Genomic DNA, 72,089 nt, shown 5'->3' with positions numbered 1-72,089 from the left:
CTTATGTTTGGTCCCAACATTAACTGTTTTAGTTGTGATCCTATTAATACTCAATTGGTAATAAACCTTATAGTATTGAATAATGTTGTAGTGGCCTAAATGTAATATAATCCTCACTAATAAATAAATACTAGGTTTTGTTGATGGGTATTTCTTGTTTTTATTAGCACTTGTTTAGTATGCTAACTATTGGATTAATTATACCCTTAATGAATTGAGCCAAATGAGTATAGAGGTCCAAATAAGATTAATTAATTATTTATTTATTTAAATAATTACTTTGTTATCCAACGATGGCTATTACCATAATTATTTGAAGGGAACAGTTATTTTAAAACAAAAAACAAAAAACAAAGTAAACTACCCATTATATCTATGCATGAAATCGGGACATCAATATGTTCAGGAAAAAACTCACATTCTCTCTCAAAAAACAGAGTTAATTATCTATATTGTGACATTATATCCCAGATTCGTGACTGTAATCCGAGATTTCTGTGGGGGAGAAGAAAAGTTTAGTCGTCACTGGAAGCATATTTTCGGACTCTAAAATCCTACAGTGTAAAAGCCTATATATACTGTCGACATAGTGCGATTGAAACTCATGAAATTAAAATTGAGCACCAACCAAAAACTAACAAGAACTTGTGAAGTAATATAGAATACCTGCTGGTTGAATAATATAGTAGCGGTGGCTTCACTTGGATCCTGATGTTGAGCAACTTCCTGCACATGGACAATACAAATTTATGAGCAACATCACATCATGAGCCTCCAATATTGCACACAACATCATTAAATTCTCTCTTCTAAGTTTTGTAAATGTCGATGAATCAAACACACCCTTGCTTGGGTGAGCTGGACTTCACTCAAGGTCTGTGGCTCCATCTCAAAGGAGCAACACATATTTGCCAACAACGACGACATCGTGTATAAGAATATGCATGCAAAACCCTAGCCACCTATTATCCACATCCATCAACATGCATGCTAAACATTCATCACTTTCTCTTCCTATATATAGATACATATATCGTTGAAGCTTCTTCACATACACTCGTCTTTTTATATATAGTTAATTACCAGTTACCAACAACACAAGAAAATTAAATATCACCAAACCTGTGTGATATTTTTCGGTACCTTCACGGAAAAAAAATTCCACGCTATAAAGGCAAACTATGTTATGCTAACACCTGGCTCCCTCCTTTCACGTGTTCTGGCCCTGACTTGGCCCAAAAATAAAATCACATTTTAGAGAGAGAAAAATTTATCTTCTCTCATTTTTCTAATTTTTAATACCAACACGTAAATATCCTCGGTTTCTTTATCTATGTTTTGTTTACTTAAGTTTTAGAGACTCGTTAAGATTATGATAATATTGATAGTAAAATTTGAACTCATGTTCTTACATTGATTGTGAAACCGACCTTTTTAGTGGCTAATTTTTCGGTTTTGAATACTGCGAACCGGTGAAGATCAGAGTCATATGCAGTTGATGAATGAAAAGAAAGAGGCTAAGGACAGCGACTTGAACGTTATCCACAAAATGAAGGTTGGAGCCAAATCACTAAATGAAGGAACTCAAGTGTTAATATATAATTACTATTAAGTTATCTAAGTGTGAGTAAACCAATAAAGTTAAACTTAATATATATCTAATATAAAATAAAGAAAAAATGGACATAAATTTAAATTTCGAAATTTTAAGTTGAGATACAGTTTGCTTTCATTTTCTTCACCAATTTGTTCTCTTTTCTCATTTTTGATGGTCACTACCATTCCTAACAATTACATCTATACGCACCGCCCAACGTTGTGCGCAAAGCTTTAACTTTACAATTAATTCAATTCATTGTTGCTTCTTGTTGATCTGATCGTCTTTAAAAAAAAAAAAATCACCTACCGATCGATAAAGACGCTCCGACTTGTCGTTGTTTATAAATGACCCAATCCAAACCCACAATTACACTATTTCCACACCAGGAAACATCACCATTTTTTTTTTGGTAAAAGGCAATTTACATCATATGAATTTTTGTACTTAATTAATTAATAATTAATATGCACTGGCCCAAAAAATAACCAAAGGAATGCTTAACTATGAAGTATATAACAGGGGACAAAGTTAGAGATCAGTATGTGAGCAATAATTGATAGGCCACATGAAGTGCAGGGAACAAGAATGAATAAAAACATTATCTGTATATATAAAAATATATAAATAAACATAACATGAAAGATCCCTTACCAATAGCCCTAGGGTCACCAAAGACACATTTTTTTTTAAATTTTTTTTCACAAACTCACAGTGCATGTGCTTGGTTTGTTCCCACATGCATGTAACATATACGTATTTTTAAATATTATATTTCCCATGCATAAAGCGCAAGCTCTCATATTCTTTCAGTTTTTATATTTTTTGTAGATAATGAATAATAATTTTATAGTTTTTTAAATTGTTACTCTGAAATTTCAAGTGCTATTTTATACGAAATGAAATTGACAAATCTTTCTTGAAAAAAGAAAAGATTCTAGCGTAATTATAGCAAAAAGCGAATGCAAGTATTTATTCTTTATTTCATAAAAGAAATAAAGTAATTTAAAAATGTATAATATAATTACTCATGTTGAGGTTTTAGGGTACACATTGTACGAGCGTGTACATAGACGTACAATGTACGCAATTGCGGGTGCCTTTGCCTTTGGGCTTTGGCTTTGTGGGTGGGAACTGTACCATTTCCTTTGCCTGGAGCACGCGAGTGTGACGAACGGTTAAGTGCCGGTTTGGATACGTCTTTAATCGATTTTATTTTTAAAAAATCATTATTTAATTTATTAACCAAACACCTGAAAAAGTAAAAATGATTCTAACTCTTAAAATATTTTTTTCAAAAGCTAATATTTTGAGCTTTTCCAGAAACGCTGATAAAAATACTGAAGAATTACATAAAAAGGTCCAAAAAATTATAAAAAAGCACAAAATTTTATAAAAAAAAAATCAAACTCCCTTCTCTTTCTTTTTTTTCTTAGTAAAATTTAATTTTAAATCTTTAAAAAAGTTATTAACATATATTAAGTTAAAATCAATTTAAAAAAACAATATCCAAACAAATTACGTTAAACATAATCAATTATGATTAAAATCTACCACTTAATCAATTATTTTCATAATCTATTATACCCAACTGAAATTCAAACAGACCCTAAGTTCTAACCTTCAAAGAGACTAGAGATATCAAAGCAAAAATTTAAAAGTATATTGCTTGCAATAATAATAAAAAAGCACATTTAGTATTGTTATTTAATTTTTTAAAAATACAATTAATTCACACTATTTCCTCCTGCGAACGTCGGAATTCATTCTATATTTAAAAGCTCCAAAATTAGATCAAGCACAAAATTAGAAAGCGACCTAAAAGGTAATTATTTATTTATGTGGAGTAAAAAAAATATCAAATTCAAAATATTTTTCAAAAAAGGTATTATAATATACATTGCTATACACACACATACATGGTAATGTATAAAGCTTCACGAGCTTTATTTCTTTCCCTTTTACTTTTTTTTAATTGTTTTTCCTTTATTTATTTGAAAGACACTCCAACACGCAGAGTCACATGGCCTTGTGAAGGGAAGGAGGAGCAAGCTAAACTAAAGAGCAGGTTAATTATTCCTTCGTTCATATTTAATTAATCCTTGTTTTGTCTCACTCGTTCAATGATTCAACGGCTACAGTTTCGAGGAGGGTTTACTTTGTTACATAGTAAATATTTATTAAGCATTTTCATCTCTGTCAATTTTTTTATTATTTTTTGATTAACTTTATGTTTACCACCTCTCTAACGCCAAACACACATCTTAGAAAATTTATGGATGATCTATATACTCAATAATTGATTGATTGATTCATAAATCTTAATGCTAACTTCACTGGTGGATGCATTTATTTTTAAATTAATAAAGAACCGTAACTTCAACATATTTGCCGCTGTTCATGAGTTGTCACTGATAATTATTTTTATGCTTTCACCTTCAATTCTGAGGGGACTTAAAATCCACCAGGTTAAAGGTAATATTAAGTATATAATATATTCATGTTAAGTTGGTAGTATTTAATCAATATTCAGGAGATAGGAAGAGGGAGTGAGGAAGGAGAATTTCAATAATTAGATAATAATTAATTTTAGAAATTAATAATTTATATATTGCAAGTGATCAAATTTATTATTTATACTGCTTTATAAAATTATTAATCAGTTGCACTTTTCATATTCAAAAGAGGAGGTAAAATAGTTTTTATCCAAAAGGGGTGAAATATAATTAAATGTTTCAAAATATGGGATAAAACTCATTTTCTTTGCTGAAGTTGAGGTCAGAAGCATCAAGTTTTTTGGAAACCTAAATAAGGTATGCTACATATGAATAATATTGAAACTCGTTTAATACATGCTAAATACAACGTGTTTCATTTAACGCGCATGAAGAAATAATTGATCAATATAAAGAAATCAATTTAGTAAGATCAATATAATCAAGAATAATACTACCAAAAAACAAACTTTCAATGACAATACTAAAAACTAAAAAGCCTAAAAGTATGGATAGGTGATATTTAAAAGTCATTGAAGGTCATCTTTCAACAGCAAATTGTTAGAGTCATTGCTAAAAGTTTTATATTTAATAAGTTTTTAAAAAGTCACCACTAATCGATTGAATTTCAATGACAACTCTAATGTTATCACAAAAGGTCATTAATACACCTTTTTAAAGGTGACTCTACCATTAAAAGTTTGACTTTTTAATTCCATCAAGAGCGTGATATTTAATAGTATTTGTAACACCCTCAAATTTACAAACCGATTTTTCGCAAATTATTAATTCAAGAATTATTTTTTTTTTCATTGAACCCTTATCATACCCTTATCATGGTAGAAAATTTCTACCATGATACATCCAAGACAATATACCACAGGGTCTTAAAATATCTCAAAAAAGCAATTAGAACCATGAGGGACGTCAGGATCCTCATGGCATGATATTTAAATTAGGTCATGAATCAAAAGAGACAAACATAATCCTCTTAGTCAAATAAATACTTTTAACAAAGAATTAGAGTTTACATGCTCACAAAGAAGATATGTCCTAAGTTGGCACAAGATACATTGTAGAATCCAAAATAAGAGGCAACGTAAAAGATGGTGTTTCATACACCATAGTTACACCTCTGGTGCTTTCTCGGCCGACTCGCTCCTGTAAAAATATGTAATTAATCATGCGATTGCTAGTGGGCACACAAAACATTTAATCGAACAATATTTTCAAACAAACCGAACAAGTATTTAATTGCATGACTGCACCTTATATCCTCTTTCACCATGCTCAGACGCCAAATCACCCGGCCAAAGGTGAGTTGGACCAAGCGACACGCCACTCATTGGGTCCAATGAGGGCTTACCACGTGGTAATAATTAACCGAACAGAAATTCCATTAACACCATACATTAAAATACCCTGACAAGTCATGCATCATTCAAATATCCAAACAGAATATATCCGAATAATAATATCTCATCATGATAAACAAAAATAAATTTTAACCCACTTGGCAATAATTTCAAACAAGTATATACAGTATTATTTTTCAATAATTCATAATTTTTTCCAAACACAAACAACACATAACCATTCACAAACACACTCATCACAACACATTAATAATGGTTACCTTGTGTCTTGAATAACAAGTTCCCTTCACAACTCCTTTTTTCACCACTATTTTTGTCAATATAATCTACATAATTATTTGACAATACTATATATTAATTTTACATTAAAATAAATAACTCTAATTTAAAGAATTAGAAAGTCTTAGATCTATAATCCATATTAATACTAATTTAATATTTATGCCTCATTTAACTTCCCAAATTCTTTTCTAAAATTCTCGTACCCTAATAAACTATTTTTTTTTATCCTCAAATCACTTCTAGTATCACAATTTCATCCTTCTATATTCTAAAAATTCATCCAAAAATAAATTAAAAATTTTTACAATTATCCTGAAACCTCAAATCACCTTTCTATAACCTCAAAAATACCTATTCATACTTAAATAAATATTTAATAATCATAGGTTTATCCCTACATCTCAGATTCCACATAAATTCAACCATATAGATCTAGATTTAACTCAAAAATTCTTAAACATGAGTTTCAACTTCAAGAAAATATTCTATAATATTTATATTAATCCCTAAGAGTTTTAATCTATATTTTTAATCCATCATATCATCAGATTAACTATCCTATAGAAAATCCTATCAAAATATTTACTCTATCCTACAAAATAATCATATCATTAGAAAGCTAATATTATTTAGAAAATAACTATAAAATTATTTTATAATTAAATAAATTTTTAAATGCTAATCTAAAAGGAAGTTAGAACATACCTGAAGAAAAAGAAAATACCCCCCTTGCGAGAAAACGCCGAGCAACGTGAGAGGAAGAGAGAAAAATAATATAAAAATGAGATTGTGAGTCCCAAAATTATATTAAAAAAAACTATAAGTTTGAATTTAATTATTCAAACCTTTGGGCCAAAAGTTGCAATTTCCTCTAATTGCATCTTAGCCTCTCATGCTTCCTAATGCACACACCCCCTCCTTTTTATACATGAAGGCACCTCTTCTCTTCCCTCATCTAACCAATGTGGGACTTAGAAACAACAACCTTCCACCCCTTTTTTTTGTTCCTTCTACCTTCTCTTTTTTTTTACACATACACAAAAAAATTATTTATGTATTAAACCATAATATCATTTCTAAATAACCTCAAATAATATAAATTCCTATTATTATCATTTTTTTTCTCAAAACCTAAATTCCACAATTTCTTTATTATATAAAAAATTAGGATGTTACATAATTAGACTTCATCGTCATCATTTTTTCATTCCTAAATATATTTTTTTTATCTTTTGTTTAAATAATATTTAACTAAGACATCAATTTTTTATATTACTGTAATTTTATGATGAATAAATAAAATAAAATAATGAGTTTCCATTTTTATATATTTTATGATTAAATTGACACTTTAAATAAATGAAACTATTTTTTATAAGACAAAAAAAATGAAAATATTAAGACATTAAACATGCTGTATTGTTTAATGATAATAAGTGGGACTAAATATTGAGCTAAATTATTCAGTCCAACTATTTAGGTTTAGTTTGATTATTGGTTTTGGTCGATTCAACACCAAAACAAATTGATTGGTCAATGCATACCTTTATATAAAATAATAAATTCGTCCAAAAACCTATTTTAAATAATAACATTACTTGTTTATGTTAATTAGACACTTGATTGTTAATTTTATTTATCTATCTATAATATTTGAACTAATCTAATTTTTTAATCAAATTACACGTTTAATTTATACATTCAATTATCTATGAATATAATTTATGTTGTATTACATGATTTTTTTGCTTGATACTATCTTAAAACATAAATATAAAAAAAATAGATAATATAGTGTATAAATTTCTTATAAAATCATAATTTAAAAATAAAATTTAATTAAGAATGAACAATGCAATATAAAACCAAGTCAATATCTTTACCTGGGAGTTATTATTGATTGAAAGTAAACATAAAATTTAAACCTAGCTAGAAAACTAAATAATTAGGCTCTAATTAATAATATATTATTTTTATTATTAGATATATTTTAAGATTTTATAATTATAAATATAAATATTAAAATAAATAATATAATAACTTCAATAAGTACAAGACAAAAATTAAAATGAATAATATGAATGGTATTGTATCAATTATATATCCATATTTTACTTCATATAAGTAAAAATTATAATTTAAAATTTTATTAAATTGAAAAATTAAATTAAAGTATCTAGCAATAGCAATAAAAATATTTTACAATATTTAACATTTAAAATATATGCATATGATTTAATTTAATAATAAATGATATCTATTATATGAGTGTATGTGTGTTTGTTGGGTTTTTGTAATATATATATACATATATATTATGCAATAACAAACCACAGGCCCATTTTTAATTCAATAACAAAATGGTTAGATACAAATGAAGGAGGCCAAAATTTCAATTGTGGAAAGAGCAATTTGAAGCAATATGCTAAACAAAAATGTAGGGGTGACTCACAACACAAGTCATAAGGTAGGGGGCTAAAGGCATCATGCAATAGTGATGTGGTGCCATGTGGTAAAGTTTATATACGATAAGTAACATAGTTGGTAGGTAATTTTTGCAACAACATTTGTTGTCAATGTTTAACTTTTAACAATAACTTTTATTGTTATCGTAACAAAATTAGTGATAAAAGTTCTCACAACAACATTACAATAACTTCTTATTACTATTAAAAACTTTTAGTAGTAGTTTTTTTATTTTAAAATTGTCACTGAAAAATTTTAACGACAACTTTTTCACTTTAAAAAGTCAATTTTTTGTAATGATATGAGGTCAATGTGTTTATACATGGCATGAAAAATTAAAGTATAGAGTAATTGCATAGAGAGAAATTTTCAAAAGCTTAGTAAGCTATTGTAAAATGAATGTACTTTTTACACTTGGTCTCTATTTGATGAAGAAACAAGTATAAAAGGGACTCAGGTGTGAGGACACATATTTGTACCGTTGAAAGGGTGTGGAAAAGCAGAGAGGATAGTAATGTTCAATGATTGAGTGTAATTAATCGTAGTATGAAAATCTCAATTGAATCATGAAATCAATATTTTTATTAGTTTAATAAAATATTATTTATAATTAATTTAATATAATTTAATTATAATTTTAATTATTAATTTCTAAACTAATATATTGACGAGTCCAATGATTAATTTAATTTTAAATATACTGCAATTGCAATTAATATATATGTATGAGGTGGTGGTAGGAAGGAGGGATATTTAAAAAAAAAAAAACTAGAGAAATATTAATAAAATCAAAAAAAGAGAAGAAAAATAGTACTGAATGAATGGAGCCCACGAGGAAGGGGAAGCGTCGAGGATGGGGTGGGCAGTTATGTCACCGCTCGATGTCTACCTACTTCTTCCCTTTGTTTATTTCAATCTCGCTCGCTCGCTCTCACATGACCCTTCTTTCTCTTCACCTTCCCACGTTCCATTGCCTCTTAATCTCCTTCTTATATATTACTTCCTTAATCTCAATTTATAAAATATTTTAAATAAAATTATATATATTGATAAAAAAATTTAAATATATTTTATAAATTTTTTGAAAATAAAAATATTAACTTTAAAAATATTATTTATTTAATAGTCGATTTAATGAAAGAATATAATGTAAAGGATAATATTAAAAAAATTATTAATAAAATTTTATTTTTATTAAAGTATTTTATATCTGAAAACTTCAAATTTTCCTTAGATGGAGGAGTACTGCCTCTTATCCAGTTTATAACCAAGGTACTCACTCATTTTCTTATTATACAAGTCATTTATAACTAATTTACATAAAATTCAAAGAATTAATTATATTATTAAATTGTCTAAAAATTATTTTTATTTTCATCTCTAATAAATATTATAAATTTAAATAGTATAGACATTTTTTATCTTCTTGTTAGAACTTGAGAAAAAAAAAGTCATGTTTAAAATAAAACAATAAACGTTACACAAATTCTTGTGAAAATACTTATATTCAGTATAATAAAATTCTTTTAAAAGGTGACAATCGGCGAGAGAATTTTTTTTTAAGAAGATTTTGGTTGATTTAAAATATAATATGTTTTGCAATCTTATATAATAATAGCTTTTGCTTTTTATCCCTCCGTACTTTTATTTACTGACCTTGTGAACTGTGAAGGAAGGATTTGATGAGGGTAAAAATTAAAATCATGAATGCTTTTAACAAATTTAATAATATAAAAATATTTTTTAATAGGACAGGGAAAGTATATAAGGTGATTGAAGCAATTTCTCCGTGGATTAAGAAAAATTATTAGATTAATTACTTTGTCTGTTCAAAAGCATCCTAATAATATTGTAATTATATCATTAATAATTGAAGGGAGCATCATCTTACCTTGTTCAAATTACATGAAAGATAATAAATTTATAGGATAAAAATAGAATACAATTTGATACTTTAATTAGGCACCTTAAAATTTAGGTAAGTTTTTATTTCCAGGATGCAGAGTGCCTGGGATAAGAGCCAAGAGAGTGTGTATCATTACATGCTTCTCTTTTACGCACTCCCATGTACATTCATTCTATTTCATTTCATATTCTTCGTCCTCATCATCATTTCCTTTGATGTGTGTGTTTCCGGTTAATTTGGCTACTCATCTTTCCGTAATCCATCCAATCGATGAATGAATGTTCATCTGTGGTGGTCATGTGGGTTTAACTTTCAATGTATATTGAAATGTTAATAATGCGTTCATTTCCTTAATTAATTACTCATTTCTAAGAGAGTTATTGATAATGACTTCAAAACCCCTGTTTTCCTAAAACATGAGCTACCGCATATGCGTTGTCTCGTTTCTACCAATTGATCACACATTATGACATTATGTGAACTCAACCACCTTTTTAAATATAACACGCAAAAAGAAAAGGACCGCCCATACTAGTGCGACGGTGCGTGCCAATCCTTGGCTTCATTCTTTTTCAGTTTTTTGTGAAGCTCTGTGATTTCAGAACCACGAGGGGGGAACAAAAATCTACGTCCACCATCTTGTATGTATACTCTTTCTGATTTATTTATAAAATAGAGAGAGAATTTTTTATATCTTATTTATAAATCACTTTATTAAATTTTCATTATGAATTTTTTCATTTAACCTTCAATGAATGTTAGAAAGAGAAAATATATTATTAATATATATATATATATTTAATAAGAGTAAAGTTGAGAAATTATTAAATATTTAAATAAATTAATTAATTTAAAAATTTTTTTGATTATAGTAAAACATGTTAAAAATGTTTTATAAATAAAATTAAGGTAGTATATATTTATTTATTTCTTAGCTCTCTTCTAGCTGATCAGTGGCTTGACATTTCAGCTACACTTTCTAATTATAAAAGCGTAAGCTCTTGAAGAGTTTATTCACTTGTGATGGATAGAATTATTTGTTGATTTCTTAAGAATTTGAAGAATTAAATTTTGACATTTCTTAACGTTGCCAAATTCGGCAAAGAACACAAATCAAACATAAGACATTGATGGATTCTGCATTCAAAAGAAGCTGATCTTAGCTTCCTCTATTTTCTTCCATGTCCTTCAAACCTAATCTCATTTTGCTTCTCTGAATTGTACTGAATTGTACTGCTAAAACTACAGATTGATCAAATTTATAAGACAAAAATTTTCACTTCAAAAGAGAAAAGAAAAAAAGTTTTTTGAATGCGGAGCCTGAAGCTCTGTTAATTCTTCTCCAATAATCCTAAATTACACTACTCAGTCTCTGGAACTTACTAGATCATGTGCCTGTAATCTGGACCAGTGGGGCGGGGGATCAGGAACTCATCTCCCCCGTGAGAAACGCCGAAAATTGAATTGTGGCTAACCAATTGTTGATGTTGCTGCCTCTGCATTTCCTTCTGCCTCCTCAGCTCCATCACCTTCCTGTGCGAATTAGAGTGCTTTGACAACACAAAAGTCGGGCTCGCAGCCGGTCGGTACTCCGGCACCAGCCTTCCGGACTTGTAACGCACTCCGCAAGCATTACACAGCGTCTTCGGGCCCATTGGTCCCGTCCGCCATTGTGGAGTCTTGTCGGCGGCGCAATGCAGGCATTTCCTACCCGAAGAGTACTCCGAATTCGAACTCTCTCTTTTCTTTGCCGCCGCCTTCGCTTGAGCCGGTTCCGGCACGACCGTTGGGGTGATCAGGTGGAGGAAGCGAGTAGACCAATCCCCGGGGGCAGCTCTTGTACGCTTGCTGCGAGCTTTACCCGGAAGCGGAGTTTCTGGATGGAAAAGCGGTGCGTTTCGAGCGGTGTCAGCGGCGAAGTGTTGAAGTGTTTCGGAGGAAGAGGAGGACTCTGGTGTCTGAGGCTTCGTGCCGATGGCGGAAGAAGTGGTGCCGGAGATGAGGTGGAGTGTTTGTAGCTCATCTTCGACCGAGAATGAGTCTTCCACGAAGTTCGATAGCCATTCCAGTTCAGCCAAGTCGTCGTACTGCTATCGAATCACGAACAAGAAGAACCAAATCAATTCTTAAATTATCACGCCAAAGTTAAAACTAGTCGAAACTTCATTTCTTAAATAAATTATAATTTAATGACCGAATTGGTAGAAATCACGCTCGTACGTCGTGAGTTATATCAATGTGTAGAACTAGTTCGAAAATTGTAGTCAGTTTTAAGTGTAAAAATAAAATGATTTCGTTTAAAAATCAGCACTACGAAGAAATGGAATTTACGGTTGAAGAAATTTAATTTAAATTTAAATTTAAATTCCAAAAGTTAGTGAACGTGAAAACCGTGAATTACCGGAACGCAGAGTTCTCCGGATAATTGAGGATCGCCAGAGCCGCGGGAGCCAGCGTTGCCAGAGGAGAAATGATTGTCACCGCCCGAAACGGACGAATTACAGCTGTCAACGGCGGTGACAGTGGAGTGGAGTTGCCGGCGGCATTGTCGAAGAAACCGTCGGACATGATCATAGCGTCGGCGTTGGAGAAGTCAAGGAGGTCGTCAATGGCGAAGGGCTCACCAGGCTTCTGGTCAGCACCATGGCGCTTCTCCGGCGAGAATTGATCTCCTCCGGCAGAGAAATAGCCACCGACAAAGTACTCCGGCACTTCCATTAACATATAACGTTCGTTCAGAGAGACTGACTCTGAGCTGGAGAGAGAGAGTGCAGTTATTTAGAGAGAGAGGAGAAGTATGGCGTCCCTTAGAGAGAGAGAGTAGACAGGAGGGAAGCTGGGGTGCCGGTGTGGGTTTTGAGGAGGAATGGAAGGGCAAAAATGTAAATACGGGACACTGGAGCATCTCTTTTTCATGCAGGCAATATATAGATATAATAATAGGAAGTGACTTGCAAGTTCTGTAAAGTTAATTAAACACTTTTATTTTTCTTTATTTAGCTCCTTACTTTTTTGCCCTTTTCCCTTCCCTCTTTTACTTTGGACAAGAAATCGTTGCCCCCCACCTGGGGGAGGACTACCATCTTTTCAAATTTTCAAAACTTTTTTTATTTACTTCAAAATTCAAAGACAAAAAATTAGTAGAAATAATGTGTTTAATTCTCGTTGCATGATGAATTAATGGGAAACCATATGCAATGCTTATCCAATTTAAGCAAGTGAGCAACAAATCTAAGGTGGCCCCAATTATGTGCATGAGAAGTAAATGAATTTGAAGGTTTCATCAAGGGGAAAAAAAATAAGAATTAATTTACATGAAAAGATACTAGGATCATTCAATATGTTACAACTAACAGACATTTCCATTTAAATATCCATATACATGTGCTTTTTTTTTTGTGGGGGGGGGGGAGTTGTGTTTTGAATTTTTATAAAACATAAGCTATCTTACCATTTACAAGCCATGTCGAATGATCAAGTTAGGTATATGTAAAGTAAAGGATTCAAATTTTATTAATAGGAAAAAAAATCACATTAAGAAAATTCTTATAATTAGATATGACCATAAATAAAGAAGGGTTGTGTGAAAAAAAATTGAATTGTTTCATTGGTTACTATATCAATTACATGTACCATGTTAAATTAATTACAATTGACGTAAGCAGTAGAGGTTTTTATCATAAATTACCACTTTTATGTAATAATTTAATTGAAAAAAGCCTACTTATTTTTGTGTATCTTGAGAGAGACATTATGTACAAGTAACTAGCTTGAATAGAAAGCAAAAATGAAAGACAAAAAGGGAAGGTGTAGTTGAGGCAATGAATAGCGATCATGTGGCGTGGTAATCAGGAATCTAATTGGCGAGTCAGAAGCACAATGGTGGGCTGTCACGTAGAAAGATAACACCATACTCCACACTATACTCGCTTTCTCTAACAAATCAGTTTTCTGATCCCGAAAAAAGCAGCAACTAGTATATCATCCATTGACCGTGCTACCATTTAGTCCCGTCCATACACAACAAGATTTCCCAATTATTCAATAATCACATTAATTACAATGATTAAGCTGTAATTAATACAATGATCTACCATCTCTTTGCAGATTTTGCCGCTGCGAGTCCTCCTGTAGTGTCTGAGTTTACACTAGGATTCCTCTGCTCCTAATAATTTTAATGCTTCGGGACCTGTGCAAATTGTTGCCTCCTAATAACTTTATGATTTATTGCAATAAATTAGGTTTTAATTAATTAATGGTGGGTTTGCTAATTCTACCCTATCATTACCTGTTATTATATTCCCTTGTTCACGTTTTTGCACGATGCTTACAGCTCAACCTCATGGAGTCGACGGCCCTGATTTCTTCCACGTGGCTGGCCACCTCATTTTCACTTTAATCTCACCTCTCCTGTCACCTCCCCTGTTTTTTTTCTCATTCCTCTTTCTTCTCTGTTTAAATAAGGCTTTGCTTGGTAATAAGATCACGGTCTAGCATTCCCAATTTTGATGTATTTTCCTTGTTCCCATTTTGATTTTTCCTGCAATGCCAAAAATACTTTCGAAATTTCAAATTTTTCTATATACATAATATTCCAAAATGATTGCATTTAACATTTTTAAGTGGCAGGATGCACATTAGATATATTCAATTTCAGATTTATTGAATAAGTGAAATTAATTATTTTTATTGGTAAAAAAAGTGAAATTAATAAATTAATTTAAGCAGTGAATCAATATTTTATTATAAAACTTTCTGTTTTACACCATTAAATGTTGGGCAGAAAAAATATATTCTAAAGCATACTCCCTCTGTCCATATATGAGAAAATTTAAACCCACTCACATAGTTTTTTAAAGGTTGATTAATTCTAATAATTGTGTCTAAAATTAAAAATTTGAAATTAAATGTCCTTGTAATAATGTTTATTTTTCTCTATGATTTAATAATACTACCTTAATAATACTACCTAATTATAAGCTGCAATTTGAGAAAAATATAAGAAAAATATCAACGAAGGACTGCTAAATGAAATTTATATCAATCATTAATTAATTTATTGTCAAATTTAAATAAAAAAAGCCTACTATTTATTTAAAATAAATTATTTTTAAACTTAAATAAATACTTGTTGATAAATGAGTAACTTGATCAACAATTATTCATTCTGACTTTGACAATAAGTGATCTTTGATTGATCTAAATTTTCTCCAGTAGTCCTTAGTTGATATTTTTTTTCAAATACTAAATGCTTTTTGAAATTATAATTTTTCTTATAAAAAATAAAGAGCATATGGTAGTTTTATCTTATAATAAAAAAGAGAAAAAAATTATACTCCTTCTAATCTTGTTATAAGGTGATTTTCAACTACTTTATTGAACCAAAAATGATAGTTAATTTGATAAATATCCTTCAAACGGAAAAAATTTCTAACTTTATTTACCTCTATAAAATAAGGCGATAAGAATAAATAGTGTACAAATAGCAATCATTTATATTTACAATAAAAATAAAATTGAAATGTGATGATAAACAGTATCCTATATATCGAGTTTTAATTTAGAATCCAATTATGGGTTTTAAGACTTATTAAATCGAAATGTGACGATAAGGATAAAATTAAAACGGGACAAGTTTTAAGACTTACTAATTTTTGAACCCAATTAATGGGTTTTTTCTTTTTTTTTACTATCGGGTTAAATATGTCAAAAGCAATTATAAAGGTGTGAAGTGAGCAAAACTTAAACAAGTGTAGAAAAGGACACACCGACAGAGAAGGGATGAGGCTCTAATCCCAGGTTAACGAGAAAGGGTGACTGGATAGGTTTGTTTACACCCATTATCACCGTCAGAACCCGCTCAATTTGAGTACTTTAGTTTAGTGGCTTAATTTTGTACTGGTGCTCTTAGTGTAGTAGGGTATTAACATTAATAATTAATAAATTGGAGTAAATTATAAGTTAATGGTCGTTGGAAGTGAAAATTAATAAATTCGGAAGGGTTGGGGGTGGGACCCGGGGAGCACGTGAGAGGGTGTCAGGGATCATGTGAAGAGGGGAGGTGAGAGGTTGGGTTTGGTTGGGTTTTCAAAAGCCCAAAGCCTTGAAGCCTAAGGGATGGTGCTGGTCAATTTCCACGTCAAATCACCCCTCTCGAAATCTATTCAATCTTAATTTCAATCCTCCCTGTCTTCCCCACAAAACTTGCCTTTCCCACTCACATGCCCCCACGTGACCCTTTCATCTCCCCTTATATTACTTCTTTTTCAGGCCACCTCTGCCCTTTTCCTATTCTTTTTTTTTTCCTCCTCTTAATTTTCAATTTAGAGTAATGAAAATATTTATATGCATTACAATACTTTGTGTTGTCTGAGTTTTAATTTTTCTGATCAGGATTTTTTTTTCCTGGAACAAGGATGATGATGATTATAGGCTTTTCAAATTCATATTGGGCCTAAAGTTTCATCGAGGCCCATACCTTATAAGGCTCAAATGGGCATCCACTATTTGTATTGTGACTTATTTCACTTGTGACAAGTTTTAATTATATATTTTATCAACATGGGATGAGAGTGGATGAGATGATGATGAGGGCAAAAGTGGAGATACAAATTAATTCTTTGAGATCCCACTAATTCATGTGTATCTAGATAGAGTCCAATTCTGTCTTTTTTTGCTTGAATCAAGATTCTTTAAAGTTGTGCTTAGCATACTGACAAGGATTCCTATTCTAATTCCATTTTTAATTTTAGGATTCTTCAGCATCACATGATTTTTAGTGCTAGGTTTTTTTTATAGAATCCGACCCACCCTAAAGAAAGAGAAAAAAAAGAAAATAACCAATAAACAACTTGGATAAGAATTGGCTATTGTCCATCAAATCCCTATTACCCTATACAACAAACTGTACGAGCTATCTATCGTGTGTTACAAGGTGAAAGTTTTTCAAATCTTTTACAACACTATAACCTATACATTTAAAGATGATTTTCTAATATTTATTTGATATAACCTCACAATTGTTTCATTATGTGTACATATACAAATTGATTATCCTTTTCACATGATTGTGACTCTCATCAATTTTGGTGGTTGTGGGCCTTAAAATAGAGGAGATGTAGGATGAGTTTGTAGCCTTGAAGCGAAGGAGAAGCATTTCACCCATTTATGGGAAAGGGCGAGAAGATGGAAGGCCCACTCAGTGTAGGCCCAAGTCTCGCCTGCTCGCAAGTTATGACCCCACACGGGAAAGGAAGCTCATGTCCAGTGCAAAGTGGGGTTGTATTCTTTTTTTTTTTTTTTTACCCTTCTTCAAATAGCAAAAGTTTTGGGCGAAAAAAAAATAGCACAGGTCGATTAGGTGAAAACGTTCACAAGTCAGAGAACTAGATTAAGGAACATGGGCCTTGTTAAGCTACCTATTTAAGCTTTTTTTCGTTTTAAAGCTTCGGCTTTAAAAGTTTTAATATTTCAGTAAACCAGTTTAAACCTCAAAAAAATGAGCTCATACTGCCTGTTAAGCCTTATTTTTTTCAAATGAAATAGAAATATTTTATGTTTTTTATTAAATTTATATTTCAAAATATGTATTTATACTTTAAAATTATCATTTGTAATTTTTATTAGGAAGAATTACAACTAGGTTCTACACGGAAAATTAATTAATACAAGGTTTATTGACAACTGAATTAAACTGCTGCAATTTAATTTAGTTGTCAATGAACTTTATAGTAATTAATTTTATTATGTGAAACTTTAATGTAATTCTTCATTTATTATGAATTTCAGACATCTTTCTTAGTACTTAATGGTCCAAAAAAAAAAGAATGAGGCTTCAAGTTCAACCATAAACCTAATCAATAAGATCAAGCTTGAAAAAATTATCACTTTTAAGATAAAAAGACTTACTGGCCTAGGCCCATATAGACCAGACCTAGCTCTAGTCAAAATCAATAGGCGCTCATTTGAGTTGGAAAGGACTATGGCTGGCATTTCCCAAGGTGAGTGTTCGAATCATGAGGAGTAACAAACACGATAATTAACATGGTCTCAAAAATGTTATTCCATCAGTATCTCACTGCTATGGTAAATCTCCTCACGAGGGGTCCGGATTAGTGTAGGGCAAATAATGAACCCAAAATATCCTAGAATACTGAATAGTTATATAAAAAAAACTATATTAATAGGGAAAATTTTAGTCTAGACCACTTAACCAAATATAATGAAAAAAAAGCCACTTAAAATATGAAATTTCACAGCAAACTAAGGGTAATGAAATGAAATTAAAATGCAAAGTAAAATTACCATTCTCCCCTGGTGGCTTAAACCTATTAAAAGACATTTGCAAATTTTTCATTGAAGTTGTTCATTTCTCACGCTTAAATGGTTAATTTTCCTATAAAAATTGTTGGTGTGTGTAACTTTTACTTATTTTTATTCAAACTGCTAATATTATAGCAAATAAAGTTATAAATTCCTCATTGTTTATTGCCTATATTGTAGTAATTATTTTTTTCACAACAATTGTTTGTGTGCATATTTTTATTAAATTTGGTTTTTAGTATTATTATTATAGTAAAAATAATTGCACATTTAACACGCTGAAAATTATTCATTTTCCTACCATCAGCAATTGTTTATTTCTCTGCACGGTTTGTTCATACCTGTACTGCGTACACACAAACCACGTTGGCACTACTCGTCATTCTCTTCTCATCCATCTCCTTCTTATTTCTTATCGACAGGACTACAAGAATGAGAGCACAATAATTGCAACTTTAACACGCTGAAATTATTCATTTTCCTACCCATCAGCAATTGTTTATTTCTCTGCACGGTTTGTTTATACCTGTACTGCGTACACACAAAACACGTTGGCACTACTCGTCATTCTCTTCTCATCCATCTCCTTCTTATTTCTTATCGACAGGACTACAAGAATGAGAGCACCCCTACTTCGTTTTTGAAAACAGATTTTGAATGGGGATCCAACTCGAAGACGCCCCCGTTGAATCCTTCTCCAGTGGGACCATCCTTTCACTCTCCGAGAGGAAGAGTGAATAGAGTTACAAATGGCTATATATAGTTTTCTCTGGCCTCCTTGTAGAATCCTTCTCATGAAGCATTTGCACATTCAGAAAAGCAGCCCCCCAACAAAATCAGAGTCCAATTGGCGAGGGGCTATCTTCGCTGAAGTGATTGAAAGGCAAAATACAAAAGCTACGATGCGAGAAGAAAAAAACCAAATGAAGGGGGCTCTGGGAAAACGTGACATAAAACCTCAAAATGATGAGAGAGAAAGGTGTGATCTCAATTATGGCTATGGGAGAGTAGAATCTAAAACATTCAATTAAGTTTATATTTTCAAAAATTATTAAATTTAAATTTTTAAATCTAATTTAACAGTTTAGATCTGCACTGATCTCTTCTTTACTCTCCTTTATAAAAGAGAAAATCTAACTCCTCAACTTTATAGTTTTTGAAATTTGTAAGCATGCTTTTTGTTTGCTAAATGAATGAAATGGAAGATTGGAGAAGCTTCTTCCTTTTTTTTCAATTTAAAAGAGGGTTAATTTATCTTTTTTCTTAACATTTTATTTTCATTTTACTGCCCTTGATTTACAATAAAATTTTAGTCTTTAAAGACCTTTTTTTTTTTATTACATTTGGTTATGGGATCTAAACTGAGATTTTCTCATATTAATCACATGTCACCAGGACAGATCTACTTGTGGCTAGAGGGGGCTAATGTCCCTGCAAAAGAAAGAAAAAAACTGTATATAAAATGACCCAAAAAGTTTTTTTGCCCCTAGAACAAATTTTCAACTGTCCCTTGAAGGGAAAAAAATCATTTGCCTCTTTGAAAGTCTCACTTTTTCGCTCTAAAAATTTATAAAACTCAAATCTAACCTATATGTTATACTTTCAAATAATGATATAGCTTGAAATGAAGGAATAATAATTTTGAAAATAATTTTTTCTTAAAGTAAAAAAAAAATTATAAAAAAAATCCTCTACTACACAAATGTTAGAGGATGTTGTGTTATACGTAAAAGTGGGAAGCTGTTTCTGTGATCTAAGATAAATTTTTGTTTACCCGCACCAAATGATGCGATATTAATGTGAATGAGTATGTTTAGGAGTCAAACTAGTAAAATAGGAAAAATAGTTACACGAATTGTATGGAATGAGATATAGGGATAGCTAATTTGACTCAGAACAGCGATGACTTGCGGTTATATATAAAGGAAAAAAAAAAAGTGGGGATGTAGTAGGTGATGAGTGGTTTAAATTGATACGAAACAGGAATTGATGAAGGCATGGTTGCTTCAGAGAGACCAGAGAGAAGCTGAGGACTATAATTGGAGAATGGAGGAAGCTGGTACGTAAGGGAGTTGGAAAAAGAATCATTGATCCAAAATCCCAATTGGTCTAAGTATGGGGCCGAAGATATCACATGAAGACTACTCAAATGCACTCTCTCTCTCCCTCTCTAACTCTCGCCTAACCTTTTTTTTTTTTAAAAAAAAATATGGACAAGGCCACAATTAAAACCGTGTAATTATAAACCAAATCATGTATAATGAATTTGAAGGGAGGAAGTTTCTAAAACCAGCTGGAAGCGTTTCATTAAAAATTCTAATGTTAAAACTATTATTATCCACTTATATACTAGCCAAATAGCCTAATAACTAGCTTTTCCATCTAACCCTTACTTATTTACTCTTTTTCTTATTGTTCGTTTTTTTGTTATATGTTTTATCTCTCATTTCAAATTTATTGTTGCTACAAACAATAGGGTAAGATGTTGTGATAGCAGTTTCCTATAAAAAAATGCACGACTTCACTAACACATTTTTAGGGTATTAGGAAGGATTTTTAAATTTATTAAATCGTGATTCTTCAGCTGCTGCACATCTCTAAAGAGTTCGGAGGTGGAAAACTTATGAAACACTAAAGTCTTGTAATTTTCAACAAAAATCCCTCCTTTTAAGCTTTCCTTCTTTATTTTTCTTTGTTTTGATGAATACATTGCTTGGATTTGTTGTTTTAATGGCTATGTGTGGCTAAACTCTAATATACCTAGAAGAATTATGAACTTATTGGTGGATTATCAAACTAATTGATTATGCTTACTTAATGTTGATTTCATTACTCAATCTCATATTTGATTGTCTTTTGATGTATGGCTGTCATTGAATGTCAATTTGAATATTGAGGGGGTTTTCTTTTGATAGAGGAGAACTTTATCTAAATCATTGAATTGAGTATATATAAAATTAAATATTATTGTCTAATTGGCAATTGGGATAGTCCAAGCATGTGTCCCATATAATTACTATAGAGGGAGATAGAAATTGAACTGCCTCTTAAATAATTTTATTAAAAACATAACATGAATATTTAGGCGAGGACTATAGGTGATTTGAAAGACCCTTGTAACTATCAAGAATCTAAATTAACAAAATTAGTGCATTAAAATTAATTAATTAAGTTAAAACTAGGTTTATGAAACTAGTAAGGATTAGTGATTATAGACTTTGGCCATAAGGCTGGGTTGAGAATTTTAACGCATTTTTTGTAAGTTTAATTCAATTTTAAAAAATCAATTCCAATTATTTTGCTTAATTTGAACGAGAAATGAGAATTCTAATAATGCACGATGCCTAGTCATTATGTTGATTGATTTTTCATGAAAACACCTTAATGCATTGCTACATCACGTTCTTGCCCCATGCACCTAGGTGTCACATATTCGTGTGCAAACAATCACATACATATAAGGAAGTTTGATTAAAATTATTAAAAAATTGAAGATGAATGATGTGAAAGAAGCTATAAGGTGTGGCCAATTTAGCAGCGAACGTCCTCATCAGCAATTTGGCATAATATTGGATTCAAATAAGAGCATGAATAGAGGTGAGGGAGACAGGAGATGATTGCTTGCATGAAACAAGTTGAATGATTAGAGTAAAGCAAGTGACACACTACGACCACCCCTCTCTTCCCTATCCACAAATCACTACCCTCTTCATGCCGCACTTCTCTCTCCTCCTTATATTCCCTTTTCATGTTTATTTCTAATATTATCTCCTACACTATGATCCGTATTCAAATATAGATCCGTATTCGTTGTTCGTTCTGGTGCTCATCAATTGCTAGTTTCAACATCCAGAAAAAATCTGAGTCATCTAGATTTAATCTATATGGTATAATTTTTTTAATTTTATTTTTATATTTATTAAATAAAAATGTATAAATTTTTTTATAAATATGTTCAGCCTTAATTTGGATAGTGTATTTGATTTGAATGGTTCACTTTAATATTATTATTTTAGAAAATTGACCATATGAAGTACTCTAGACAATACATATTCAATATTAATTTTTATTTTTATTTTAATTATAAAATTAAAATAAAAAATTAAAGTTTAAATCTGAACATTGCAGATAAAAATTTAATATTGAATCTAGATTGTTCAAAGTATATTCAGATAGTTGATTTTTAAAAAATTATAATATTAAATTGAATCATCTAAATTAAATTAATGTTGTCTAAATTAACGTGAATAAATTTATCAAAAAATAATTTTTGTTTTAGATTTTTTTCTGGATGATTAAATGGTGTTCATCAGTTGCTGAGCACCGAAGATGAACTTACACACACATTTTTTTTGCAGTTTCTCTATTTCTTTGATCTAGATTCCTTTCAATTTCATTGTAAATTCTTCAGTTTTTTCCCATAATCATTGAAATCACTAAAACATTGAAATTATAGGAACTTAATTAACAAATATCACTCAATTTTGCTGAAATTATAATGAATAAAAATACTAAAAAATACAACAATTAAATATAAAATTCAATAAAATTATAGAGATCGATGATTGCGTTTTTCCTTTTTATAACTTTTTTTAAAACTATTGTGAAAGTTTTTAAGAGTCTACGAAAGGTGATTACTTAACATTCAGACATTTTGCAAGGATACTAGTAGAGAATTTTCTAGAAAGTAACTAACATTAAAAACGGGGTAGTAGAACTTATGCAAAGTTGTTTCTGAATCGTTCATGAAGTTGCTCTACTGAGTTATGTCACTTAGGACTTCACATAGGAAGAGCTTCATAATCTGAAAGGTCCTATATTGTACAAACATGATGATGCTGACAAAACTTTGTTAAATTACAGTAATGCTCTGAAGTCTGACGAGTTCCAACGCTTCGGCAGTTGAGAATAAATGCTCAAAGTGTAGCTGGTTGATCTTTTTAAAGATAAAAATATATTAACTGAAATCGCAAAATCATGACTAAACATATCACACTATTCATCAAAGTAAAAAAATGGAGTCATTGTTTAGTGAACAATCAGCGAAAGTGGTGGCGGTAGTTCCAGCAGACAACAATCTTAACAAACACTCCTAGGTCAGTATTATCATCAATTGTAATTTACAAGCTTCATGTAACTTATTCCCACTAAATTTCCTAAAAGTCAATGCTTTATTTCATTATAAGCCAAGAAAAGTTCCTGACTTTGACTCAAAACAGCAATTTTATGATCACACGTAAGATTTTCCGTCCATACCACCCAATTTTTACCCCATCCTCTGACCTACTTTATTGCCATCAAACTCTCTCGCCACCTAAAAAAAAAAAAAGTTTCAGTAAGGATAATATTGGCCAGGCCATGCCACCTTTGCAAGAACACAAGAAAATGAATAGCTAGCATTTATTATTATTATTATTATTCTTTCTAGCAAGGCCGCTGCTTCTTCCATTAATTCATCGCTTGAACTTTGAATAAACATTTTAAATTAATTATAAATTAATAAATACACTCATTCTCCTCACATATTGTTAATTATTTTGCTTTATAATGTACCGAGTTTTATATATGTCAAATATTTCTTATACAATTATTTGATATATGGTATTAGATTCAAGCATTGTTTGATACAAATGAGGTAACTCTTCTTGCATAATTTTCACCAATCTGGTTCAAATTATTAATATTATTTTCAAATTGAATAATAATAATAACAATAATAATAATAACAGGAGAGTGACATTTAAAGACCCCTAAGAATGTTATTTAGGGTTAAGAGTTTTGAAAAACACTTATTCTTAATTGTTTTCAATACTTAAATAATGAAAGATGAGTATTTAAGACATTTAAAGTGGCTACTTAAAAAAAAAAAAACTAAGTACAGGATATATTGAAGATGGTTATTAAAAAAATGTAAAAGAAGAGTATTTAAAATATGGAGAATAGGTATTGAAAAAATTTAAGGGTAATGATAATTAAGGACCCTTAAAGAATATTAATCTTAATTAAAAGTCGTAACATTTTGAAATCCCAGTTAAGGACCACAGTCCTTAATTGAGATGAAAAATGTAGTTTTTGAGGTGAGATTTACTAACATCATTTGAGAATTCAGTAATTTAACTTGAGAAAATTATTAATGTATATTGTGAAAACATGAAATCCCACTTAAAAATCGATTATTTAACCAAAAGCGCCACTTAAGGATTCACTAACCTGACTTGAAAAAATTACTAATGTGTATTGTGAAATATGAAACTTCACTTGAGAATAGATTGTTTAAAAAAAGCATTACTTGATAATTCACTAACCCGATTGAAAAAATTTCTAACGTATATTGTGAAAAGATGAAACCTTCCTTAAGAATCGATTCCCAAGTGGGGTATATGTTAGAATTTTTTCAAGGTTAGTGAATTACCAAATGGCGCTTTTTGTTAAACAACCTATTTTCAAGTAGAGTTTCATATCTTCAATACACGTTGGCAATTTTTTCAAATTTGATTGGTGAATCCCGCACCAGAAACTACATTTTTATTCTAATTAAGAACCATGATTCTTACTTGAGATTTTTAAAATGTTATAATCATTAATTAATATTAATGTTTTTAGAGGATCCTTAATTGTCATTTTTTAAAATTTAATAAAAAATTTTATTTTCAAACAAGACCATAACTTTTTTTTTTGAATTTTTATAAGTTTAGTATTCTTAATTATAACTGATATTCTTATAAAATTCTTCTATGTCATTTTCCCTTGAATAATAATTCATTTTTGTTATAAAATCGTAAACAATTTTTAACCTTAATAGTGTAACAAATAATTTTAATGAATATAATAGCCATACTATATACCTCATGTCATGTCATGAGGCATAGAGGCACGTATGTGATGCCACAGCACAATATCATCATCACCCACCCACCCTCCCTCTATCATCCCCTACTCTCCATTACTTTTTATTTATTATTTTTTAAAATTAATTAATGATTCAGTGTTTTTTAATAATATTGTAAATATTTTTAAGAGGAATATTTAAAAATCGAGAGACGCATGCAAAAAGGTCATCATAGTGTCCTCTCTGCACCACGCCAACCTCCCCCCTATTACCTTTTTCCCTGTTTTTTAACTTTTGAAACCATTATCTTCCCTTAATACCCTCTTCTTTCCTCCATTTTACGCTCTCGCCATTCTGTCTTTCTGCTTCCTCATTTCGTCACCTTTCATTGACCATGTTGCCCCCTCCACTCATCTGCCACTATATGTGTGTGTTTTACTTTTCTTAAAACTCAAAAAGAATGAATGACGCCATAATATGCTATTGGTCTGTTTAGTTCAATTCTATGTGTCAACATTCCTCGTAATATTGATGCACTCTGTTTCTTCCTAATGTTTATTGGTTGGGTTTGGTAATATAAAAGAGTAACATAGTTTGGCATTTTTTTAATTTTACCCTATTTAAAAATATTTTCTTTTTATATTTTAAACATATAGAATCCTTTTATAACATGGATGGTTATAAAACACAAACATTTTTTCTATTTTTAAGATTTTATTTTCATTCATCTAATCATTAGTTGACTGTTAAGTCACATATATTATACCAAAATATTTTTATTTAAATATAAATATTGTCTAAAAATTATTTATGTTACCAAAAAAAGTCATACATGTATTTTTTATTTTTTACTTATATTTAATTTTTAAATTATGTAAATGTATTTATTTAGCAATTTTTAAACAAATTTAATATATGAATTGGTTAAAATAATATTCAAACATGAAATTTAAAAAATTATGAAATAAAAATTTAATATAATAAATTACTCAATATAGTTTAAGTTTATTTTCTTTAAATTCCATTAATTTTAACACAAACTTTTTAAAATTATTTATTTAAATAGTGACGCACTTGATTATTTAAAATTTGACACAGTTGATTATTTAAATTTTTTGGAAAAAAAAAATCGGGAGAGATAGTAGACGATTTGATCATAAGGGTGAGTTAATAATTTTTAAATTTTTTAACATAGTTACAAATAAAAAATTAAAGTACTTTAAAATCTTTAATGAAATATTCCTATTGGTGTTAAAAATTGAATTAAAATGTAGGTTTTAAAAATAGAAGGAGTCTGTAATTTTAGTAAAACGTAAGGGAAGTCACTAATTTTAGTAATACTATGCAGATTTGATTTTCTTCAAATATTGCATCTTGATTGTGTAGTTAGATTCATGAATGAGGACTGTAAGATAAAAAAATAAACTATTATATTGTCCTTAAAAAATAGTTTATCACTCCTCTCTCATGTCTAATCAATTACTTCTTGGATTCGTTGGCCTTCACCATTAACACTATTAGTGAGACCTTTGCCATGGCTCTCTTACTTTCTAGAACAAAGATCTTGAACATGAAGTAGAAAGAAGGAGAAGAACCTTGATGGCGTTTAGCAAGCAAGTGATAGCTAAGATAAGAAGGATGAATTAGAAAATGATGTAATTTTAAGACTCAAAAGTCACCATAAATAAGAAGAAAAGACGATAATAGGTGGTGGAAATGCAAAAAAGATAAGAGCATGTAATTGTTAAGATATATGATATGTTTATTAAATATGAAGAATATGAGTCAATCATATATTGTAGAGCAAATTAATAAAAGATCACGGGTCATATAAAAGCATGGGAGTGGAAAAATGATGCCAAATTATGCAGTGTTGGCAAAGATGAAAAGAGTTTTAGGTGTAATTAAAGTAAAGGTAGGCATTTTTTTTTCATGTCTTAAATTAAAAAAGGATAATCTTAATCTCACAAAAAATAACAATTTATTTAGCTTCATTTCTTTTTACATCAACCTACTACTATAAAATTATTTAAACAAAACCATGTTGAATGATAAACTTATTAGAAATACTATATTCCCCCCGCAAACCATTGGAGTTATATTTTTTATTTGACCATGAGAATGATATTATCTTTATCTAATGGCCAAAATCTACTATCAGTTGTCATTCCCATGGCCTAAAAAATGTGATACAAACGTAAAATTATTTTATGCATTATCTCTTTTAAAATTATAAAATATTTTTTTTAAGTAAGATATTAAAAATATAAGACATTTTAAATCTTTCAAGACATAATAAATGATATTTTTTTTAAAAAATCATTAATTAAGGGACATAATTAATAAGATTTTTTAATTGAGATAATCAAATAGAGATAAACATGTAAAGAGTGTATAATTTTAAAGATAATTAATTAATTTATTGAGTATAATTCAATTAAAGGTTTCTTATGATATTAAACAGAGGAGTACCATCCTCGTTAATTTTCTTAATTTGTCTGGGTTTACATTACATCGGCTAAATGAAACTAAACACGTGATCAATGCAAAAAATACAATCAAATTTAAATTCAGCGTCAGAATTCATGAAAAAGGAAGAGAGAAAGGGGGTAATTATGACATTACCTGAATGCGTACAATTTGCAACGCAGGAAGTGCTGGGGCGGGCTCTCGCGAAAGAGGGTACTTTCGTCCATGCAAACCATTTCCCCCATTTGAAAAATATATAAAATATTACAGAGGGTGCTCCATTTTCCTACACAGTGGAGGTAAAAGAACTGTGTGCCGAAAGTGACGAGCCAATGAAAAATACAGAGCAAATCTCAGGACCAAAACACATGAAACCAACACCACCACCAAAAGCAATTGCCCAGTAACAGTACTTTTTCCTCTGCTTTCTCTTTCAACTAGGGTTTTCCCTCTATCCCAGGTTTAGTTCCCTTTGAGAAAATAAAGGAAAAAGAAGCAATATTGCGGTTTCCAGACCACTTGAAAAAAAGAAACAAATATCTACCTTTGATTCTTCAGATATATTTTTTCCTAATACTTAGTCAATGTCCTTTGTTCTTCACTTCTTCTGCTTGGTGCTGTGAAATCTTCAAAAGGGGAAAATGATTCAGGGATCCAGGAGGTTTCGAATAGCCTAGAGCATAAATGGAATCTTGAAGAAGATGGAGATCCAAGGTATTGTGATGTTTTGGTGGTCCTGAGGTTGTCAGGGAGAAGTGGGCTTGATAAAACTTGCGGTGTCCGGTCTTAAAATCAAAACGTTGGATCATGCTTCAAAGGTCTCTGTTTTGGGATTTTACTTGTTAGCTGAATCGAATCAGTGCAGAACGTTTCTAGGTGTCCCTGCTTTCTCGCTTTAGATTTTTGGGAAACTGTTTAGGTTTCGGAACGTTTCCAGGAATCAGATCGTTGGTGTTGTTTGCTCTGATCTCGAAAGATTTCTGTTTTCTCGTGTTGGTGGCTGTCTCTTACGGACGAAACAAAAGAAACTGCGTAACATTTCAGGCATCCTCAAACGCTTGTACTTTTACCTCTATCACCTGATCCTTCAAGTTCAAAATTGGCAAATGCTTGCTTTCTCTTAGAGGGGTATTTGAGGCTGGTTTAACTGCATCAAGAAATTAGTCGAGAGCAGTGTTGAAGCTGCTTGTGCTGGGTCTGTTCTGACGTTTGTGTTTGAGAACTCTGAAGTAATTGGCTATGGCAATGTCCTGCAAGGATGGTAAACCAGGAATGGACAACGGCAAGTATGTCCGTTATACACCTGAGCAGGTTGAAGCCCTCGAGAGGCTTTATCATGAATGTCCAAAACCCAGTTCCATTCGCCGCCAGCAGCTCATCCGTGAGTGTCCTATTCTCTCCAACATTGAGCCCAAACAAATCAAAGTTTGGTTCCAGAACAGAAGGTATTCTTCACTATATTCTCTTACGCCTTTAACTAATGGTCGAGTATGGATAAGATGTGGAAACTCTCATATTTGATAATCTAGTTTTTCCCCCCTAGAGCACTTACTTAATTTTACCATTTGGTTTAGGTAATGTGACTTTTTTGCACCTACGAGCTGTTGCAATTTAATTCTCTCTGTTTCAAAAACAAGATATTGCTTTTAATCTTTTAATTTCATTCCCATAATTGAATTGTTTGACGAAGTTATTCCAATCGTGTTTGTTTGGCTTCTGTAAATTCAGGTGCAGGGAGAAGCAAAGGAAAGAGGCCTCGCGTCTTCAAGCTGTGAACAGGAAGCTGACAGCCATGAACAAGCTTCTGATGGAGGAGAATGATAGGTTGCAGAAACAGGTCTCCCAATTGGTGTATGAAAATGGCTACTTCCGCCAACATACTCAAAACGTAAGAATTCTGACTGCGTTTCCACTGGAGTGCTATGAAACCGTTGTAACTATTATTGTTCCATCTGCAGACTACGCTTGCAACCAAAGACACAAGCTGTGAATCAGCCGTGACGAGTGGCCAACACAGTTTGACAACTCAGCATCCCCCAGGGATGCAAGTCCTGCAGGGTTAGTGTGCAAATGTAGTTTCTGCGGCCATTTCTGTCATTTTGGTTTGTGACCACTTGATGTGAGAACGTTAAATAAAACTTTACACGTTTTGGTTTCTCTAGGCTCTTGTCCATTGCAGAAGAGACTTTAGCAGAGTTTCTTTCAAAGGCTACTGGGACTGCTGTTGAGTGGGTCCAAATGCCTGGAATGAAGGTAATTAACTTTCTGCTTTGACAAAATTTTACAAGAACAGAAAAAATGCCATCCTAGGAATGATCCGTACTTTCAAGTGTGCTAAATTCTTGCTTATTTGCACAGCCTGGTCCGGATTCCATTGGAATCGTTGCTATTTCTCATGGTTGCACTGGTGTGGCAGCACGAGCCTGTGGTCTAGTGGGTCTAGAACCCACAAGAGTAAGTGTTTGGGGTTTATCATCTTTATTATCATGGTCTTGTTTGAACTATTAACTGCATGATTGACTATACACTCTCCAGGTCGCAGAAATCCTCAAAGATCGGCCGTCATGGTTTCGTGATTGCCGAGCTGTTGATGTTCTGAATGTGCTGCCCACTGCAAATGGTGGAACTATAGAGTTGCTTTATATGCAGGTACACTAAAAAATGTGTAGGAATGATGGCTATCTGTATGAGTTGATTTGTGCCAGATCCCTTAATTGCATGCTTCTCCATTTGTTGATTCAGCTATATGCCCCAACCACATTGGCTCCTGCTCGAGACTTTTGGTTGTTGCGCTATACTTCTGTTCTAGAAGATGGAAGTTTTGTGGTGAGTGTCTTTAAAGATATTTTTGCTTACATTTCAAATTCCTTTGATTTTGTTTCTTAATTGTTCTTCTGATGTATTCCCTTCTTAGATATGTGAGAGGTCTCTTAAAAATACTCAAAATGGTCCAAGCATGCCTCCTGTGCAGCATTTTGTGAGAGCTGAGATGCTGCCTAGTGGTTACTTAATAAGACCTTGCGAAGGGGGTGGCTCTATTATCCACATTGTTGATCATATGGATTTGGAGGTACATTTAATGAACTAATTTTCTCATGGATTTATACGAACTTCCCTTGAGTTTTGATTAAATTACTTGGGACTCTCCTCTATCTTCAAGTTGTAACTAACTTTTGAAGCAAAAAGTTTTGCTATAGTTCAGTCTTATTTTAAATTTTTTTTTGGGACCAAAATACCTTTAATTATCTTAAATATTTTTTTGTCAAATTTAAATGAAATATTTTTTCATTCAGTTGTGCTAATGTGAAGATAATACATATTTGAATATTTGGGTTAATGGAGAGTATTTGAATTTTAATTGTAGATGAAACCTGGACTTAAATTTATATTTGTATTTTGAAAATAAAGGGAAGTTGTGTAACTTTAGTTAAAATTAGACCATTTAAAACTACAGATTTGAAGACCTGTGTAATTTATTCTTCTTCTTAATATAAACTAATGAATAACTTGAGCTTCTCTTTATGACTATTAGCCATGGAGTGTGCCAGAAGTGTTACGCCCCTATATGAATCATCGACAGTGCTAGCTCAGAAGAAAACGATGGCAGTATGTTATTTTACCCTTAGCAGAGTAAAATGCTGTTAACATGATATGTTGCTACATCTATTGTTTTATGCTCACATGTTTCTCCTCATTCAGGCCTTACGACAGCTGAGACAATTATCTCATGAGGTATCTCAGTCCAATGTCACTGGGTGGGGCAGGCGACCAGCAGCACTACGGGCACTAAGCCAGAGACTGAACCGGTTGGTATATTATACATCTTGGGCATGATTCTTGTGTAATTTCTCTACATCCAAAATTATGGTCTCACATGTATTTTATGCCAGGGGTTTCAATGAGGCACTCAATGGGTTTAGCGATGAGGGGTGGTCAATGATTGGCAATGATGGTATAGATGACGTAACAATCATGGTTAATTCATCTCCTGACAAGTTAATGGGACTTGATCTTTCCTTTGCCAATGGATTTCCATCTATCAGTAATGCTGTCTTATGTGCCAAAGCATCAATGCTATTGCAGGTCTGGTTGTTTATAAGTTTCATCAAAACCTCTTAAAAGCATAAAGTGAGCATGCCAAACAACTAAATGTTATAAAAAAAAAATACTTGAAATAGTTTTGCTTATTTAACATATTCAGTAGTTTATATTCGCCTTTAACTTTTATTCTTATATATTTTGTTGTCATCTTTGACTTTCTTGGTATAGAATGTGCCTCCAGCAATTCTCCTAAGGTTCCTACGGGAGCACAGATCGGAATGGGCAGACAACAACATGGATGCTTACTCAGCTGCTGCCATTAAAGTTGGTCCATGCAGCTTACCAGGATCTCGCGTAGGAAATTATGGAGGTCAAGTTATACTTCCTCTGGCGCACACTATTGAGCATGAAGAGGTGAGAACTGGTGCATGATATACTCTATAACTATTTAAGAATTCAATGATCCTGTTTTCTGATTATTTTTTTGAGCCCCTTTATGCTTTTTAGTTTCTAGAAGTGATTAAATTGGAAGGGTTAGCTCATTCTCCTGAAGAAGCCATCATGCCTAGAGAGGTGTTTCTTTTGCAAGTAAGTTCTATTTACTTCTTTTACTTTATTCTTTACTGTTTCATTAATGCAATAAATGGAATGCATGTTTTTTTTGGTGCAGCAATAAATTTGTGTTGGGTAATATGCTTGGAACACTTGCTGTTTTTTTTTGGGTGAAAACTGAATCATATATCAATCACAAAAGATGACAACACTTGGAGGATTTTGATTAATGTCCAAAAGTATTTTTCTATCTTATAGTATATTTATATGGTGATACCTTGCATTATCTCAAGCTTTTGCAATGTAGAAAACTAGGAATGTAAATCAAAGTTCAAAGTTGTGGGGTAACTTAAGCTTCCTCACTGTATTAACTGTTCACAAGATATGTGATCCAAAAATCAAGCCGTCTGTTATCTGATTTCTAGTGGTGTTCCCCCCCTCACATTCTTGTATTTTGTTGTCTGTCGTTTGATTTCTAATTGTGCTTTTTTTTGCTCACATCCTTGTATTTTGTTTTTGTTTTATGTCGGTAGCTCTGCAGTGGAATGGATGAGAATGCTGTTGGCACTTGTGCTGAACTTATATTTGCTCCAATTGACGCATCCTTTGCTGATGATGCCCCACTTTTACCTTCAGGATTCCGCATTATTCCTCTTGATTCTGGGAAGGTTAGCCTTGATTGCTTTAAAAGCAGTAGAATCTGTTGGTGTTTTCCTTTTCATGCATATCTTTTAATTTTTGCAATGAAACCTTTTTGCAGGAAGCATCCAGTCCTAATCGCACTCTTGATCTTGCATCTGCACTTGACATTGGCCCCACTGGGAATAAACAATCCAATGATTATGCTGGAAACTCTGGCTGCATGAGATCTGTTATGACTATAGCATTTGAATTTGCATTTGAAAGTCACATGCAAGATCATGTTGCAACAATGGCACGGCAATATGTTCGTAGCATTATATCATCAGTCCAAAGGGTGGCATTAGCACTTTCTCCTTCACATCTGAATGCTCAAGCTGGGCTTAGGTCACCACTGGGTACTCCTGAAGCACAGACACTTGCTCGTTGGATATGTAACAGTTATAGGTTAGTAAGTCATAGTTTTCTATAACAGATGCATTTGACGCATAGTGTTGATCTTCAAGATTGCCACTAGGATTAGGAATAAATTGTATTTTAGCCCATATACTGTAGCTATTAAGATTGTGATTTTAAAGACAAATAAGGTTACTGCTAGAGTGGCTAGTGTGGTTAAGCAATAGTTAGGGGATCTTTATTCGTACTTCTTTGTTATCTTATGTTAACTGTAAACCGTGCTGAACTGTAACATTTTAGTTTTGGAGGCTGAAGCTAGTATTTCAGACACATACTTTTGGTTGACCTTTTGTGTGTTTTAGGTGCTACTTGGGTGTGGAGCTACTCAAATCTAGTAATGAAGGAAATGATTCCATCCTCAAGTCCTTGTGGCATCACTCAGATGCAATATTGTGCTGCTCTCTGAAGGTATGCGTGAAATTTACTCGTTTTCACAGTAGCTGTCTCAAGTATCGTGCCTCTGCTCTGTATCTACAATTTGCATAACTTGCTAGATTTCAGTGATATAGTTCAAGCATTTCTGATACTTCCTCCCCTTGAAATACATTTACCGAACTCGACTATTTGCAGGCATTGCCCGTCTTCACTTTTGCAAACCAGGCAGGGCTTGATATGCTGGAGACTACCTTAGTTGCCCTGCAAGACATCGTTTTGGAGAAGATATTTGATGAACATGGACGAAAAATCCTCTGTTCCGAGTTTCCTCAGATTATACAACAGGTTGGCTATTGCTAAATGATTTCAAAACTGAATGTGCTGCCAATAGCATTTCAAGGTTTATAATGATTTCTCTTGGGACAGGGTTTTGCTTGCCTGCAAGGAGGTATCTGTCTCTCGAGCATGGGGCGGCCTGTCTCCTACGAGAGAGTGGTGGCTTGGAAGGTGCTGAATGAGGAAGAGAATGCTCATTGTATCTGTTTTATGTTTATGAACTGGTCCTTTGTTTGATGTTATGTCTAGAGACTGAGAATTGAACAAGTGTTGTAGATTATGAATCACTCTGTACTCTCAAGACCTTGTGTTTTGTTGGTTGTTCTACTGTATTTATATTCCGCCAAGACTTGGATTTTACATGAAGACAATATGCTAGTTTGTTTAGTTCAGATCCTTATCCATCATCATCCCCCCCCCCCTCTTTGCGTTCTCCTGTGGTGTGATGCAGATAATAGATTTCTAGGAATGAGAGACATGTTGGCAACTATGACACCTATGCTAGGACGCACTATAAGATTTGAAAGTGTCGTTCAAGGTTATATAGCATGAACCGCCAATAACATCTAGAGATAATGATTAATAGTATTTACTTAAATGAGGTATATCGGGCAAAATGTAGAGTTTAGACCATCGGCAGAGTACAACTAAGTAAACGTGACACATAGCATGCAACTAAAAGCGAAGTGTCAAGCAAGAGATTTGCATTGATGAGATCCAGTTTGTTGTTCAGTGTTTTCGTTATTTAATTTATATTCAATATTGTATGATATGATTCTTGTAACAAAATTTACTTGATGGGGTGACAAAGTTGTTCTTGTATTATTCAATATTTTTAAAATAGTGCAGACTGATAACGCAGGCAGGTTGATCTTCCTTCAGCTTACATTTTGAAAACAAGTCCAAGACATGATTAAATTTTTACATATCTTAAAAGAAGTTAACAATTTTGATGCAATGAATTGTATCTGTAAATTCCTTTTTAAAACTCGCCTCCAGTATGGCTTGATGAGACGCATATTCCCTCAAGCTGATGACACAGGCAAGCTGATTTTTACACCAAAATGTATGATAAAAAGTATTTATGTTTATATCTAGCAAAAAAGGAAAAGGGTAGTTGAAGTTGGAGCACAATGATCCCTTAAATTTGGAAATAACATGCTACGTCATTATGTTTTGGTGCTAGGAGAGCATTGAACAAGAAATTGGAACAGAAAAATAAAAAACCATTCTACTTGACCTCAAATTTAATTATGGTTTAGTGAAACGTATTGACTTATTGAGATATCATTCCTCAAGATACTTTATTAGTTACGTTTCACAGACAATTCACGGAAGAACAATGGTCATCTACATGCAAAATTAATTTATAGTAAAGAAGGGGGTGAAAAACTATGATCAAAACACACAATTTGAACGGATTTGTACTAATAAATTTACGTCACCTGAGTTCAAAATCTAGTTCAGGAGACTGAAATAATAATACGTAAATCTTTTGTGAGAAAACCATACATCAGAAAGAGACTGAAACTTTATCTTATTAAGATCTCTCTGCAACCAACTTCAACTACCTTCATGTTTTTTTCTTCTCGTTTCCTTTCTGATGGCTTGGTTAAGCTGCTCGTGAAGTTATAGAGTTCATATATGTGGTGGGGAGGCCACATGACATGATATGACCTTGCAAGTCTCTTTCTTTCATCTCATCTCATAACTTTACTGCAAAAGGAGAGAGAAAAAGGATTTCGCATATGGTTTCCCCCTGCCACCATGTGAATACCTCACAGGTTGGCTCCTGCTTAATATCTATTGGACCACCAAATCAATGGTAATTATTACAGAACTTTTCAGCATCAAATTAAAGCAAGCTACTTTATCACAGATTGATTCTTAATATTCACTTTAACCAAACGGTGGGGAAGTATCAGTATAATGTTTACTAGTTTTCTTGGTAATTAATGTGGTGGTTCATAACTATTCATGGTCCATGAAGGCATGAACACTGTTATCATGTCATTTCAAAATAGTGACTAATATCTTGTTATTTCTGTGGGACAAAATACTTGATAGTCTATTATATATGTAAATCTACTAATAATTACTACCAATATTAAGTGATATGCGGCTAGCTTTTGTTTCTTTTATTTTTAACAAAATTGTTTTTCACATGCATTAAATGACCCTGATTAAAGTTACATAAAAAGTAGGAAAGAAAAGGCATGCATTCACCTTGCAACATTATTGGCCAAGGAAAGAAAAATCATTCATATGAACTTGGCAAAATGCAGTCACCTTTATTTCATGGAGCCACAGCAGCCATGGAAGTTCATTTCACTATTAAAAAAAAAAATCTTTTTCATATATAAAAAGATAACACTTTCATTAATTACTCTAAGTTTTAAGATTAGCTAAGATTTGTGACTCCTTTTTCTCATCTCCTCAAGAAAAATCTAGCAGTTTCACGACCATTGAAACTGACACACGAATCTTCGACATCCACACGAGCTCATCACAGTTACAAACCCTCAACCATTATAAATACCAACCGTACGTTAACCTTCTAAAACCATTGAGTTACTGCATGTTTCAAACTCGTGTTGACACTTCTCTTTTCAAACTCCCAAAACAAAAAGTGTCATCATTTTCCTCTAGCTAGCTTATCCCTGACATGGCACCCCATGGAGAATCCTTGCCATGCCCATTCTCCAGGAACAGCAACAATGTTAATAACATGTCGAAGCCGCCGAGACTGTCCTCGGACCACCACCTTCAACGAACAATCTCCGACATCTCCTTCGAGCTAAGCAAAGAAGGGTTAGATGATCTGAAGGGTCTGCCACCAATCTCAGAGGTTGAAGACGCCAAGTGCGAGTGCTGCGGGATGAGCGAGGAGTGCACGCAGGAGTACATAGAGCGCGTGAGGGACAAGTTCTTGGGGAAGTGGGTGTGCGGGCTGTGTGCTGAGGCAGTGAAGGAAGAATTGGGGAAGAAAGGAGGGAAGAAAGAGGAAGCCCTAAACGCACACATGAGCGCGTGTGTTAGGTTCAACAAGTATGGTAGGGCTTTTCCTGTTCTGTTTCAAGCTGAGGCCATGAAGGAGATGTTGAAGAAGAACAAGTTGGAGGGTAAGGTTAGGGCTAAGTCCATTAGCCCTAGAGATCACAAAGCAGGTTCCAACAAACTTGGTGGGATTGCTCGAAGTTCAAGCTGTATTCCAGCACTTACCAGAGAGATTAACGATCTCACAATTGCCAATTAAAAGATTTTCTGAATCTGTTATTGGTAGACTATCATCATCACGACGAACTTATACACAGACACTGTAATTTTGTCGTGTCCTGTATCCTTACGATTATTCTCGGTCTTTGTAGCTTCGTAGCACAATCCTTTTTTTTTTTTTTTTTAGTTTTTGTCTTACTAACTAATTTAAATTTTTAACTCTTCCTTACTTAGCTTGAAACCTCCTTTGTTTTAGTCATATGGATATCTGAAAACGGTTATCAGGTATCTGTTTTTTAGGGGATCAACTAGGGTCGACATTGCTCATTCATTAGGGCTTCAAGTTAAAGGCAACTTGTGAGGGTTTTTTTTTCCTGGTCTGTTCCCTTGATTATTAAAATTGGAGGTTTTTGTATTCGCCCTTTTGTATCTCGTGTTTGTATCAAGTATATATATTACATAGTGTAAGTCATCATGTACTTATAATGAGGAATAAAGTCTTTTGGCGTTGCCATATATATATATATATATCTTAGCTTCTTGCATAATTTCCTATATTATCTAAGCTTCACTTCTTTAAATAAAGGAACTCAAATTATAGTTTAATGAATACTTGTAGTTGTAGCATACATTGATTACGCACGCGATCAAAATGTTAGGACAAAACAAAACAAAGGAGGTTAATTTAAAATCAATATCAAAACTCAGTGATAAACGTGTACAAGTTTCAAAGCAAAAGTTATATAGCCCAAGGTTTGGTTTAGCTGGATTTAGATCCTCTCCATATTCTTCCTTAATGCATATTTAAATACTTAATCACATCTATCCATTCATTTAATTAATCAGATTGCTTATTACAGCATTAAAATAAATATATCATTCACTAGTATGAGTTAAGTGCATTTGAAAATATGTTTATAATGCTTAGGTATGATAATAATTAAATCATTAGTATATTTATTTTAATATCATAATTAACAATCTGACATCATTAAGAGGGTATGGGAGGATCCAAATCCTGGTTTGGCTACAAATAGACAACAATTATGTATATTTGATTAGATTTCAATTAGAGATTAGGTGAATAATTTTCTTATAATTCTCCGTTGTTTGTTTAAATGGGCTTCTATTTGACCCATTATTGCACTTTCGTGTGCGTATCTTTTAAGTAATTGATTTTTAATATCGTGTTAAATTATTACATTAATTAATGTTTACCCTTGTATTTGAAAAAAATATCATATTCTATGCGGAGAATTTGTGTTTGGATATAATTAGTTGGAAGTGCCTTCCATGCCCATCATTTTGAAAAGCATAGAGTGCTCGTCACATTGGACGGTCTAAATTCATTTTTGTTAAAGGAAGTTTTATTAATTGAAAAACCACAAATTTAAAGTTTCAAATCCATATCATCTCCATCAAATTTTAATTGGCTGTCCGGCCTGTCCACTGCAAAGCATTTTTAAGCGGTCCAATTAAATAACAGTGAAAGAACAAGGTAATGATAAGAGAATAGTCAAGGGTAAATATGGAAAAGAAAGATAAAATCAAGCATGAGCAACAACATTTTTTTTTTTGGAGGATTGAGAGTGTAACAAAGTCAAAAGATGTCAATTTAATTTCAACTAATCATAATAGCGTCTGGCAAAAATAAAAAAAAAATTGCGTGAAAGAGATTTATTTATATACCCCTCTTATTTTATTTATATAGCTCACTTTTGTTTTATCAAAACAAAAAGAAACTTTAAAATTTATTAATCTTATCTTAAAATGTAATAAGTTGTTACATCTGCTCTTAATAAGAACAAAAAAAAATTATTTCTAATATTTAATAAGATTATAAAGGTAAAGATGAATATAGAAAAAAAATATAGTGTTATATGAATAGGATCAAATTCAATCTTTTCACCCTAGCCAGTAAATAGTAGGATTGAGCATCGGTTGGTGACAAAATGTGTAAAACTAATTGACTGAACAACGCTAGAAATATGAATAGAATCAAACCAAACAAGAACCAAATTAAAATTTCACAATTCAATTGTCGATTAATTCAATTTTGGACTTCATGTTGAGTTGTTTGGACTTGGGTCAATTTTGTTACTTTTTTTACTAAAATAGACAATGCTTATATATAAAATTAAGTTCGTAAAGTGATAGTACCCATTTCAATAAGGGGTCGGGGTTTCAACTTATCAAATTATATATTTACTTTTATGTAAGTATAAAATTAAAAAGAATGAAATAAAATAAAGTAATTAATAAAACAAAGGATAAATTAGCCCATTTGTTGAAAAATATCTTTTACCTAGAAAATATGGACCAAATTTTTGAAAATTTAAAAATATGACCGATTCACGTTGATATATAAGGAGTTTATCATTGAAAATTTAAAAGGGGTGTGTCATTGATATATAATGGTATGTCATTAACAAATATAATAAACTGGATGGGTTATATATGCAAAAGTCTTACTAAACTAAATACTGCCTCCATCCTAGATCATAAGACACTTTTAAAAGAGATTTGACATTTTAAAATATAAGATACTTTGACAAAAATAAAGTTTCATTGATCATGTTTTTTTCAATATTGCGCTTCCTATTACATTATCTATTTTGTAATATTCTTTTCTAAATATAGTATTAAATGAAGGTTATTTTTGAAAGTTTATATTTTTATTTTAAAAAAAATTAAATTATAAAGTATATTTAATGAGCATTATTGGTAAGTGTTTTATTTAAAAATATCTTATAATTTGAGATGAAAGTAGTATAATTTATAAATTAATAAATTAAGTAGGCATGATATTTTGGTTGTCTTGGTCTATTCATTTTTAATTTTACTAATCAAATTAAATTGATAAATCAAAATACTTTCAAAAAAAATCAAATCAAATCAAATACCAAAAATTTGATTTATTTTTTATTTCCATTCAACTTTGCTCACCCTAGTAAATAGTACAATAGGATTAAATTACATATATTATATAGATTGTCATTTTAAAGATGTGAAAGATTCATGACCACTGATAGAATTAATTAATATAAGCTTGGCTAAACCAACCGTTTAATTTAGAATTTTCCTTTTCTTTTGTTTCTCTTTTCTCTTTTTTTTTTATGAGAATAAAGCAGAAGGTTACTAGACCCTTACATCAAAAGCTAGTAACTCAGAAATGAACTCAGGTGGATTCGAGAAAGGCACAAATCCATCTTGTCTTGATAAGGCTGCTTTTGCAAGTTTATCAGCAACAGCATTTGCTTCCTTTTTGCACCATTGAATAGATATAGACTAGTTTCTACTTAACAAATTATGGATTTTTGAGAGTATATCTTAGTTAGGATGTTAGGGGAAATTATTTGTGTTAATAGCTTCAATTGCCTCCATGCAATTTGATTCAATCGTAATAGTCCTCTATGTTGAATCCTAGGCCCTTTTGAGAACCCAAAGCACCCCTCATAATTCAGCATGAAGACTACTCCCATACTTGATATGAAACAGGAACCCGCCAAGGAATCGCCTTGCATGATCACAGGCGATACCCCTACATCTCGCCATTGTATCATTTTCCTAACTTGCCCCATCAACGTTGAACTTAATCGCTCCAAATCCAGGGGCAATCCAACGATCACCTTCATACTGTGACTTTTCGATCATTGGTTTTGGGTTAGACTAAAGAGACATAGCCTGCACTTGAGCTATGACCCTCTAAACATCCAATTCCCTACCCTAAAACACTTTAAGATTTCTACAAAGTTATAATTGCCAACATAACAACGTCAATGAAACACCCTATTAAACGCCCTTCACCTCTTCATGCTTATATAAGTTCCAATTAATCCAATCAATATGATTATTGTAAGATAAGAACTTCAATATGAATTCTCTAGGAACCAATCCCTCCCAACACTTAGACGCTAAAGAGCAATCACGTAAAACAGAAGTATATTCTTGACACGTCAGACACAAATAATAAGAATCATTAGCTTGGAGTCCTCTAGCCGCACGCAAAGAGTTTTTCATAAGCCTACTTCTCACAGATAGCCATAAGAAAATTTTATTTCTCTGAGGGATAAGGGCTTTCTAGATCTTCTACCATAATGATCTGTGATTAGAACCAGGATTCGAACACAACTTTATGTAAGCAGATTTAGTTGTGAACTCCTCATTATTAGACCATCTCTACCTTGGTACATCCTCCATATTACTACATGAAATCTTAAAAACTTAATTGAGTGTATCTATAGGAAGATACCCAACAAACTTCATCCTATTCTTGTTACCAAATGGATTCAAGAATTTATCTACTATTTCTTCGCAAAGCATATCAGGTACTTGTTTTAGTGTATAAGTAATCAAAGCCTCATGCCTTTTAGAATTTAACCTGCATCCTACATTTAACTCACCATGTAATGCTATTAGAAGTTTCTTCCCATGCATCTTATATTCCACGCCAAGTACTAGAACCACTTCTTCGAGTTGCAACCTTGGGAATAATATCATTACCACATTTATACTTCTCCCTTATAAGTTGAACCTATAGAGAATCTCTCTTATTAATGAAGTTCCATTCCAATTTCATCATGAAAGCTTTATTTTGATGATGCGCCATCCTAAAACCAAGCCTTCATCCTCCTTTCACATACAAATATCCTCCCAAGCAACTAAATGTATTTTCTTCTTAGAGTTTGTTTCTCCCCAAATAAAATGATGACACTTCTTATCAATTTATTTGCATGTGTGAAGAGGCAACGAAGTTGATTGCATAGTGTAACTAGGAAGATTGCTACAATAAAGGAGACCAACATATGTCTAGCAGCCAAAGACAAATTATTAGCTTTCCATGATGATAACTTGCTATCCGTCTTATTCAAAACATATTGAAAGGTATCTTCAGAAACCCGCTTGTGATGTAGAGGGACACCTAAGTACTTACCAAGATCATTAATAGGAGTAAATTCAAGAAAATTGTTAATTTCCTTAGCAAGAGAGCTCTTAACATTCTCAGAAAAGAAAACTCTCGAATTTACACTATTAACCTTTTCACTAGAGATATAACAAAAATCATCTAGACAGGCTTTAATCATCCTGCTTGATCCAAATTAGCTTTGGCAAAAAGGAGGAGATCATTCATAAAAAAGAGGTGTGAAGTAACGACTCCACTCTTTTTCAATCAAAACAAGATTTAGGTTTCATTGTTAACCTCATTTTGAATCATGTGGCCTAACTTCTCCATAGCCAAAACAAATAAATAAGGGGACAAAGAATCCTTAGTTTAACTCCTCTAGATAGGGTAAACTGCGGGCCTTTCTCACCATTCCATATAACTTGCATTACTACTGTAGATAAACATTAAGAGACTAGTTTTACATAGTTTGAAGGTAATTATAATTCCTTTAAATGTCCTACAACAAAATCTCAACGAACATGATCATAAGCTTTTTCGATGTCAATCTTTAAAAGCATATATCCACACCTTCCCTTACATCTTTTGAAAGAGTGAATGATCTCTGTGCTACAATAATATTATATGTACTTTGTCTACTAGGCACAAAACTACATTGGTTCAGTCCTACCACTTGAGGCATTATACTTTTTAATTTGGTGACAGGATCTTAGTAACAATCTTGTAAGCCACACCACATTACACAAGCTAATTAGTTGGAAGTCCTTCATAGTCTCTAGGTTTTCAACTTTACAAATTAAAACTACATTCGTATCATTAATACCTTTCTCGAAGCTCAAATTTTGAAAGATTTGTTGCATAAGCATGAAGACAGATCCGCCAACCTCTACCCATTGGTTCTGAAAGAAAAAAGGATTTAATTTATCTAGACCAGGAGCTTTTAAAGGACCCATTAAGAAGACAACATCTTTTACTTCTTGTTTTGATATTTTGCATCCCATTAACTTAATAGATAGGTTCTGTTTCTTTGGAAAACCACCTCCAAAAAGGATCCTCATTTGAAGGGGTTGTTTCCTCTGCATATAAATTAGTGAAATATTCTATGCCAATCAATTGTAGGGTCTTAGTATCGAAAATCCATTCCCCATCATCTCCTTTGAGGGCTTTTATATGCTTTCTTTTCTTTCGACAGTGTGTTGTATAATGAAAATTTTTTATATTTTTGTCACCATTACTATACCAATTACATCTAGATCATTAAAGCCATAAAATCTCCTCTTGAACTAGAATACTCTCCAACCTCCTCTAAACTTTAGATCTTTCATTTTCAATAGTAGTCGAATTCAAATTTTTGCTTAGCCTTCTATTTATCCTTGATAATTGAAGCAACAGGTCTGATTTTTGCTTATTTATATTTCAAAAAATCTTTTTATTCCTGTCTAAAACATTGCTAATAAATCTCTCCACATTCTCACTCAAATCATTTGAAGGATATCATGACCCTTCCACTAAGGCATTAAAACTTTCGTGAGTAACCCAAAGGGAAAAAAATCGAAATCCCTTATTCCTTCTCTTGCTTTCTACAACATTCTGAAGCTTCAAAAGAAGTGGACAATGGTTTGATTTAAGCTTTGGTAAATGAACAACGTTGGCTTCAAGAAAATTTTCAAACCATTTAGTGTTCACTAGAAAGCGGTCAATTCTGCTGCATGATCTTCCATTACTCCAAGTAAATCTAGGTCCTTGTATCCTAGATCTATAACACCAGAGCCAAAAACCCAAGACTTAAACATCTATCAGGTTTAGGTGAAGTACATGACAATGTGATCCTATCTTCTTCACATAATGTTGCATTGAAGTCACCACCAATACACCACTTTCAAGCTCCTTGTTCTTCAATAGTTTGAGGCATTGCTAAAGGGATCATCTTCTACCGTACCTTGGATTAGCATATACGATCAAGAGATCCCATTCATGTCTGGTACTAGAATTAAAACAACTATGTAATACTTGATCATATTTTGCTGTCACTTGAAACTTCATTTCATCTCCCTAAAAACACCATATACCTCCACTGTATCTGTTTGCCTCCAAATAATCAAAGTTGACGAGCCCTACTCTTCTAACTAGTGATTAAGCCTTATAACTATTATGTCTAGTTTCAATGAGCGCCAAAAAACCAACCTTATAATGCTTTCATAAACCAGATAGAATCCCTAGTAAAATACGTTTTCTAGACCCACGCAAATTCCAAAAATATTATAATTATATGAGCTATCCATAAAAAATAATAATAATATAATGATTAGAAGAGAGCCAAATTAAACCTCCAAGGGTCGTATTTCACCTTGAACAATGTCAATCATCTCCTCCTCAATCACGCCCTTTGATAATGGATTTGAATAAATGAAGAAATTTGATGATGGCCTCGAACCCAAGTCCAAAGGATTATCAACTCCCCTCATTATATCTGACTCATTATCAACATCACTTTCATCCATTGTTTTCTCCAAACCCAAGTCCATCCTGACCACCATCTCGCCCTTTATCCTTTTTAACGTTATTTAAAATGTTGTGTCTTGTTTCAGTATCTTACTTATCTAGCCCCAACCTAGTCTTGGCTCGATCTATAATTTTCATTCTAACTGAACTGGATTCATTTAGTGTAGATACACCTTTCCGGTCCTTCTCATTTCTATACATGTTTCCTTGACTTGGCCCTTTTTTTTTAACGGGTAGCTCTTCCATTTCTTTGCTTAAAATTTTTAGAACCAGCTGTCCTTTATTTTTTATATTCATAATATCTTTTAGTGTAGCCTTTTCTCCATAATCTTCAGAATTTCTACCTCCAAATCTGCCTATTTATTTTCTAACATTGAGAATCTGGATTTTAGCATTCCAGATTGATTTTTTTCCCTTGATTTCTCACTTCATCCCCAACCACCTACCACATCAGAATCGTCTGTGCCTCTATACCAGCATCCATGAGTCATATTGGACCTCTAAATCTGCTTCTTTCTCCCCAGCTACCTTATTAAATTTCCTTTCATGGTGCGATTCAGAATTAGTGATATTTTCCATTGCTTCCCTCTTCTATTGTTTTCTTTTTTCCATCTGCATCCCGTCTTTGTTTGATTTGTATTTATTCATGGCAATGGTTGATGTCATAGCCATATTTGCCACATCTAAAATAGATTAGATGTATGCTTTCATATTGGATTTTCTTCTCTTTACCCTTAATAAGAATGATCGTTCTTAACACAACACTAAGATCAACCTTTACGCAAATACATGCAAACCTCCCTTTTCTCCTCCTTATTGTTGTCATGTTAACCTTCAAGACTCTACCAATCTAAGATCTTAACACATAAAGAATACCCTTATCATAGTAGTCTAATGGAAGGTTGGCAATCCAAATCCATGCTAATATCTTTATGATTTTTTCTTCATCAGGTTCAAATTCCTCTTTTTATGGTTGCAAAGCAATATACTGATCGAATAATAACCAAGGCCTACCAATTAAAGCTAGATCATAATCATCTTGGCTTTACGTCAATCATTGCGACCTTGCCCTATTTGCCCCACATCAAAGGTAATTTGGTCTCCATATATTTCGTGCAAATCATACGCCCTAAGAGAGTGACGATCAGTGAGTTTTCCCACTTTTTCGCTAGTCTCTGCTTTTTTACTTGCAGTATAATCATGTTCAGGCCTTGCGATGTCATCTCTATCGATATTATGGACCTCCATTTGTCATTGCTCTACCAGTCCTCCTCTTCAAGAGTCTTATCCTTCCATTTGAGCATGCTTGTTTGTATGAGTTCCTTACTTTTGGTGTTTCCTTCCTAGTCCTATCTCTAGTCTCCCTGCCCTTCTCATCAACGATCGTCTCATGCATCTCATCATCCATCATCCAAGTCTTATGTCGAGGGATGAAGGCTTGGTTGTTTGAGAAAAAAACTATCATCAACATGAACTTTCGTCCTACTCCGATCAAGGGCATCCCTTTCCTCGGGTGTCAGCACCGGAGCCAATCTTTCTCATTCCTCTAAACTTAATTGGGATAAAAGAAGAAATTTTTGTTTTTCTTTTCAATTGTCTAGACTTTAGCTGAAGTATCTCTAGTGAAATTAAGAAATTAAACACATGGATTACCTGTAAATGAGTGACGTGTCAAATTTTAAACTCATCTTTTCTTCCGTCTGACATGCTTCACGTGTAATTTTGTTAATTTGGAATTCATCATTTCAATTCAATTAAATGAAAATTTTCTTAATTCAAAATGTACCATACATTTTTTAACAGTTAATAACTTCAGTATTTATTTTTCAAATTTAAATATTTATATGATTATGTTTTTCTAGTGAAAGGAGGCGAGAATGATAGGTAATTTTGTAAGAATATTATTTATATTAATTCATTTCATCATTAATCCCTAAATTAAGATGTCATATAAAATAGGTCTAGAATAATTAAGGATAGTTTAAAAAAGCCATTCTATTTTTTTTGAAAAAAGAAATCTCTCAAACAATAGTCTAATTGGCAGGGTTCTTAAACCACAAATTGTCAGGGTCACGTGAGGGATCTACACAAAGCCACGCGCGTGAGCTTGAACCATGCAAGGCATGGGGGCACCAGGCCTTGGAAATCAATACGATTACTCGCTGATGGTACTTTTCAAGCTTTTTAATGGACCAGCCTTTGGACTGGTTACTTATCTCGTGGTTGTGAGCCTTCCAAACTTTTATCTATATGTTCGAACATGTTACCAGGAGGATTCTTTTATTTATTTATTTTTTGCTTTCTGTTTGTTGTCCTTTTGGTGTCTATTTTCAGTTTGGGCTTTCTTTGGTTTCCTTTCATTTAGTTTTTGTGTGCTAAACTTTTTGAATGGGCTTGCAGTCTTTGTTTGGGAGGCCCTTTTATTTTATTCGTTTGATATTTTAAATCGGAAAATTGCATACAAAGACTGTTGAAATATGTTACTCACAAACAAGAATGAATAAATTTTGAATTAACACTACATGCCATGAGGTCTGATATGAAAATAAGATTAAAGTTGAAACGATGAAAATAACCCTGTATGAGTTGATTAAATAAGGAGTTAATTCTTATTAAAATGGAATGAGGATTTTTTAAATAAGGAATTGATTGTTGTTACAAAAGAATACGACATTTTTTTTTGAATAATGACTTTTTCACCATATCACAATACTTATTTCTTAAAAAAAAATGGTTATTTTCTACCCTTGTTAAAAAGAAATTTATTATTGTTAAAATGGAACAAAGATTTGTGTTTTCTCGGATGGTAATTTGTTCACCTGGTCACAACACTTGTTTCTATTAAAAAATAGTTATTTTTTCACTTGTTAAATTAAATAAAAAATTGATTATTGTTAAAATAGAATATATACTTCTTTTTCCCAAATGTCAACTTGTTATTTTAGTTGTACTTCTTTTAAACTGGATGGTTATGTTCATCATTTCAACTTCAATCTTATTTTCATACCGGTCCTCATGGCTTGCAGTGTTAATTCAAAATTTATTAATCTTTGTTTGTGGATAACATGTTTTAATGGTTCTTTTGTGCGATTTTCCCATTTCATGTCTCATGTTAAAAAATAAAAAATAAAAAGGCGCCACACAGTGCCTGTGCCTCCACCAATATTATGTATTTATGTTAGGTTCAAGTGAGCATAAAATTAAAAAAAAAAAAAAAAAACACACACACACAGAGAGAGAGAGAGATAGAACTGAATATCCATGCTCCTATAGGTTATCCTAGCATGAATTGATTGAAGTACAAACACAACCCAATTTTCTTCTCCTTCCACCTCCTTTTCCCCTCTATATATATGGCCCTGATAAGCCTTCTTCTTCAGTCCATCAATTCTTCTCTCAAATCTCTCTCTCTCTCTCTCTCCCCCTCTCTCTTTGCAAAATTCATTTCCAGAAAAATGGAAATGGAAAGTAGTATACCGATAGCAAAGAGAGTGTGGAACTTAGTGCGTGTGGCCTTCTTCATGCTGAGGAAAGGCATATCCAAGGGCAAGCTTTTGATGGACCTAAACATGATGCTCAAGCGCCGTCGCAAGATCGCCGGCAAAGCTATTTCCAACCTCATGTTCCACCACCACCACCACCACCACCACGACGGCAGCTCTCACCATCAGTTCTCCGGCCAGCACGAGTACGAGTTCAGCTGCAGCAACACCCCGAACAACTTCTTCTTCTCCATTGGCGGCAGCAAGCGCCACCATCACAGCCGCCACCCTCACCACCACAATCACTCGCTTTTCTTTGCGTGTGCTCACGAGCCACCCACTCAGGATGACGAGGTGGTGGTGAAGGCGGTGCTGGAGATGCTGAACAATGAGGTTATGGTAGAGGCGTCGCCGGCTCTTCCCGGATTTGGTCGGAGCCCGATGGTGCGGCAGCTGAGGGTGACGGACTCGCCATTCCCGTTGAGAGACACCGATGGCGACCATCAGGTGGACAAGGCAGCGGAAGAGTTCATAAAGAAGTTTTATAAAGAGTTGAAGAACCAGAATTAAATCTTCATCGGCATGATCTTAATTTATATATATAGCTCGCAACTTCATGTTAATTATATTATCACTGAGTACAAAATTTTGAACTTTGATGACTATCCCAGAAAGTCACGACTTTGGGTTCATGTTGCTTAAATTTTGCTTATAATTAATTAAAGAATAAAAATTAGAAGTTTAAGACTGTAATAAAGCTCTCTCTTTGTTAATTTAATTATATCACTCCTCTTTCTCTTAAGGGTCACGTTCTTGATAGACTCATTAACATGTAATGCTATAATAATTTCATGCCTTTGAACAGAAAAAGCTAATAAAAAAAAAAGAACCGTAAGAATATATGAGGCTGTGATAATATGAACGTGATTTTTTCTTAGAGAAAATAAAGAGGATAGGGACTAATTCTATCAGATCAACATGCATGCATGTATTAATCTTTTATAAAATTATGACAAATTTAAATTTTTACATGAAGACAAATATTGTATACCTCCCCAAGAAACTGGAGAACAATATTCATAATTAATCAAAAATTGAATCTCCCTCAGCTACCCCTCTCAGCACTTTTCGTACTATTCTCTCTTGTACTCAAGGAATTTCTGAATCTGGCCATATTCTTCCTCCCAGATCGAATTTCTCCTCCCTCTCTACAGTCACACTGCAACCACGGTATATGGAGCCCTTTGGACTCTGACTAATTTGAACCAAGTCGAGTCGGATGACATGGATGGTGACAAGCTCTCCCATTAAATATTTATTGCACATGTCTAGGTTACAAACTTCAAACTCCAGATTTCATTTAGGTTTAATACATATCATACTTAATTACAATTGTATTTATATAATTAATTCAAAACATTACAGTTTATGTAAATAATTAATATTAATATATATCATATATTAATTCAAAGAGCAGAATTATATATTTTAGAATAGTTAGGAAATATGTTTCACATTTGTTTGCTTTTTGAGTAAGCGACTTCATGGAGGCCGGCCCCAAAATGTATAATGGGCACATTTTGGGACAAATTATTGTACGGTAAAGAAGGGAGGAGGTTCCAAGAATTGAAAGAGTTTTATAAATAATATAAAATATGCATGAAAGTGTGATTTGGTTTTAAAGTGGCTAGAATGGGTTTAATTTACAGCAAGAATAGCACTTGCACTAATTAGTTGTCCTGATATGATGGGATTCCACTCATCACATGTGAAAGTGAATCTGTATAGCCTGTCTCTTCCCCTTCTAAATATTGTTGCCTTTCTCTTACTTGTCCTTTATTCCCACCTTCTCACTTTCTTTTCCCTTGCCTTTATTTGGTATTTTCCCCCCTTAATTCTACCCATTCTCTAATTTTAATTCAAATATTAAAATTTTGAGTTAAAATGTAATATTCATATAATTCATATATAAATGTTGAGAATCAAACTCTCCATCATGTGTGGATAAAAGGCCTTGTTATTACCAAATCAGGCTGACCAGAATTGATATATTATAGTCTTTTTTATCTTAGTTATTTTGATTGAATTTACAGAATGAGAAAACAAAGAATTAAATTAATTAGTTATTTTGATTGAATTTACAGAATGAGTAAACAAAGAATTAAATTAATATGATGTATTAGATGAATACTGAATTCAAATCCGTGCATGAGATCAAAGCAAGGATTATGGTGCTTATTCACTATGGTAAGTGGTTGCTTTAATTGCAAGAAAAGTGTGATGAGGAAAAGCACGTATGAAGAAGGAAACAAAGTGAGTGACTCCAAAAGACTCACGTTGTTTAATTACTAAATAATTAACACCATGTTCACTTTTACCCAATACCTTAATTACGTATGCCATCTAAATGTTTACATAACAAAACAAGGGGGATTAATTTTAAATCAGTGTCTAAACTCGGTCATTAACGTGTCCAACTTTCAAAGCAAAAATTTAACCCTAGGGTTGGTTTAGCCATAAACAGACAACCATGTGTTTGTGTGTGTGTGACATATTCCTTTGGTCCTATTTTTAAGATATAGAGAAATTATTCATATTTTGGTCTTATTTTTATAGCATCTCAATTATTATTGTGATTTCTAGCCAATAAATAATTGTTGTATTTATCTTTATTCTTTTATCCTTAATAAATGTTAATACATGTCAGAGTATTGTAGTTTTAAAGTGTGAAAATTTAATAGAGGTTTAAAAATTTATTAAATTTTTAGACATAACTAATGAAGATTTAAGTTTTTTTAATTATAGTGAAAATGCTAGAAGTGACTTATAACTAATATGAAAGGGAGTATATGGTTATTCAAATTCTAATTAGAGATGATAAGGTGGTTGTTTTTCTTCTAAATTTTCCTTTGTTGATTTTTAATGGACATATGGAACCAAAAATCATTAATTAATATATAATATCCCATCTATGCAAATTTATAGGAAAATTCTAGATAAAATATGCATGCCAATAAAACTCATTAAATACACTTTATAATTTATTTTTTTAAAACAAAAATATAAATTTTTAAAAAGATTCTTCATAGCCTTAAAGAGAGAGAATATAATAAGTAGGGAAGAGTAATACTCTTTCGTTAAAAAATATAAGGTATTTTTAATTAAATTTTATTTTTAATAAAGTAGTTTTTTTATACACTCAATAAAATAGTTATTCATTTTTAAATTAACACCATTTTTTTATATGTACCTGTATTTAATAGAATGTTTTATTCTAAAATAAATATAAACTGATTTATCATTAGGAGAGTATTTTTAGAAAAAAGGAAAATAATTATATCTCAAAATATTAAAAATACTTTACATTTTTTTAACATACAACCACTCAAAAAATACCTTATATTTTTTAATGAGAGAGAATTAAAAAAAAGAGAGAATATATATTATAAGGAGGAAAGGGCAATATTGGAAATGTATACTCAATGAAGCCTTATTTTTATTAGATTATTTTATATTTTGGAGTGTTCAATCACTTCTAAAGTTATTTTATAAACTGGAATAGAAGGAATATTATTTTACACATGGACTAAAATATTCTCGTACTCGCTCTTGTTATTATAAGACCATTTCCCATTATCCTTAACATTATACTACTCTAGTGTTTCATATAAGATGAATTTAACTAACTTTATATATACTTATTAAGAAATGATAATTATATCCTTAAAATTATTAAAAAATTTAAGTTATGAAAAATATTTAAAGCTTTGTCTTATATTAATGATCGGAATTGGAGTACCCTTAACCTAAAACATTACCATTATTTTTTCATGTCCTTTGATTTGATTTTCCCTAATTACACTAATTAAACAACTTTCTAACTATACAGACACCTCTGATTAATGAATTTCATTAAGGTGATTTTGAAAATTAAAAACATATCAATTAATTTTAACTGAAAGTCCCAATGATAATTAAGCACCATAACTTTGAGAGGCAATGATATATACTTTGACCCTGTGATCAAATGCGCCCAAGCATCCTTGTGATCCTACCCGCGCAAGGTTAAATGGTCAAATCCCCATGTAGTTAAAGGGGAACAATAAATCTTGTGTTTGTGTTTGTGTGTGTGTGGGATTGTTGTGTAGTGTACTGTGGTGTGTGGGTGTTTGTGAAATGCATGTGTATGTGAGATCGATCTCTTTCCCTATGAGGAAGGGTTAGATGGGATATTAAAAAAAAAATTATAGGCAACTAATAAAGATGTTATTAAAAGACAACAAATCAATGAAGGGAACTCTTTACTTAACCATAACAATTTTGAAACAAAATAAAAAAAATAAAAACAACAAAATAATGATTGAAACGGAGTGAGGCAATGTGTTTGAAATTTTTGTGTTTGGATTTGTTATAAGTAGTCAAATGTTACTAATTTACTGAATCCTGGAAACCATTTCCAATTTGGAGTAAAAAATGTATGTGGATAAAATTTTGGGAAACGTTGTGGTGATTAATTCATCATAGACCGTCTGGGCAAAAATAAAAAAAATTGATAGACCGTCATTTATTTATTTATTTATTTTGGGGGTGGGGGGATACACAGAGATGAATTTAGACATAACAGTGAAAGAAGAAGATAACGATCTTGGCCCAAAAAACCAAAACAAAACAAAAGAAAGAAGATAATGATGGGAGAATAATACGGCATGAATATAGAAAATAGATATAAAATTAATTGCTTCTGTTTGCAAGTCAAAAATGCCACGAAATAACTGCATAACACCACGAAATAACTGCATAGCAAAGTCCAAAGATGTCAGTATCAGCCAAAAATATTGGTGTGAGGGAGATTTATTAGTTTTTTTTTTTTCGGTCTGAAGGGAGAATAATTTATATAAATATATATTAATATATATATATATATATATATATTATAGAATGTTAGTTCTAAAGGGCAAATATGTGGACTATTGAGGACCACTGATACCACATCAATAAGAGATGGTGAAACCAATCGTTTAGACTTTTTTTTTCTTAAAAAAAAAAAAAATCGTTCGGACTTTGGGTGAAGTGTCTCTGGTAATATTAAGAATATATGGGTGACCTGTAATTGGGTGACCTGTCACCTTTTAAAGTCATTTCTCTCCCTTCTTCTTCTGACATGCTTCACGTGTCATAAGTTAATTATCTCCCGTATATTATAATCATTTTAATACAAATCATTGAAATTTTTGTTTATTTGACAAACATCCTAACATTTTAATTTAAAATACTTTAATATTCATTTCTTCAACTTTAAATATCGAAATATCATTTAGGTGATATACAAGTGCGTTGGTATTTTTTTTTAATCGGACTTTATTCTAAATTTGAGTTTGAAAAATTTATAACTAATTAGTAATACAATTTATTTTTCACATCAAATGCAATATAAGAAGCTTGTTTGGTTTTCTCTATTTTATGATTATTGGATTCAATTATTCAAGTTTCATGGCTCATAATTATTATCTATGATTTTATGATTTTTTCGTGCCAACAAAATGCACAAATAATTCTCTGTGTCGTAAACACGTCATATAGAATTCTCACAATTTCAATTTGCATATCATTATATATGTATATATATATATATATATGTATATATATATATATATGTATGTATGTATGTATGTATGCATAGGCATACGTTTTCCATGATGTCGATCGACTTACTAGTGTGTGTTAACCTTTTGGTCTAAGTTGGAAGCATTGTGTTTAATTTTATTATGGAGTAAATTTATTTGAATAAAAATTGGAGAGCAATATTTTAAAGAGAAGGAGAAAGGATTTCCAAATTGAACGTTAAGGTCGAAACGGATATTTATTAATATTCTATTGAAATAATTGCACCAATCAATGCTTAACTCGTCATCACATGGTCTCAATGATAGAACTCCTCAATTTGTACTATCTCTCGGATAAACTCGACATGTATCTATATATAAATTATATAATCTATCACTGCCACTATATATATTTATTTAATCAAAGATATTAATTTTAATCAAAACCAAAATGTCAACATATACAACCAAAGCCACGTCCTAAAAGGCTAAAGGGACATCTCTTGAAAGTCGAGTACACCGTTTTAAATCTACGAAGATTGCAATGGGATTTCTGTTCCTTTTTTTTTTTTTTGATAGACGAGGAAAATAAATTAAAGACAACTACCCTACAAATAAAAAATATAAAAAGCAGAGTTCCTTATTATAGGAAAGAAAATGAAGACCAAGGGACAGCCTGAGAGCCTGTTTCTCCAAATGATGAGATATAGCGTTGTCCTCTCTTCAAATGAATTTGAGATCCAAAATCCAATATTGACAAATCATATTGTGACACTCAAGGAATATCATATCCCAATTGACATAAATATCAATATTTGATCAAATTCAGAGTCTCTAATGAATCGCTTTTCAGGCTCACTTTTTCATAACCACCATCCCAAACTCTTCAGATGCCAATAAAACGAACCCATAATTCAACAAGAAGAGAATCACCCTCTAAAATTTTAAACATAAAAGCTTCTACTAGAGAATGATAATTATCTCTAATAACTGCTTCACAGCTCGTAGCATTGATCCTAAAATAATGAGAATAAGTTCTATCCACTTAAACCCTAACTTAACTCTTTCATGACACCTCGAACATTGTGAGGGGATTTCTATAAGAGAAGGACAAACGACTTTGTAGTGAGTAACTGAAATTTATTACTGTGTTTTTGGTCGCTGATCATAGACAGTGTTCCATGGGTAATTTGAAGCTATCTACTTGTCTTGTATTATGTATACTAATCATAGGGAGAATAATAAAAGTTAGGTCCAAAAGATTCAATTAATAATAATTAGGTTCCTTGACAAATTAAAAAAAAAAAGAGTTGAAAATATTAACTCAGGCAATGATAAACTTAAAATTTTAATTGTGGAGGATCTAACTGTCATTATTAACTCAATATTTTGATACCTAACTATCATTTTTCCTTAATTATAGGATACTTCCGTTAATTGTATGTGTATATGAAACTAGTATGGTATCTTTGCGAAACAGATCATATACAATAATTATTTTAAATAGTTGTTAGTGTCATCTATATTCTATAATTTATAACAAATTTTTATAAGAAAATCTTCCACAAAACAATAGTTTAACATATGGGGTCAATGATGTTCCTGTTCATATAAAGTTCAATTAAATAATTAACTTTAAAAGCAAAAAAGTTTGGCTAAGCGGCTTAGTGAGAAATTTAATAACAAAGAAGGCTGTCAATGCCAAAGAGTAAAGTCTTATACCATAAAGATCAATTAAGTATTTGATTTATATCGTCAAGTATGATTTTTCAAACATGCTATATATGACCGTTTTGGCTAACATGCATGCATGTTGATTATAAATGATAGTTTGGCTTTTATATAATTATAAACATCTTTTATTTATAGTGGCCAAAAAATATTTTTTTATTTATCAATAAATATTAACTATTTTTATCGAAAGTTCTTTGAATTTCTATATCAGATATTTTCACACCGATTGCAAAACCGACATAAAAATGGATTTTTAACTAACGTAAAAACTATATATTGCAGTAGTGATGAATCAGTTTTTACAAAATCGTGTTACTATGTTATAACTGATACATTAAATCGAATTGAATCATACGAGTATAAAACTCCCCTAAAAAGTAGATATACATTATAGTGTAATGAGTCTAAAAAAAATGAGCCATCAAATCCAATCTATAATCAAGTAGATAATATAATTAGGGTAAAACTTATATAATTAACCTTATACACTTAATATATTTATATCAAATTAAATCATAACATGTGAATCCTAATGTATTAATTTAATTAATGACAAGAATTTATTGTAAAAAAATAATTTATAAAAAATTCACATGTCTTGATTTAATTAGATACAAGCACTCTAAGTATATAAGTCTAAATATATAATTTTTTTCATATAATTAAATGGTAAGAGTTTGTTATAAATAACAGGCTGGCTGAAATGTTCACATGACCAAAATCAAAGTACCAATGGAAATATGTCAAAATAAACTTTTTAAAAGCTCAAACGCAGCCACACTTTTAGCTTTTTATTTTTCTAAGTTCTTTATTTAAAGCCGATTTATGTTGTTCGCCATCAATAATGTTCCAATCTTTGCTTACTTTCAACCAACGGGTAAAAAGTTCTTTATTAACTGTTCAACCAAAAAAAAAACAATTTTAAACTTTAAAGGCTACTCTTAACTCCTTCTTCTTCTTTTCTTTCTTTTTTTTTTGGAATTATTGCCAATATAATGTCCCTTCTATAAACGTGTATTTAGTTTCTTTTCTTAATTTCCTCTTTAATTAATACGAATTTCTTTGTACTTTACCTTGGAAGCCTCAATTCAAATATCATTTTATTAAGAGTCATGAATTATATATTTTTATAATATAATTAGAATTAGAATGAGAAATTTTTTGCCTTGAAAACAGAGAGGGACATGGTCTTAAGATTAAAAAAGTTAATGCATCTCATAATTTTGTTGAATAAATTAAATATAATTAACATTCTGAACTTCTGCTTCTATTAATAAGTTTTACTTCATTTTAAGACCTCGGCTAAATAAAGATAATGACCAAGCCCAAAATAATATTATATATATATATATATATATATATAATGAAGCCCAGCAAGTGATCAATTTTATACTGTTTTTCAATACGAGACTACAGTAAATCATCCAAAGATAATGATAGGGGCTAAGATCAAATCAGTAATAATAAAAATATCTCTACACTAGGTTGTCAAAAAAAAAAAAAACGAAAATCACATCTTAGAACATGCGAAAATTATTAGCAGACAGGAATTAATATGAAATGATTTTTTGTCAAAATGGAAATATGAATTTTTTTTAATGATGCCTTATTATTGATCTTTATGAATGAATAATTTTTCTCACAAATCCTTAGATATGATTTTCTCCACACAAAAAAAAAAAATCTCTACACCATAAAACTCTGGTATGTTGAAAAGTCTAGCAGTGTGGTCTACATATATTGAGGCTGATGAAGCTAATTAACTAATCAACATACTTATTGGTCTCTAAAAGCATGCTTTTACACATAACTTTGTTACACTTAACTCTTAAACGAATGATGATTGTATTAATTGGAATCACACTAACACGCCAGTTCCAATAATTTTAAGGATAATTATGAAAAAATAACATAAATTGTTGACAAAATTACTTTCATTAACAAAATTTCTTAATTATTGTGATCTAGTTAAAAAAAAGTCCTTGTACTGAGGAGTGGAATCTTAGTGGCCATAAATAAATAAATTTATATAGATAAAGATAATTATCCAAACTGGTTGCATAATGACAAAGCTGGGCTTGCAGGTTTTTATTATTATTTAGTTTCACAATCTAACGAAAGATTACGATCTCAATAATCCAAGTTCTTCTCTCTCTCTCTGTGTCTGTGTGTGTGTGAATATAGATAGATCTCTGTGTGTGTGTGAATATAGATAGATAGATAGATAATATATATACATACATAGATACACACACAAAATCTTTTTCTTGTTTGTTTTTCTTCCCCTACACTCTTTAAAGATCATAAATTATACATTTGATTTTTTGGAATGTTTGTCTTGCATTGTGTTATTTTTAATAGTTGGAAGTGGTTGATCCGTCCCTATCGCTTTAATAGTCATGCATGCACATATTTATGATTGAGATTTTGGTCGATTTTTTATTTGATTTTGAAGTTAATTACTAATTAAGTTTATGAAATTAATTAAACTAACTGTAGTTTTCTTTCATATGCACACCCTTGCACATTTTTCTACGGACAAATATCTTTCGTCCATGTCCCCTTAATGATGAGTCCAAAATTATTATAAAACTAAAATTTTTAATATTTTTTCCATTCTGGATTAGAACTTCGGGGAATAAGATCAATTTATGCCAATATTAAATTATAAATGTAATTGCATTTAATAATAATAAATTATTATTATTATAAAACTAGCGGCTTAATAAGAAAGCAACGTGAGGTAAATTTATATTTTTATTTATAATTAGTGTGAGTAATTGATTTATTTAACACTATTACAGAAAAGATTTTTCACATCACTTTTTTAAGAAATTTCACGTTATTATCATGGGAATATAAATCTGAGTGCCTTAAAAAGCTGTTGTATCGACATCACATTATTTGGTGATGTGGATAAGATTAATGATGTCTTTTTTTAAAAAAAAAAAAAAAAGAGGGACCCGTAGCTTTTCTGATAACAGTGCAGTTCAAAAGAAAATAAGCTGGAGGGACACGCCCATATAAACAGGAGGTTCTAATAATGGAAACCTGAAAAATTACAGTCGCTTATGAAAGTAATGGTAAGTGTTTAGGATAATCACAAATTCAATATATTAAGCTAGATAGAATTAATAATCCATGAACAATATATTAGTAAACATTTGAAGATTGAAGTCTGCATATTTTGTCTATTATTTTCCAAAAGGAAAAAATAAAATAAAAATCCTTTGACATAAATTTCACTGTATGAAACCATAGATAGGAAACCTAGAGCCGTCACCATGTCGTTCATTACAGGCCTAGCCCCTTCCTCCTTCTAGAGGCACATGGTTGCCACTGCTACTGCTTGATTTAGACCCTTTTTTGGGAAGTGCTTCTTAAGCAGCAGATCTTCCATTTTTTAGAATTGATTTGGATTTCTAAACAAGGGCTGTACCTGCTCATTCATTGCACCAAATGCTAATTAACAATGCAAATCCTTTTCTTCAAAATCATAACTCCAAGACTCCATTTCATGAATAAGAATCAGAGCGCAAGAGAAAATAAAGAAGCCCACTTTGTGGTACTTTCACAGCCAAAGTTCAACTTGAATTTGAATTGGCTTAGGTTAACTATATTAAGGGAGCCATGAATGCTCAACTAAACAAAGACATAAAAAAGTAGAGAAATTAGACACCTTGAAGCCACGACTTTCAGTTAACTTATAGCCATGTGACGTCCCATTCCGACACCGCAATCGTAAGCGAAGGTCATGAACCATTCATCATACATCACTTCCAACACCATTCTAATAGCCTCAACCAGCACCTTTAGTTTCAAACTAGGCAAAACCAAAGGCTTCCCGTTCTTCCTCAGAGGCAGTATTATGACATAGCAAGCCCCGATATCGAACCTATTCTCAAAGAGCACGGTCAGTAGGTGGGATTAGATTAGAGGTTGTTCGAGTATATGCTTGTTAGCAACCTGATTTTCTAAATTTGTTTGATGCTCGACAACTTGAGCATGGAAGGTGAAGAAAACAGAGCTTGGGGATGAAAACTACAGCCAACCGATGATTTCATCCTCTGCTCAAACCTGTGCTTCCCAAATTCAACATTGGAGTGGTCAATCTTTATACCTGGCAAGCACACTTAGCTTTAACACTTAAAATTAACAGACATTTAATATATTTTATAAATTGATCACTCTTGTAGCAAATTAAATAATGTTATCAATACCTGTATATATTTCCTTACTTTAAAATATTGGATGCTTTTAACCAATAACTTTATAAATATTTTTACTCCTTTACCCTTTAATTTTTATTGCTTGTATAGTATCATGGTTATTTTGTGAGCCTCCCACATGCCCACTAAGTTATTCAAATATTCAACCCACTTATAGTTTTAACATTCTTATTAAAGAATACTTAGTTCAACTAGTAAACAAGTTGTGTTAACTTAATTAGAAGCCCCGAGTTCAAATTTTGAAAATGCAACAATATTTAGTGATAAAGTTTTTAATTAAAATGGTCTCAATTGAACTCAATCCAAATTAGTTAAAGCTATTAGCTTTTGACTAATAATATTTCCTATGATTTATTTAAAAATGATATATCCTTTTCTAGTTATACTAATTATAAAAATTTATTCTATATTTGAGATATCTACATGAACTCCTTTAACATTAAAAGTTAAATACATACACCCGTACCTCCTCTCTCTACTTCCAAAACTATATTTTCATTCATTCGTCTATTAATTGAACCTAATTTGACACGTTTTTCTTTATACAATAAATTCTTTTCCCGTTACTTTTTTTTTTTCTTGCTTCAAGTGAAGGGCTAGCATGGCATGCATTATTTCATCACATACTTGGGTCATGTTATTAACGGACAACTGTTTCAGTGGCAACACTATCTTTCTTGTTTCAAAAAGATCCTGAATTCAAACTTGACATTGTCATGTTTATAAGCGTGCATGGGCTGAGTTTCCCCTTCTTGGATAAAAGGGCTAGATTAAGTGTAAATTTTTCTTTTTCTTTTTTTTAAAGATGACATGCTATTTTTATGAAAAAAAGTCAATATTTGGCAACTCCTAACATGATTTTTTTGGTAGAAACTCCTAACATGTTTTTTCAGCCTTTATAGTGTTTTGTTTGGGCCTTTAAGATCTTCCAGAATCATGCGACGCATTGCCTGTAAGCAGTTTTGAGCCTTTAATGAATGGGCTCTCCTGAGTGTATCAAGAAGATCTGTAATGACGCTTGGGCCCATTGGTAAAAAGAAGTTAAAACAAAAGCAAACGCCCACCGTGGGGCTCGAACCCACGACCACAAGGTTAAGAGCCTTGCGCTCTACCGACTGAGCTAGACGGGCTGCTGATAGTTGCACCTTATTACTTATTAATCATTAATTATAGGAACACTTATCTTTTACACACATTATTTTGAAAAAATTAATTATTTAGTCTCTATAATTTTAACTCAATTGTAACTTAATTTTCAAACTTTAACTTGTTATCACCTAATATATAAAATTTTTCTCTTACAATTTAATCCCTGAAGTTTTAATTTCTTAAATATTGGTCCTTATATTTAAAAAAATTATAAATATTAAAAATATTTTAAAAAATAAAATTAAAAATATTTTAAAATTTATTACTAATATCTTAAATTACTAAACTCTTTTAATATTTATAAATATTAAATTAAAATTTTTAATTTTTTAATTTTATTTTTTAAAATATAGAAATCAATATTTAAGAGATTAAAACTTCAGGGACTAAATTGTAAAAAGTAAAGTTCAAGACTGATTTACAACCAAGTCAAAATTTTAGAAATTAAATTATAATAAGTCAAAGATAAGAAACTAAGTTACAATTATGTTCAAATTATAAGGACCTTAATTTTTTTTCATTATTTTTATTTAAACTTCAAAGTAACTTATGTTTCAGTATTGAATGATTCAGTACGGCTTTTATCATTTGAACATTTAAAAAGTTACATTTTGTTAATCAACTGAAACTTCGTCTATTATAATTTAAAAAAAATTCACTTGCATGAATATGAAATGTTATTTTAGCATTTGAAAAAATTAAATTAAGAAAGAAATTACGTTTATGATTACAAAAATAGTACAATAAATTATGTAACTATCTTCTCCAAAAGTCTCTCTCTCACGCACGCACCAAGCTGTTTGTCGTTTTACCAATAAAGCAGACGTTGTTGACCATACATATCTTAATTCTTAAACTTCTTTTTCTACCCTAGAACACCTTAAATTTTGAGTTATGCATAAATAGGATTGTGGTTGTCTCCCAATTCACCTTAAAATTTAAGGTGTTTCAGGGGAAAAAAGTATGATCGAGCATAACAAATTGCTTGTTTGTACATAACGTATTCCTAATAAGTTATGTACTTATGTTGTGCTTTTTTAATGAATTAAGGACAGATTAATAATAGAAAGCTATTTGTATAAATTGAAAAAATTAGAGATTTCCTTGGCAAAAGTCAAAGAGATTATTTGGAGATGATTCAAAGTCCAAGAGTCAATTTAACCAAGAGAAATATAGTAATTATAACAATGCAAATACATAGTCAAGAAAGACCACATGTACAAAAATAATAATAATAAATAAATAAACGCTTGGGAGTCTTCCTGTGGTCAGGGCACTTGCGTGGCACAGTGACGATTAATGTAGAAAGAGCCTTTTATAACACCCCAACTTTATTAATTAAAAATTTAACCAAATATTATGGTAATAAAAAAATTTAAATTAATAAAAATAATTATCATGATATAAAAATTTAAAATTAATTTTTAAATTTATTTTGAAAAGATGATTACAATACAAAAGATTTAATCTATATTTTGGGAAACTACCATGGTTACACGAAATTTCATCCACTAAATTGATATTTAAAATCTAGCATTGGTAAAAACAATAGATTCATTAAGCAACTTTTATGGCCTTAAGCCTCAACTAACAATACCCTTTATAGACATCAATAAATAATAAATAATTTCAAAACTCCACCCAAATGTCAAATGAGTCATATACTGGCAAATAATTATTCTACAGACTAAAATGAAACTTAAAGCTTACTCAAACTAAGCCCCAAGCTTCTAGACGCTTCCCTTTTACTCTACTAAGCTTACATAAAATGTTAAAGAGAGGGGTGAGTACTTACATCTCAATAACCTAAAGTTTAACTATACATGCACAAACTATGTAACATCCTGATTTTTTTATATAATAAAGAAATTGTGGAATTTAGGTTTTGAGAAAAAAAATAATAATAATAGGAATTTATATTATTTGAGGTTATTTAGAAATAATATTATGGTTAGGTATTTAATTATGAATTTAAAAATTTAAATTTAAAACCACATAAGCAATATTTACTTAAGATATAATACATAAATAATTTTTTTTATGTCTGTGTTGAAAAAAAAAAGAGAAGGTAGAAGGAACAAAAAAAAGGGGGGTGGAAGGTTGTTGTTTCTAAGTCCCACATTGGTTAGATGAGGGAAGAGAAGAGGTGCCTTCATGTATAAAAAGGAGGGGGTGTGTACATTAGGAAGCATGAGAGGCTAAGATGCAATTTAGAGAAAATTGCAACTTTTGGCCTAAAGGTTTGAATAATTAAATTCAAACCTATAGTTTTTTTTAATATAATTTTGGGACTCACAATCCCATTTTTATATTATTTTTCTCTCTTCCTCTCACGTTGCTCGGCGTTTTCTCGCAAGGGGGGATTATTTTCTTTTTCTTCAGGTATGTTCTAACTTTCCTGTTTAGATTAGCATTTAAAAATTTATTTAATTACAAAATTAATTTTATAGTTATTTTCTAAATAATATTAGCTTTCTAGTGATATGATTATTTTGTAGGATAGAGTAAATATTTTGATTAGGATTTTTCTATAGGATAGTTAATCTGATGATATGATGGATTAAAAATATAGGTTAAAACTCTTAGGGATATAATAAATAGTATAGAATATTTTCTTGAGGTTGGAACTCATGTTTAAGAATTTTTGAGTTAAAATCTAGATCTATATGGTTGAATTTATGTGGAATCTGAGATGTAGGGATAAACCTATGATTATTAAATATTTATTTAAGTATGAATAGGTATTTTTGAGGTTATAGAAAGGTGATTTGAGGCTTCAGGATAATTTTAAAATTTAATTTATTTTTGGATGAATTTTTAGAATATAGAAGGATGAAATTATGATACTAGAAGTGAATTGAGGATAAAAAAAATAGTTCATTAGGGTCCAAGAATTTTAGAAAAGAATTTGGGAAGTTAAATGAGGCATAAATCTTAAATTAGTGTTAATATGGACTATAGATCTAAGACTTTCTAACTCTTTAAATTAGAGTTATTCATTTTAATGTAAAATTAATATATAGTATTGTGAAATAATTATGTAGATTATATTGACAAAGATAGTGGTGAAAAAGGAGTTGTGAAGGGGAACTTGTTATTCAAGACACAAGGTAACCATTATTAATGTGTTGTGATGGGTGTGTTTGTGAATGGTTATGTGTTGTTTTGTTGTTTGGAAAAATTATGAATTATTGAAAATAAATACCGTTATATACTTCCGTGAAATCATTGCCAAGTGGGTTAAAAATTTATTTTTGTTTATCATGATGAGATATTATTATTCGGATATATTTCTGTTTGGATATTTGAACGATGCATGACTTGTCAGGGTATTTTAATGTATGGTGTTAATGAAAATTTCTGTTCGGTTAATTATTACCACGTGGTAAGCCCTCATTGGACCCAATGAGTGGCGTGTCGCTTGGTCCAACTCACCTTTGGCGGGTGATTTGGTGTCCGAGCATGGCGAAAGGAGGATATAAGGTGCAGTCATGCAAGTTAAATACTTGTTCGGTTTGTTTGAAAGTATTGTTCGGTTAAATGTTTTGTGTGCCCACTTAGCAATCGCATGATTAGTTACATCCGCATGCATCATTACATATTAATTTTTGGTTACTGGGACTTTTAAGTTCATTCCCCGTGGTTAACAATTTTACAGGAGCGAGTCCGGCCGAGAAAGCACCAGAGGCGTAACTTTGGTGTATGAGACACCATCTTTTACGTTGCCTCTCATTTTGTATTATGCAATGTATCTTGTGCCAACCTAGGACATTTCTTATTTTGACAACATGTAAACTCTAATCCTTTTTATTAAATGCATTTATATGACCAAGAGGATTATGTCTGTCCCTTTTGATTCATGACCTAATTTAAATAACATGCTATGAGGATCATGTCTGTCCCTCATGGTTCTAATTGCTTTTTGAGATATTTTAAGACCTGTGATATATTGTCTTGGATGTATCATGGTAGAAATTTTTCTACCATGATAAGGGTATGATAAGGGTTCAATGAAAAAAAAAAGAAAAAAAAATGATTTCTTGAATTAATAATTTGCGAAAAATCGGTTTGTAAATTTGAGGGTGTTACAAACTACAACCATACAATTATACAACTAATATACAAGTGAGTTCATAAGAATTATTCAGTTATAACATAAGAATTTCATAAGATATATTTCATAACATGTCAATATGCAATACCAATAATTCCCTTGTTACTCCATCCATCCTTATTTTGTTGACTAGAACCATAGAGTTAAATACAGTTTGGCCCACATGTTGAACTGACCAAGCTTCTCTGGTGCTTGAGATATACCCGGCCAAAGGTATAGAGCCTAAGCTCAGACTATGGTTCCCCTCCTTAAAGAACCTAACCAGGTGTCACTGTCCCACGTTCCCCCTTTACAAACCTGGTCAGGTAAGTATTGAGAAATGAGGCTCTAAAAAGGCCAACCACTGTGTGTGCAGTGGAGGCAAACCACATGGTTATTGAATCACATATGCATCACCATTATCATCTCCTCATCAACCCATCCCCCTAAGCATTTCGCACATATACAACAATTACATTATGTACAAGCATGCTTAAAAAAAATAAACCACTATTAAATAATACATGCTATTTCCATCAAATAAAGTTTATTAATATGTATTTACAAGCATGCTTGAAAAGAAACACTAATAACAATATATAGCCGAGCTACAAGCATGCTTGACAGGATTTAAGTAATATATAAATTTTCTATAATTAAATTTATGATTATATGCATTCATTATCAAACATAAAGCTTGCTAACATATGAAAAAACCCCGAGTTACCTATTCTCCTTGAGCTAACAAGCAGCCACATAGCAAAACCAATCAAGAAGAGCTCTTAGTGAGAGTCTACAAAATCACATACATATAAAAATATTAATAAAAATTTAAAGTGTTAAGAATTACCCTATAGCTATCATAAAGTTATTCCAAAATTACTCTAGAACCTTAATGCTACCCCTGAGGGCCCAAAATTTTCTTTTAAAATTCATATCACTTTATAATTTAAGTAATTATTTAGAGTAGTAAAGTTTCATACCAAAACCCATTTATGCATGTTCCTCAATTTATAAATTTTCATTTTTAATCTAAATTTCTATTTTATAACTACCTACACACACATATAATATTATATTGCATATATGTATATACTGGAAAAAGAACGTAACAATGATATACCTACAAGAAGGCTACTAGGAGGACTATTATATTATTATATTTTATATATATAAGGAGATGGAAGTCAGAAGGTTGCTGTGCATGGCTATCAAGAAAAAAAAAAGCAATTAAATCGCCGCCGCCGCCGCTACTGCTACTGCTACTCCTCCTCTTCCTCCTCCTCCTGCTGCTATTGCTGCTGCTACTGCTCCTCCTCCTGCTACTACTACTCCTGCTGCTGCTGCTGCTATTATTATTATTATATCACTATTTTCCTAAGTATCACACTATGAGAGCAACAGGTTTGGTGAATACTCACGGTGAGGAAGAAGAAAAGATGAAAACTTTTTAAGGAAAAGGACAATTGTTTGACATCTTTAGTGGTGTTCATACAACATGTATATATATATATATATATATAAGTAATGCATCGGGAAAAGAAAATGATGAAGGGGAAGGAGGAGAAAGTAGAAAGAGTTACCTTTATGGAGAGAACTCAGCAACCGCATGAGAGGAATGAAAAAAATTAAATGAATATAGAGGTAGGGTTTTTATTAAGTTTTATTATAGACTCATAAATTTATAAATTTATACTAATTTTATTTTCATTAACTAGTATTATTTTTATAATATCTTTAAAGATAATTTTAGAATGATTTTATATCTTTTAAAATTTAACAAGATTATCTGACTTTTAATATTATATATATATATATAAGTTAGTTTCAAAAATTTATTAAATTTAATTACTTTATTTATTAATTCACACACACGCACGCACACACACATTACTGTCTTACTATTTTAAGCCCAATACTTAATTCTATGCCCTCTTTAAAGTGCCTGTCAACAATCTAAGGCCCAATAAAATTTAGGATATTATACCTTTTGTGCTAAAAGTAAAAGAGTAGCTATTGGTTTAGTGGGACGAGATTCTGATCAAGGGAGGTATATAAATAGAGTCGGTAATATGGGTTGAACCCTACAATAAAGTGGTAGGCTGGATTGGAAAAAATAGATTCAATTAATGTTGGGTAGTTTTGACCTGCACTGCATAACTTGAACCTATAATTTAGTAGATTAGCCCGCTTATATTAAAAAAAATAGATAGAAAATAAAAGATTGAAATTGGATTTAAAGTAAAGCATTCAAAACAAACATGCATAAAATTCTAATTTAAGCACTTGACACTTGTACATTTATTTAATTCAGGTTTAAATTATAACAAAAAATAATAAAAAGACATCGCTCATATATTTAAGTGGTGATATAAAATATGAATGTGATCAAAACAAGATTGAATAAAAATTTTTATTATACGCTGCTTCATTCATATAATAGCTTATTTAGATTATTTTGTTCACAAAATAGTGCTAACCAAGCTAGCAAACAAAAAAGTTTAGTTATCATTTTTATTTTAAAAATAAACTTATTTATGAAGTGCTAAATATATATTATATTATCATTTTAATTTGAACATAAAAGAGAAAACAAACTAATACAAATATCAGAATATTTAGGTGGTATGAATTGAAAGTATTATAAATAATAATCTAATAGTCACAATTTATATCATCATGATTTTTTTTTTAAAAAATGAGTATTTTAAATTGAGGCATCAATTTTATAGCAAAAATGCTAAAACAGGATGAAGAGAAAAGAGGATATACAAAGCATTTCTACTAATACATGTATATATAATACCAATCAGTCATGTAACAAACTAGAGAATGAAAAGATAGTTTATATTTAAGTAGTGATATAAGTATAATTTGGATAATTAATTTTTATGGAAAATATATGATTTTTTACCACAAAAAAAAGATAAAAAGAGGTGAATTTATAATTTTTAAAATTAACAAAATAAAAAAAATATGGCGGGTCAGCCTATCAACTTAAACCTACTGCAAGTTGTGTGGGTTGGTAGAATTACAATCCATGCAGGATGTAGGCTATGCCAACATGTCTCATCAAACTCGTAATCCATTACGAGCCAACTTGCAAAGTTGACCCATATTACCAGCTCAATATGAAGCAGTTTGGGAAGAAGTATGGATGCTGATAGTGCTTTTATGGCTGAGTGTCTGGCTTTACAAGAAGCTCTTTGGATTAAGGATGTTTTTAGCAAATGAAAAGTAATATTTAAGGTTGATTGCTAGAAGTTATAAAGAAAAATAGAATAACTAAATGGCATAGGATACAATCAGAGGTGAAATGTGTTGCAATAGTGTTTTGAGCTATGGAGATCTATGGGGAAGTGCATATAAGATGGCCTTGGTTGCATATAGAGGCTAGAGTGCTATTGATTGGTTTACAGCTCAAGCAATAAGATGCATGGTAGCAAGAACATTAAAGCCCCTTTTGGTATGTAGGAATTTATTTTGATAGAAATGATAAATGCAAATAAACATGGAGATGGAATTAAAAATAGATATGGGGTTTAAAAATATGTTGGTATAACCATAAAAATCATATATAATTTTTAATTATTATTTTCATTTAACATATGGAATGATCCATGCACGAACGTAAAAAGTTTGCAGCAAACCCTTAAGATCAAATGGTCAGCACCACCACCATTATTATAGCCTCCCCTTAAAGAAATCAACCTTCTATAAATCAAAATAAACAATTATTGAAGGCCAAAACAACAATTATTCTTATAGAAATTACAGGTAATCAAAACTTAACCCTTCAAGTATCTATAAAGGAATCATTAGAGGCCGCCATCATCATTTTTTAAAGGAGGAGAAGGTTCTAGAAGCTATTGTCACCATTTATGAAGGAGAATATGGCTTTGATTGCCATTGTCACTATCATCTTCCTTCCCTTCTCTCTCACCCTTGTCATTATTGTTCTTGTGATTTATCGTGATACTACTCAAGCTCCCAATCTCTGGCTTTGTTTCCTTGACTTTGGGAATTTTTTCTCAAGTATCCTTCTTTATTATTGTTAAGGAGGTCATCATCAAGTTGGTGCTCATTGTTGTCACCATTATTAATGTGGTGTTCATGGTCAACTGTGTTAAGATGAAATAATGGTATAATGGAGAAGATGAGATAAGAAGACTAATGGAATTTAGGCTTCATAAAGTATGAGATGAAAATCAATTCCATCAATTTTGATAGAAATGGCTTCCATAAGGAAGCTCAATTCAATCCATTTTTATCAGGCCAAACATGCAAAATTTGAAATTCTATTTCCATCCTCTCAATTTCACCATACCAAATGGGGCATAAAGCAGTGAACAAGAAAGGTATTGGTCAATGACCATTTCACTTTGTGCAAGGAATGTGTAGATTGCACTTTAGGTTTTTGGCTTTCTACTTTATATTTGATAGGTTGTAAGGCTAAGTTCTTGCTTTCATTTTTTTAAAGGTGATTAGAGTGTGTAATATTTATTGATTTGATTTACAAAATGGACTTTGCTTAAAAAAACAGAGATATTATATGAGAAATTTTACATGTTACATATGAGAAAATTTAGGATTAGTTAAATACAGTTATGAGTCATTATTTTTTTAGGCCAATAACACAGTAAAAAATTCCATTGCTTTATTATTCATTGAGTGTAGAATCCATATAAGAAAAATTATCCAAATAACATGATAAGTACATAATACTAGCCATAATCTATATTTAAAAATTTTAAGAGTAGGGCTTATTAAATGTTTTATTATAGGGAAAAATTCATTTTAGAACCCTTAACCACACTTAATTAAAAAGAAAAACCCTTAAACTCTAAAAAATCACTTCAAACTAAGGGTATTGAAGTGAAATTAAAAATTGAGAGAAATGACAAGATTAACCTTCATTCATTTCATTGTAGTTTTAGCATCGTTCTTCTCTCTCTCGAACATGAAACCCTTTGCTCTTAAGAACTTCATTAGGGGCAGGTACGTGAAGAAATTGAAAATCGTAGGTGATGTTGCAGTCATGAAGGTTTCAACTCAATCCTCAATAGGCATTTATCTCAGAGCCAAGACTCTTGCATTATAGACCCCTTGCAAGTTGCCTTCCTTACCCCTCAATGTTGATGATTCTTCCTTTTCCTACCTCCAACTCTAAAGTTGACTACACCTTCAGAAAGTCTTTTTCGAAAACAAGAAGCCACCATCATCACTGGTAAAGTCTCATGGGAATTATTACAAAGAAAGTCCTAAATCTAATTGTTGTGGCATGATTGCGAATTAAATAGTAAGAGAAAGTTTGATGAAATCAGTGTCAAACTATAAGAGCTCCACTTAATTCTAAACCTATATAAAGTGAAAAATCAGCATGTTCAAAATTGACTATTGTTTCTTTGACTATCATTAGAATTACATTTATTGAAAATCTTGAGGGTTTAGAGAGAAATCTCTTCAATGATCTATTGTAATGGCACAAACAACTCCTGTACATAAATGAATGACTTCATGTAAGGAAATGAAAAATTTTAGAATGGCCAATGAATAACTTATTTTATCATAATTACAATACTTAAAATAAAATCAAGATTTAGTAATAACACAAACAACTCTTGTAAATTAATGAACAATTTAGGGAAATGAACAATTTCAATATGTGTAATGAATAACTTGTTTTTTACTATGATTGTAACACTTGGAATAAAATCAAAATTTAATAATGGTACAAATAATTATTGCAAGTCAATGAACAACTTCAAGCAAAAAAATAAATAATTTCAAAATGAGTAATGAACAACTTGTTTTACCATGATTATAACACTTGAAATAAAATTAAAATTTACTAATAGAACAAACAACTCATGTAGGTCAATGAACAACTCTATGTAAGGAAATGGACAACCTAAGGTAGGGAAATGAACAACTCATATTATCATGATTATAACACTTGGAATAAAATCAAGATTTAGTAATGACACAAGCAACTTCTACAGGTCAATAAACAACTTGATGTAGGGAAATGAATAACTCATTTTACTATAATGATAACACAAAATAAAATCAAGATTTAGTAACGGTATAACTAACTCTTTTAGGTTAATGAACAACATGTGAGGAAATGAACAATTCACTTTACTATGATTACAACACTTGGAATAAAATTAAAATTTAGCACTGGTATAAATGACTTCTATAGATTAATGAACAACTTGATGTAAGAAAATAAACAACTTATTTTACCATGATTACAACATAGAATAAAATCAAGATTCAATAATGGTGCAAACAACTCTTGTAAGTCAATAAACAATTTTCTATAGAAAAATGAACAAGTTCAATAGAGAATCAAAAGGGATAAGGGACAATGAGGTACTTTTTGTAACATCCTGGTCTTTAATTCTCTGATTAACTAAGCTTAATTATGATAATTAAGTAAGTTGAGGTGGTGTGTGACCAGGGAGGTCTAATAATCATATTCAATTATGTTTCAGACCTAATTATAGGTTCGGTATCAAGTCAGGCCACCCAAGCATCGAAAGGAGAAAAAAATAAAGATTTAGTGTTGCTATGCCACACGTCGCGACGTGAAGTGCATTCGCCATGGTGCACAGACACAATTGATGTCAGAAAAGGGCTTCTTTGTGCTATGTGCTGTGGCATGTGAAGCATCTGTCACAGTGCATAGCCAAATTCTATAGCTTATCAATCATAAACTAAGGTAGAAATGTAAAGAAAGAAAAGGAGAAAATGAGAGAGATGTTTATGCTCTATTAGGGTTTGTTCTTGGACAACATTAGGAGTATTTTGGAAGCTATAAATATTAAAGGTAAGTATCATACTCATTAATCTCTCTATCTTTTCTATATTTATGAGTTTTTGGTTAGGGTTTGAGAGTAGAAGATAATTTTTGATCTATATAAGTTATAAATCCAAATTCACTGACTCAAATGGAGTAAATAGGAGTAGATTATAATATCCAAACCTAGATATATTGAATTTTGGCATTTTTAGTTGTTGGGCTTCATAAA

At 31.4% G+C, this 72,089-nt stretch overlaps 3 protein-coding genes, 1 long non-coding RNA gene, 1 other non-coding gene and 1 pseudogene across 5 annotated transcripts; 4 read left to right on the top strand and 2 right to left on the bottom strand.

Moving 5' to 3' along the window:
- Positions 1–11,264: 11,264 nt before the first annotated feature.
- On the bottom strand, positions 11,265–12,929 carry LOC129291658 (GATA transcription factor 9-like; annotated as a pseudogene).
- A 16,050-nt stretch (positions 12,930–28,979) lies between these two features.
- On the top strand, positions 28,980–34,533 carry LOC129291077 (homeobox-leucine zipper protein ATHB-15-like). The gene is given in 21 exon segments (XM_054928201.1): positions 28,980–29,187; positions 29,471–29,630; positions 29,701–29,779; positions 29,782–29,800; positions 29,905–29,995; positions 30,101–30,196; positions 30,278–30,391; positions 30,485–30,568; positions 30,657–30,812; positions 31,275–31,302; positions 31,305–31,348; positions 31,442–31,548; positions 31,633–31,825; positions 32,012–32,197; positions 32,291–32,371; positions 32,869–33,003; positions 33,096–33,421; positions 33,733–33,838; positions 34,001–34,150; positions 34,232–34,340; positions 34,343–34,533. Coding segments are annotated over 21 exon segments (2,532 nt in total). The 5' UTR covers positions 28,980–28,981; the 3' UTR covers positions 34,405–34,533.
- A 2,165-nt stretch (positions 34,534–36,698) lies between these two features.
- Positions 36,699–37,875, top strand: LOC129291783 (uncharacterized). Its single transcript, XM_054929310.1, has one exon. The coding sequence runs from the start codon at positions 36,807–36,809 to the stop codon at positions 37,395–37,397; it is 591 nt and encodes a 196-aa protein (XP_054785285.1). The 5' UTR covers positions 36,699–36,806; the 3' UTR covers positions 37,398–37,875.
- A 10,239-nt stretch (positions 37,876–48,114) lies between these two features.
- On the top strand, positions 48,115–48,909 carry LOC129291825 (uncharacterized). Its single transcript, XM_054929364.1, has one exon. It carries the CDS (start codon positions 48,116–48,118, stop codon positions 48,812–48,814), a length of 699 nt encoding a protein of 232 aa, XP_054785339.1. The 5' UTR covers position 48,115; the 3' UTR covers positions 48,815–48,909.
- Positions 48,910–60,867: 11,958 nt separating this feature from the next.
- On the bottom strand, positions 60,868–60,940 carry TRNAK-CUU (transfer RNA lysine (anticodon CUU)). The gene has a single exon. It is a non-coding gene; the product is annotated as a tRNA-Lys (tRNA).
- Positions 60,941–63,163: 2,223 nt separating this feature from the next.
- On the top strand, positions 63,164–64,796 carry LOC129290456 (uncharacterized). Its single transcript, XR_008588386.1, has 3 exons — positions 63,164–63,341; positions 64,004–64,069; positions 64,618–64,796. It is a non-coding gene; the product is annotated as an uncharacterized LOC129290456 (long non-coding RNA).
- Positions 64,797–72,089: the final 7,293 nt, after the last annotated feature.

Source organism: Prosopis cineraria, unplaced genomic scaffold (assembly GCF_029017545.1).
Source record: "Prosopis cineraria cultivar Desert tree isolate PC_DT_omini unplaced genomic scaffold, ASM2901754v1 PC13, whole genome shotgun sequence".
In the NCBI taxonomy this organism is placed as follows: domain Eukaryota; kingdom Viridiplantae; phylum Streptophyta; class Magnoliopsida; order Fabales; family Fabaceae; genus Prosopis; species Prosopis cineraria.
The sequence above is the reverse complement of the archived record's forward strand: the minus strand, read 5'-3'. Positions and strand labels throughout refer to the sequence as shown.

What these genes read in the sequence shown, in the direction of transcription:
- LOC129291825 (XM_054929364.1), top strand. Translation starts at nt 48,116, where the DNA reads ATGGCCCTGATAAGCCTTCTTCTTCAGTCCATCAATTCTTCTCTCAAA.
- LOC129291783 (XM_054929310.1), top strand. Translation starts at nt 36,807, where the DNA reads ATGGCACCCCATGGAGAATCCTTGCCATGCCCATTCTCCAGGAACAGC.